Source organism: Gorilla gorilla, chromosome 8, assembly GCF_029281585.2.
Source record: "Gorilla gorilla gorilla isolate KB3781 chromosome 8, NHGRI_mGorGor1-v2.1_pri, whole genome shotgun sequence".
Classification (NCBI taxonomy): Eukaryota; Metazoa; Chordata; class Mammalia; order Primates; family Hominidae; genus Gorilla; species Gorilla gorilla.
In genome coordinates this window covers 97,366,889-97,438,977 of record NC_073232.2, presented here as the reverse complement: position 1 = coordinate 97,438,977, position 72,089 = coordinate 97,366,889, and the positions used below count along the sequence as shown (strand labels likewise).

The 72,089-nt window shown below is 38.2% G+C and overlaps 1 pseudogene; it reads right to left on the bottom strand.

Moving 5' to 3' along the window:
- Positions 1-34,554: 34,554 nt before the first annotated feature.
- On the bottom strand, positions 34,555-69,111 carry LOC134759151 (uncharacterized; annotated as a pseudogene).
- Positions 69,112-72,089: the final 2,978 nt, after the last annotated feature.

Genomic DNA, 72,089 nt, shown 5'->3' with positions numbered 1-72,089 from the left:
TTACAAAACACCTCTGAAAGTAAGAAATTATTTCCACAGCAGCTAAGGCAGTGGAAAGTATCTTACCAAGGTACCTTTCCAAGGTACTTCAAAATAGAGTGGAATGGAATAAGATAGAATAGAGTAGCAGTGGCATCAGAAGATGTAGGGGCTTTGAGAGAAAGTATTTGCTCAAAAAGTTTTAAAACTCAGCTGTGTAGGTGAGTTATTTAAAGCTGGTTTCATTTCACTGAAGAGGAAGCAGACAAGGATAATTTCATTTAAGAATAGCAAGTCAAGACCTTTTAAAGAACAGAGAAAGAGGAAAGAAGATTAAATGCTCTTAGAAAAAATTCTAAAGTGGCAAGTGAAATGCAAATTTTAAATATTCCCCAGCTAGTCAATAAATCCTTACAAATGGGTGGATTGTTCATCATAATTGAAATAAGCCCTTGAACTTTGATTTTCATTAGTCTGGTTACATGCTGTTTAAAGAAACTTTAAATTTAGGTCAGCCCCTGTGTTGCAAAACATCTGACAGAAGAAACAAATTACTTCCTCACAGACTCATCTTCTTTCCCTTCATTTTCCTCCGTTATTCAAAATGAAGATAACAATGACCCCCGCACTGGGTCTTCCTCAAGTGTTTTTGGCTGGGATAAGAGTCTCTAGTCAAAAGAAGGGTTTAATTTCTGGGAAGCCAATTTTGGTTGTTTTGATTAGGCAATTCTGTGACAAAAGAACTAGGTATTGCATCTGAGTGGAGCCAGCTGTGTTTCCTTTGTTCGCTACTGAGCTGGTTAGGAAAGCATGGCAGGGAACTGATGACCTGGCAGATGGGAGATGGATGGGCAAGGAGGGCAGAGCACTCTCCTTTCAGCCAAAACTGCCATTGCTCCTATGACTAACAAGGGGATTCATGTTGATATTTTACTAGTATTGCAAGATTTATCAGCTAGGACCACTTTGGGTAAGAAAGAGAAAAGCCAAATCAGGCTTCTGAAGAGGGTGTATTGACCTTCAGTTCCCAAGAGCTTGGAGGTGGGACTCGTATCAGACACAGATTGATTGGAAAGTTTGAGAAATCCACCAGGACTTGGTTTCTCTCACCCTCTGTCCCCATTTGGTTCTGTTCCTCATGGCCTTCATGCTTAGACTAGCTGGAGAACCTCCTGCTCACAGAGAGCCTGAAGCAGCTTTGGCATGCACATTCTCTCTTGGTCTCAGCCAGTGGAGTAGAAAACAGCAAGAGTCCCTTTCCAAGGACTTCTTGCAAAATCTTTTGAACCGGTTACTGTAACCTGGTGACTAGCTTTGACAGAGGTCACATCCTTCCCCGAGGTCCATGCAAAGAATGTGTGTTGTGAATGGAGGAGGGAGAGTCTTTCAGAGGGAAATGAAGCTATTAACAAAGAGGGAGCATGGAATGGGAGGTCATTAAACACAGACATGGCAAAAATGAATATCTACTTTATATACTCTATGTACTTGGCCATGGTGTAACGTTTTCCTAGTATTAAACAGGTTTTTGCTTGTTTTTGCAGTTCTTTCTTGCTACATCTTTGAATGGATTGTATAGCTTTGAGGAAAGTATGGAGAATGTTTCTGTAAGCAATATTTTGCCCCAAAAGGAAGGGAACAAGAGCTTTACCATACATCGCCAGCTACTATGACTTCCATTTTAAAATGTTTATTTGCTTTGCAGCCAAATGTCCTACCATAGACCTATACAGAGGTAATGCTCATGTTAATTAGCTTGATTTAGCCATTCCATAGCATATATATATTTCAAAACATTTACACAATAAATATAGATGATGTTGTCAATCAATCAATAAATAAGTTAATTTGCTATATTTAAGATATACAAATATTAAAACAATGCATTAAACATCTGTGCATTCACAACCTGTTAAGGAATAAAACATTGTCAACAAACTAAATGCCCCTTTGGAACTCTCCCAAATAATTTTCCTTTTCCAGAAAAACACTATCTTGAATTTAGTGTTTTTCATTCTTATGTCTTTATTCATATTTTAACTAGAACTTTTATGAACCTCTAAGAAACATGCAGTATTGTTTTGTATGTTTTTCATATGTATATATATATAGTCATATATATTTTGCAACTCTTTTTCTCAACTACGTTTGATATTTGTAGGTCTAGTTTTTTTTCATCCTGCTATTGTGTTGTGTTCCATTTTTTTTGATGTTTGAATATATCATAATCTATTCATTCTTCAGGTAATGAACATTTGCATTGGATTGGTTCCAGATCTTACTGTTAAGAATAATGTTATTGTAAGTGTTTTCCTACATGTTTCTGGCATAAATGTTCAAGAATATCCTAAGGGTATATACCAGCTCAGAAGATTTGTGCAACATCAATTTTACTGGTTATTGTCACACTAAAAGAGATGGTATCAATTTACACATTCACCAGCAAAGTATAAATGTCCTCATATCTCCATATCTTTCCCAACATATATCATCAGACTTTTAAAATTTTTTCCAGCCTGATTAATGTGAGATTTGTGGTTTTAATGTGAATTTCCATGATTACTAATGACAAAGCATTTTGTCATATCTGTACTGGCAATTCAAATTTCTTCTGTGAGTTTTCTGTTTACATCTTTGCTGATCTCCTCATGCCCTGGGTTATTTGATTTCTTAGTGTTTGGTGGAATTTTGTATTATTCTCCTTATTTATCATGTCTTTTTTGTTGGAGGGCAGTGTTAAATGTGTTGCAAATATCCTTTTGCTTAGTTTTTAAATTGTCATTGTGTATATTCCTTAATAAACAGAAAATGTAATTATCATTTTATGAAAATTAACTTACATTTATGATTTATGCTCTTTGTAACCTAGTTAAGAAATCCTCGCTTACCTTTTGTTCAACAAGATGTTTCTCTGCATGCCTGCTGGGCTTTCCTCATTGCTGGGAAGTCTCACGGTGATACTTCCATAGAAGAAGGAAGCTCACCTCAGAGAGAGATGGCTGGAAATCTCTTAGAATTTGCTCAGTCTTTAAATCTCTTCCAAGCAAGTAACCTACACCAAGAAAGAAATGATCTTTTTGGCAGGGGTAAAGATCTTTTATCTTCATGCCTGTGAGATTTTCAACAACAGGAGTGCCCCATCTCAACTGCGTATAATGCAACCGAAGGGCATATGGTGAAGGCCTTGAACGCGGATTCAAAAACCTGCAAACTTATGCCTGAACATTTTGTGCATCTTTTTCACAGCACCACACACACCCACCCCATGTCCAGCACAGCCTGGTGTGTGATACTGAGGGACCCACTCTTGAGCAGCTGATAGCTACACCTCTGTGTGATCTACTGGCCCTGCTTAAGATTAGGAAACTCTCTCTCTCTGTCTCCCCCAGCCTTCTCCCCTACTCAACAACAGCTTCATTTTAGTATTAGGTTTGGGTTTTATTTTATCCTCTCCTTCTCTTTCTCTGCTGTGAGATTTGCATTATCAGGAAAATAGGCAAGAAAATAGGAGAGAAAGTAATGGAAGGTAACTTTTTCAAGTCTGAGAAATATTTTCATCTGCCAACCAGAAAAGCAGTCTGACTATGAAACTTGTCAGATAGTCACATTTATCCCTGACAGAATTTTGGAATCACTTTACCTTCAGAATTTTTCTCCAGGATTGGTATTTACTCTAGTTCTCATGGTCATCTGAGGCAAGGGGGTAATGAAGTAAAGAAAGAAGTTACTTTGGCTATCAGAAACTAGGATTTATTGTCACCTAATTTAAGCCTGCTAACATAGAGGAGCAAGCCAGGTGGTGTGCCAGTCTTAGAAGAGACTAGGAAATAGGCTCTTTGTTAAACTGCAATAAAATCTCCATTCTCCTCCCAACTTTCCCTCTCCCATCACCGTTACAGCTCATATCTCATAATAAGTAATCAGCTCCCCTGCTGTCTCAATCCACTTACTGCACCACCAATCAATCTGAATGGCCCAGGTGCCTCTGCAGGTTTCCTAACACTTCCACATGTGCTCTATGTCTCCAAGGACAAGCATGCTTGCATTTGCAAAGGCTCTCTGAGTGGACAAAGAGCAAAGCTGAAATGTTTGGAGTGGGGTCAGGGGAAGGACACAATCTGATGTGATAGTAGAAGGTCCGTCCGTGCAATAGCACTTGGTATTTCAGTTTTTTCAATTCAGTTTCTGTTTCTCTCATGACTTAAAAAAAATTTACACTAAATTGAGTGGTATCACCATGCCTTGTTTCATAATTCAAACAGCTGAGTTTATAAGCAATCATGTATCCCTCTTGGACATCAGGATAAACAATATTACAGTGAGATATCATGCCCTTCATTTTCCTTTTCCTGTTTTCCCTGCTAGTTTTCCCCTTAAGTTAATAATTTCTATTGAAATAAGTAATGTGGTCAAGATGGGTGTTGTGATGGTTAATTTTATGTGTCAACTTGACTGAGCCACAGATGCCCAGATTTTTGGTTAAATATTATTCTGGGTGTTTCTGTGAGGGTTTTCTTGGATGAAATTAACATTTAAGTAGACAGACTGAATAAAGCAGACGATCCTCTCTAATATGGGTGAGCCTCATCAAATCAGCTGATGGTCTGAATAGAACAAAAATGTTAACTCCAGGGGAAGGGAGGACTTTTCCTGCCCAACAGTCTCTGATCCAGGACATCGTTCTTATACATGAAGTGAAATACCAGCTCTTCTTGGGTCTTAAGCCTGCTGGCTTTCATACTGAAACTTACACTATCAGCTCCTCTGATGCTCCAGGTTGTCAACTACATATTTTGAGACTTGTCAGCCTCTGCAATTATTTGAGCCAATTTCTTATAAGACACACACACACACACACACACACACACACACCTCTTGGTTCTGTTTCTTGGTAGAACCCTGAGTAATACAAGGGTGTTTCCATTCAGAGCTCAAAACTCAAATCTTAAAGTGAATATGGGGGTCTCTTAGACCTTGAAGAAAATCATACTTACTTTAAAGGCTATTACCCTTTTAAAAAATGAAAGACCCAAAAACTCTTTCAAAAATTATCTACCTTTCATGCTGGCTATCCAAGGCAATTCATTTTATTCTTATCATGCACTTCCTTTGCTCTATCTCAGCTTTAGGAAGACAGATACTAACCTCCCTGGGAGAGTCTTTGTTTAGCTCTTTGGATCTTTGGCACCATTAGCCTGACCTTTCCCTTTGTAAAAAGCAGCATGCATTGGCTATTGGGGAGGAGCTGGTCACAGGTAGAAAGGGCACACCAGCTACTCTTCCATCCAGGGAGAGAGTTGATGTGAGTATTGTTCTCTAAAACAGTGTTATCTCCATGACAATTACCACGATCACAAAACCTTCTGCCAGGGATGGGCACATGGTTCACAGTCACCTTCATCTCAGCCACTGGATAAGACAATGGTTTTCCCCCAAGATATATGTCTGAAATCAATCAGCACAAGGAGAGCATACAGCATGATGCTGGGTAGTGGATGTGTGAGGGATTAGAGAAAAATGAGATTGGAGAGAGGGACTGAGGAAAACTCCTAACAAACTGATTCTTACTTAGTCCACTCAGTCCTTCAGCAAACTACATCCTCCAGATGATCTTCTGTGTCAAGATGGAAGAAGAGCATTTGAGCTCTAAAAGTGAACGTTTGGGATTCCACCTATACAGGGTCCAAGACTGGACCTTGTGCCTGATGTGGGATCTTCTGAGACATGTTTTCATGAGCTAAGTCAACACCCAGGATCACAGACTAAGAGAAAACTTTTTGTGGATTATCAGCGGAACCATCCCCAATATTTCAGCGTAGGTTCTTTTCTACTTTCCCTAAGTGTCGGCCAGTCTGAGAAATAAAGGGAAGGAGTACAAAAGAGATAAATTTTAAAGCTGGGTGTCTGGGGGAGACGTCACATGTCGGCAGGTTCTGTGATGGCCCCTGAGCCGCAAAGCCAGCAAGTTTTTATTAGTGATTTTTAAAGGGGAGGGAGTGTACGAATAGGGTATGGGTCACAGAGATCACATGCTTCACAAGGCAGTAAAATATCACAAGGCAAATGGGGGCAGAGTGAGATCACAGGACTGGAGCGAAATTAAAATTGCTAATGAAGTTTCATGTCCCACTGGGCACGCATTGTCATTGATATCTTATCAGGGGACAGGGTTTGGGAGCAGACAACCAGTCTGACTAAAATTTACTAGGCAGGAATTTCCTCGTCCTAACAGACCTGGGAGCGCTATGGGAGACCGGGGCTTATTTCATCCCTTATTACAACCGTATAAGACAGACATTCCTAGAGCAGCCATTTTAGAGACCTCCTCATAGGAACGCACTCTCTTTCTCAGGGCTGTTCTTTGCTGAGAAAAAGAATTCAGCAATATTTCTCCTATTTGCTTTTGTAAGAAGAGAAATATGGCTCTGTTCCACCCAGCTCTCAGGCAGTCAGACCTAATGGTTATCTCCCTTGTTCCCTGAACATTGCTGTTATCCTGTTCTTTTTTCAAGGTGCCCAGATTTCATATTGTTTAAACACACATGCTTTATGAACAATTTGTGCAGTTAATGCAATCATCACCGGGTCCTGAGGCGACATACGTCCTCAGGTTACAAAGATGACGGGATTAAGAGATTAAAGTAAGGACAGGCATAGGAAATCACAAGAGTATTGATTAGGGAAGTGATAAATGTCCATGAAATCTTCACAATTTATGTTCAGAGATTGCAGTAAAGACAGGCGTAAGAAATTATAAAAGTATTAATTTGGGGAACTAATAAGTGTCCATGAAATCCACAATTTAGGTTCTTCTGCCATGTCTTCAGCCGGTCCTTCCATTCGGGGTCTCTGACTTCTCACAACAGTGGATGAATTAGTCCACTTATATTTCAGGAAATTCTCACCATTCTTCTTTGTAGTATATTTTCCAATGTTGTTCATCAGGTCCTAGAGGGGCAATTGTTTTTACACTGTGGTCTTAAAACAAAAAAAAAAAACAGAATATTTACTGGATCCAGGCTACTCTAGTGTAGGATCAGCAAGTTGAAAAGGGGTCCCAAGTGTCCAAGTGTGTTCTTCCCGAAGTAGTTTCCTTCTGTTCACTTGAAACTTTCCAACATTACACCCTTTTATTGGTCTCAGATTCCAGGAAGCTTGGCTTCAACAATTTGCACTCTGGCTCTGATTTTTTACTTAAGGAAACAAAACTTTGCAGCATTTTCTATTTTGAAGGGAATCAACATCCTATTTAAAACAAAGATAAAAATTTCAACCATGGAATCTAGATCTTTGTATTTGATCTCATGGGTGTCTTCTTTTCTATGGGGCCTTTTTCTTCCATTCATACTTCTCTTCTGTCTTGCTGGCTCTGAGGAAATGTCACTTCCCATATGCTGCTTTTAACCTCTGGCCCAACTACTGAGCAAATGAGCATATTTGTGTAAACCTAACCCCTATGCATATGAGACAACACTGAATTTACAAAAAACTTGGTAAAAATTAAGGGTGATAAAATGAAAATAAACACAGAAAATATACAAAGCAAAGAAGTCTTTCAACTTTCATTCTTCATTCAATCCTTTATTTATCAACAAGCATATTTTGAGTGCCCACTAAGTGCCAGGACCTGGAGAAACAATAATGAACAGTACACAAGCTCCTGACTTCATAGAGCTTACAGCCTAGCGGAAGTTTGGGTTTATATGGCAGAAGTATGTGTCTCCCATAGTGCATTGCTTCTAGAGATCTGAATTCCTCTTCACTTCCATATCCTTTTCAAGCAGAAACAAACAAAAAGTTCAGGCAGAAAATGCTATCCTATGACTTAAAACCTAATTCTAAACCCAAGAGCTTGTGACTCCAATTCCCCTCTGTGGTCTTCTGTTAGTCCTCACCACTTATCACTGTGAACTTCAGAGCTTCCTAAAACTGGGGCTTTACATGTCTAGGAAGCAGCAGGACTGTTTCACATGTCAGCTGCAGATTTGGAGCTTTATCATTAACTCAATAGATACTTAGAATCAGGATCACTAGCAGTTAGTAAAAGAGATGCTTTGGTTCTGTGAAAGGAAGCTTTGAGGTTGGAAATAACAGGAGATAATTAGGTCTTGGGGGAAATAGGCAGTTAGAGTCAGAACAAATTCTTACTGTGGTTTTTTCTCATTGGGCATGTGCACATGCATGTGTTGTGATATATAAGACATTAATGGCAAACATGTGCATTTTCTTATTATATATTATGGACTGAAATTATAGATTTAAAATGGTATAAACTTTCCTTTAAAATGTAATCTGAAAACTGACTTATTCGTTTGGAGGTGCACACCTTCCTTGATCATACTATCTACACAAGCTTTTCTTTATAAATATCTAAGACGTTCCATGTATTCAAAACCATGAGAGGACTGGGAATTGAGAGCTACAAGATAATTTAACTTCAACACTGAGACAAGTAGAAAAGGGCTTATTTCAGTTCACATTTTAACAAGACAGTTCTCAGAGTACCAATAAGAAGTTCTAGAGAGATCATCATGGGAAATGACAACAGGAAGAACTAATTACCTGACCTTACAGAACAGGTCATAATTCTTATAGCTCAAGATATGGGGAATGGATGTTGTTCTTGGCCAAATTATGCATGCCCTGTTATATGGTAGGGATGTTTGTTCCTTCCAAATCGGGCCCCAGGTACAGCTCATGCCACCACTTCAGATGGTGCAAGCCATGAGACAGTGGCTTTCATGTGGTGTTAGGCCTGCAGGGACATACATAGAATGAAAACATGAAGGAGGCTTAGCAGCTTCCTTCTAGATTTCAGAGAATGTATGGGAAACCCTGGGTGCCCAGGCAAAAACCTGCCGCAGACATGGAGTCCCCAAAGCAAACTTCTACTAGGGTAGTGCCAAGGGGAGAGGTGGGGTTGGAGCCCCCATGCAGAGTCCCTACCAGGGCACTGCTGAGTGGAGCTGTGGGAAGGGGCCATTGCCCTCCAGACCCCAGAATGGTAGATCCACTGTCAACTTGTAACCTTTTCTTAGAAAAGCCCACAGACACTCAACTCCTACCATGACAGCAGCCACAAAGGATGTACCCTGCAAAGCCACAAGGGCAGGGCTGCCCAAGACTTTGGGAGCCCACCTCTCACACCGTGATGCAAGACATGCAGTCAAAGATTATGTTGTAACTTTAAGATTTAATAACTGCCTTACTGGGTTTAGGACTTGTGTGGGACATGTTACCCCTTTATTTTGGCCAATTTCTCCCCTTTAGAATGGGAATGTTTACCCAATGCCTGTACCACCATTGTATCTTGAAAGTAAATCACTTGGTTTTGATTTTACAGGTTCACAGGTGGAAGAAATGTACCTTCAGTCTCGGGTGAGACTTTGAACTTTTGACTTTGAGTTAATACTGGAACAAGTTAAGACTTTGGGGAACTATCTGAAAAGGATGATTGAATTTGCAATGTGAGATGAACATGAGATTTAGGGGTCCAGGGGCAGAATAACACGGTTTGGATGTTTGGCCCCTCCAAATCTCATGTTGAAATGTGACTCCCAGGGTTGAGATGGGGCCTTGTGGGAGTGATTGGATCATTAGCTAGGTTCCCTCATGAATGGTTTAACACCATCTCCTTGGTGATCAGTGATTCTCACTCGGAATTCACACAAAGTCTGCTTGTTTAAAAGAGCATGGTACCTCTTCCTTGCTCTTGCTACCTCTACCTCTCTCCCCGTGTGAGATGTTTGTTCCTTCTTCATCTTCCACCATGAGTGGAAGCTTCCTGAGGCCCTCACCACCAGCAGATTCTGGCACCATGCTACTTATATGGCACACAGAATGATGAGCCAATTAAACTTATCTTTATAAATTACCCAGCCTTGGGTATTTTCCTTAGAGCAATGCAAGAATGGGCTAACATACCCTGTCTAATTTCTTGGATTCTGCAGGCAGGCCAATCTCCCTTTGTAAAAACATGATGAAAGTGCAGTGAATTTGTAATCTGAGGTAATAGTATTATAGTACCAAATGAGGCAGATGAATGAGGTATCTGCTTCTGCAAGGGGCTCAGCACCAATTTTTCCATCCATTTCTCAGTGATCTCTAATGGGTAATTTAAGGAGATGTCTATTTTGCCACCTAGTACCAGGCCAGAAGAGCTCTTCTATTGATATGGTACTGGAGGCATGTGCCACAGTAGATTGCAGATGACTCAGAAGAGCAAAGGAGTGAAGATTCCCTGAGTGGACTGTGAAAGAGAAAACATTGCATAAGAAATTATTATTTCCTTTATTTTATTATGTTGGTATATTTTTAACTTTTTTAACTTTTATTTTAGGTTTAGAGGTACACGGGAAGGTTTGTTACATGGGTAAACATGTGTCATGGGGGTTTGTTAACCTATTATTTCATCACCCAAGTATTAAGCCCAGTACCCAATAGTTATCTTTTCTGCTCCTCTCCCTCCTTTCACCCTCCCCCATCAAGTAGACCCCAGTGTCTGTTGTTTCCTTCCTTGTGTTCATAAGTTTTTATTATTTAGCTTCAACTTATAAGTGAGAACATGCAGTGTTTGGTTTTCTTTTCCTGCATTAGTTTCCTAAGGATAGTAGCCTCCAGTTCCATCCCTGTTCCCACAAAAGACATTATCTCAATTTTTATGGCTGCATAATATTCCGTGGTGTATATGTACTGCATTTTCTTTACCCAATCTGTCATTGATGAGCATTTAGGTTGATTCCATGTCTTTGCTGTTGTGAATAGTGCTGCAATGAACATTCACATGCATGTATCTCTAAGGTAGAATTATTTCTATTTCTCTGGGTATATACTCAGAAATGGGATTGCTGTGTTGAGTGATAGTTCTGCTTTTAGCTCTTTGAGGAGAAACCATACTGCTTCCCACAATGGTTGAACTAATTTATACTCCCACCAACAGTGTATAAGTGTTCCTTCTTCTCTGCAGCCTTGCCAGTATGCTATTTTTTGGCTTTTTAATCATAGCTATTCTGACTGGTGTGAGATGGTATCTTATTGTGGTTTTGATTTGCATTTCTTTAATGATCAGTGATATTGAGCTTTTTTTCATATGCTTGTTGGCCTCTTGTATGTCTTCTTTTGAGAAGCATCTGTTGATGTCCTTTGCCCACTTTTTTAATGAGTTTTTTTCTTATAGATTTGCTTAAGTTTTTATAGATGCTGGATATTAGTCCTTTGTCAGATGCATAGTTTGCAAATATTTTCTTCCATTATGTAGGTCGTCTGTTTACCCTGTTGATAGTTTCTTTTGCTGTGCAGAAGCCCTTAAGTTTAATTAGATCCCACTGGTCAATTTTTGGTTTTGTTGCAATTGCTTTTGGTGTCTCTGTCATGGAAATCTTTGCCTGTTCCTATGTCCAGGATGATATTGCCTAGGTTGTCTTCCAGTGTTCCTATTTGTTTGGGTTTTACATTTAAGTCTTTAACTATCTTGACCTGATTTTCGTATATGGTGTAAAGAAGGGGTCCAGCTTCACTCTTCTGGATATGGCTAGCTAGTTACTCCAGCACCATGTATTGAATAGAGAGTGTTTTTTCCATTGCTTTTTTTGTCAGCTTTGTTGAAGATTAGATAGTTGTAGATAGGCAGCCTTATTTCTGGGCTTTGTATTCTGTTCCATTGGACTATGTGCCTGTTTTTTTACCAGTACCATGCTGTTTTGGTTCCTGTACCCCTGTAGTATAGCTTGAAGTCAGGTAATGTAATGCATGGAGCTTTGTTCTTTCTCCTTAGAAGTGCTTTGGCTATTTGGGCTCTTTTTTGATTCCATATGAATTTTAAAATAGTTTTTTCTAGTTCTATGAAAAATGTCACTGATAGTTTGATAGGAATAGCATTGAATCTATAAATTACTTCAGGCAGTGTAGCCATTTTAATGATATTCATTCTTTCTAAATCAGCATGGGATGTTTTTTCATTTGTTTGTGTCTTCTCTAATTTCTTTGAGCAGTGTTTTGTAATTCTCATCATAGAGATCTTTCACCTCCCTGGTTAGCTGTAGTCCTAAGTATTTTATTCATTTCGTGGCAATTGTGAATGGGATTGCCTTTCCGATTTGGCTCTCAGTTTGGCTATTTTGGATGTATAGGAATATTGGTAATTTTTGTACATTGATTTTGTATCCTGAAACTTTGTTGAAGTTGTTTATCAGCTAAAGGAGCATTTGGGCCAAGACTATGGGCCAAATGAAAACAGGGATAGTTTGACTTCCTCTCTTTCTGTTTAGATGTCTTTATTTCTTTCTCTTGCCTGATTCCTCTGGTAAGGACTTCTAATACTATGTTGAATAGAAGTGGTGAGAGAGGGCATGCTTGTTTTGTGCTGGTTTTCAAGTGGAATGCTTCCAGTTTTTTGCTCTTTCAGTATAATGTTGGCTGTGGGTTTGTCATAGATAGCTCTTAGTATTTTGAGGTATGTTCCTTCAGTACCTAGTTTATTGAGAGTTTTTAACATGAAGGAGTGTTGAATTTTATCAAAAGCCTTTTCTGCATCTATGGAGATAATCATGTGGTTTTTGTCTTTAGTTCTGTTTATATGATGAATCATACTTATTGATTTGTGTATGTTAAACCAACCTTGCATCCTGGGGATGAAGCCTTTTGATATGCTGCTGGAATTGGTCTGCAAGTATTTTTTTGAGGATTTTTGCATCAATGCTCATCAAGGATACTGACTGGAAGTTTTCTTTTCTTGTTGTGTCTCTGCCAGGTTTTGGTATCAAGATGATGCTGGCCTCATACAATGAGTTGGGGAGCAGTCCCTTCTCAATTTTTTGGAATGGTTTTTGGAGGAGTGGTATCAGCTCTTGTTTGTACATCTGGTAGAATTTGGCTGTGAATTCATCAGGTCCCAGGCTTTTTTTGGTTGGTAGGCTACTTATTACTGATTCAGTTTTGAAGCTCATTATTGATCTGTTCAGGGAATCAATTTCTTCCTGGCTCAGTCTTTGGATACTCTATGTGTATAGGAATTTATTCATCTCTTCCAGATTTTCTAGTTTGTGTGCATAGAGGTGTTTGCAGTAGTTTTTATGGTTGTTTTATTTCTGTGGGGTCAGTCTTAAGTAACATTTCCTTCATAGTTTTTAATTCCGTTTATTTGGATCTTCTCTCTTTTCTTCTTTCTTATTCTAGCTAGTGGTCTATGTGTGTCATTTTTTTCAGAAAACCAACATCTGCATTCATTGATCTTTTGAATGCCTTTTCATGTCTTGATTTCCTTCAGTTAAGCTCTGATTTTTGTTATTTCTTATCTTCTTCTAGCTTTCGGGTTGATTTGTTCTTGCTTCTCTAATTCTTTTAGTTGTGAAGATGGGTTGTTAATTTGAGATCTTTCTAACTTTTTGATGTGGGCATTTAGTGCTATAAATTTCCCTCTTAACACTGCCTAAGCTGTGTCCCAGAGATTCTGGTATGTTGTGTCTTTGTTCTCATTCATTTCAAAGAACTTCTTGATTTCTGCCTTAATTTTATTATTTGCCCTAAATTCATTCAGGAGCATCTTTAATTTCCATGTAATTGCATGCTTTTAAGCAATTTTTATAATCTTGACTTCTATTTTTATTGTGCTGTGGTCCGAGAGTGTGTTTGGTATACTTCTTGTTCTTTTACGTTTGTTTAGGATATCTTTATGTCCAATTATATGGTTGATTTTAGAGTATGTGCCATGTGGCAATGCAAAAAACGTATATTATGTTGTTTTGGGGTACAGAGTTCTGTAAAGGTCTATTGGATCCTTTCAGTCCAATTTTGAGTTTAAGTGCTGAATATCTGCTAATTTTCTGTCTTGGTGGTGTCTAATACTGTCAGTGGAGTGTTGAAGTCTCCTATTATTATTGTGTGGGAGTCTGTGTCTTTTTCTGTAGGTCTCTAAGAACTTGCTTTCTGAATCTGGGTGTGCCAATATTCGGTGCATATGTATTTAGGATAGTTAGGTCTTCTTTAATTGAACCCTTTACCATTATGTAATGCAATTCTTTGTCTCTTTGATCTTTGTTGGTTTGAAATCTGTTTTGTCTGAAACTAGGATTGCAACCACTGCTTTTTTCTATTTTCCATCAGCTTGGTAGATTTTCCTCCATTCCTTTATTTTGAGCCTATGAGTGTCATTATGTGTGAGATGGGTCTCTTGAAGATGGCATACCATTTTGTCTTGCTTTTTTATCCAGCTTGCCACTCTATGACTTATAAGTGGGGTCATTTAGCCTGTTTACATTCAAAGTCAGTATTGATGTGTGGATTTGATCCTGTCCTTGTGCTGCTAGCTGGTTATTATGCTGGCTTGTTTGTGTGGTTGCTTTACAGTGACACTGCTCTGTGTGTTTAAGTGTGTTTTTGTATTAGCTGGTAGCAGTCTTTCCTTTCTGTATTTAGTGCTTCATTCAAGATCTCTTGTAAGGCAGGTCTGGTGGTAACAAATTCCTTCAATATTTGCTTATCTGAAAAAAAAAAGGTTTACTTCTCCTTCACTTAGGAAGCTTAGTTTGGCTGGATATGAAATTCTTGGTTAAAGATTTTTCTTTTAGAATGTTGAATATAAGCCCCCAATTTCTTCTGGCTTGTAAGGTTTCTGCTAAGAGGTCTGCTGTTAGCCTTATGGGGTTCCCTTTATAAGTGACCTGCCCTTTCTCTCTTTCATTTCTACCTTGGAAAATCTGACAATTATGTGTCTTGGGAATGATCTTCTTGTGTAGAATTTTGCAGGAGTTCTCTATATTTCCTGAAATTGGATGTTGGCTTCTCTAGTAACAATGGGACAGTTTTCATGGATGGTACACTGAAAAATATTTTCCAAGTTGTTTGTTTTCCTTCTCTCCCTTTCAGGGATGACAGTGATTCATAGATTTGACCTCTTTACATAGTCCTATACTTCTTGGAAATTTTGTTTATTTCTTTTTACTCTTTTCTCTTTATTTTTGTCTGACTGTCTTATTTCAGAGAACCAACCTTCAAGTTCTTAGATTCTTTCCTCAGCTTGGTTTATTCTGTTGTTAATACCTGTGATTGCATTGTGAAATTCTTGTGTTGTGTTATTCATCTCTGTCAGACCTGTTAGGCTCTTTTTATATTGACTATTTCATCCTTCAGCTCCTCTATTGCTTTATTGTGATTCTTATTTTTTTTAGATTGCATTTTGCTGTCCTGAATCTTGATGATCTTTTGTTCCTATCCATATTCTGAATTATATTTCTGTAATTCTAGCCAGTTCAGCCTGGTTAAGAACTTTTGTTGGAGAACTGGTGTGATCATTAGGAGGATATATGACACTCTGGTCATTTGAGTTATCAGTGTGCTTGCATTGGTTCTTTCTCATCTCTGCATGTGGGTGTTCCTTTAACTGCAGTGTAGATTGAGTATAGTCAATACACTTCTTTTCTGAATGTTTTCACTGAGCTGACACTTTGTGCAGGGGCTTTATCTGAAGCTGAGTTCTTGCCTCTGGCTTCAGAGGGGAGTATGTTAGTGAGGCACTTTTGATGTTGAAGCTTTGGGGTGTGATCCAACTTGTGACAGCAGCATCCCAGACAATGCAAGTGATTTTCCTGCAAATTGACTCCAGAAAAATGAAAATAGAAAGCTGGCTTAGTGATGCATTTTGTATCAGTCAGTGTCCCTATATGAAATAAATAGCACATTCTGGATTATTTTAAAGGTTTCCTAACAAATGGACCATTCACAAATATGTGAACTGGAATTACAAGAGATAATGCAGTGACCTGGGATTCGTAGTAGAGAAACTGGTACAGCTCCTAGGCCTAAAAGAAGAAGAGAGACACTGGTTACCAGGCCCAAGATGGAGAGAACTATGGAAAGAAAGCCTCTTGAGAAGAACAGAGCCCTCAGTTGAAGAATCCAAGTGGCCTCAGTAACATTTGCCGTAACTTTTAAAGATTAATTTCCTGACATTATTTTTCCTCTACCCTCTGATTTCCAGCTAGGGTTCCCAAACCCATAGGAAGGCAAGAGAATTGCACACAACAGCTTTCCAGGCAGAGAATAGGATGGAGAAGAAAGTAACCAGAAAGCAACCAGAAAACCACATGTATACAAACAATTGTCAATATAATTATACATCACAACTGCATAGTTTATTAAGATCTGTAAGAAATGCTATGAGAGATTGGAACAAAACTTTATGAATTAGAGCAGAAGCATACTTGTGCTTTCAGCCAAATATTTCTTAGAATGTCTTCTCCAAAGAAAATAGTTTCTCCTGCATTGCCAGAGGGTTAGTAAGACCAATTTTCAGCATGGCCAACAAAAGACAGTGATACACAGCTTTTGAGAACCATTGATACACAGCTGCTGAGACTTGTCACAAGACTGCCATGAGCCCTTGTCTGTCCCTTCCAGCTCAGCCCAGCCAGACTCTAAAGCCCTCCCTGATCGAAGTGATATTCTAACTCAAACAAGTCCTCCCTGAGACTAGTGAGTGGTTTCACTCCCAATCCTTCCTTTCCTACCTTCACCAGAAGACTTAAAATGTGACGCCTCCCGCCCAGTCCTTGAGCACAATATTTGAACCAACTAACCACTCAGTTGAGCGTTAGGAAATGGCATTTACTGTTAAATATCCAAGACATTATAATGTATGGTTTGCTAGGGGGGGTCTGGGGCATGGTGGGAGATGGGGCAGAAATTGAAAGATAGAGGCAGGCCCGAGTGCCAGGAATGTGAACCTTATCTTGAGAGTGAAAGGAATCAGTGAAGTGATGTGGCCAGACATGGATTAGAAAGATCATTCTGTCTGCCATGCAGAAGGAATCAGAGGGACATGGAAGAGGTAGGAAGGGCAGGTCTGAGTGAGTGCAGAATTGAGGGGGATTTAGGGAGTTGAATAATCAAAGGCATTTCTTGAGCATTTCTCACGAGTCTCTTACTAGTAGATGGGCAAACTATTCATATCATCATTTTTACAGAGGAGGAAAGTGAGGCACAGGGTAGTATAAGAGATGCATAATATATACAATGTATAATGCCTCTGGGTGTCTTCTTGTTTATCACAATATGGCCTTTTGACTTCTGCCCTCTGAAATGATTACTTAGCTTCATGAACATACCCTGTAGACTATAATGTTATTATGGTCATAGCTATGGACTTCATAATGTAATCTCATGATCCATCCCTCCCCACACCACCATGACATTATAAGCTGGAGATTGGCCTTCTGACTTCTGCTTTAGGCATAATAATAGGGTCTCATGGTCATCTTCCTTGGACTTTGTAACGCAGGTTCTAGCTTAGGTCTTAGATAGTATGTTATGGTTTTCTAGTCATCAATTTGGACATTTCAGTTCAGTCTATGACCACTATCCCTGAGATGTAGTCCCAATAAACAGATGAATACCTGGGGTTTAATTCTGCCAATTTCTGGCTTGCTCTCTCTATTTGCTCCCCATCTTATCATTCTAGCAGGCCTTGCAGCAGAGCCTGTGTAGAATTATGACAAGCTACAAAGTTTAAGACTTGAGCATTCTGGCAAGTTTGATTATTTTTTCTACAACTCCAAAAAATGAAGGGCACAATGGAGTTATCTATCTGCAGGATACAGTTAGGAAATGCATTTCCTTAAAAAATCAAAATGTCAGTGTAAGATAAAGCATCTAGCCTTTGTTCAATTCATCAAAATTCTCTTTTATTCTTTAACTTAGTGGACAGACATGTCAGTTTTGACCAGTGCCTCCTGGATCAATATTACACTTAGTGCTCTGTGAAAAGAGACTTATAGAGGCAAAATGTGACAATCAATGACATTTTCTTATTTCTGCCCAGGGGTCTCTAGTGCTAATGATCTGCAATGGCTAATGAGGAGAATGCTATGGTGTTGCCACAAAAAGAGTTCTCCACCTGGCTACAGGGGCTCTCCCGCCATCAGGACTACCAGGGAATGAAGAAAGAATACAGTTGATCATCACTGCTCTATACTTTGAGTTATAACTTGAAGCTTAAATAAATGTCTTCAGCTTGTTTTCTTTTGACTTCCTTCTTCACAGCATTAATTCAGATCTTTTTGTTGACATGCAGTAGAAGTCACAGAAAGGACAACACATCTGTATGCCCACTGCTGAAATCTAGTTATACCTGCACAAAGTACAACATGTTCTGCTTGGCTGCTGGGACTGGTTCATATCAGGGTTTTTAACATTCCTCTGAGGAAAAGGTAAAAGAGCAATTGAAAATGAGGACCTGCCTTGAGTCTGGGACTCTTTGACAAAGAGAATGAGAATAAAAACCTTTCTCTTAACTCCAGACACCAAAGTAAACAAGAAGAAATTTATCCTCCTGGGGAATAAGTCTTGGGAAACAAGTTTTGTCCAGAATAAGTAAAGGCATGACACAGGCATTTTCTTAGAGTATCTTCAGTACTGAAGAAAGGAATCCCAAGTTACCTGGGAGATACTGAATCAAATGCAAGAGGATAGTTCCTGGTTTTCACTCTAAAAATATGAGCACACAGCTTACCTTGTGGCCAAGTCACAGAGGTATATTCCTGGTGGAAGAGAGCTACTCACCATCTCAAAAGGACATCAGAATAACTTTGGTACTGGAGATCAAAATGATGCTGAGGAGGAAAGCAAATGAGTGGGCGAAAGTAGATCATTGCAACAGAGGAGCAATAAAAATCTCTCTGTGCTGTGATATGACATCTCAGCCCAGAGTATGTGGAAGCCTTACCTACAGCAAGAGAAGGGGCCTTTGCTTCTTGAAATTTAGCTCAGTTAAAAGCTTGATATTAGCTCACATTAGTTAATAGTGTTATGGTATGTATCAGAAGCTCATAGTAATTCTGTATATTAAAGTGACCTTGTGCTGAAACACCTTCAGGAATACCAGTGGAGCAGAAAGATGTTAGTTACTACAATGAGAAGGCATGACTGTGCTAGATCATCTGATCTGTGGGAAACAGCCCCATTTGCCTTCTTCTATGCTCTCTCCTATACAAGCCCAAGAGCTGCATTTCAGCCATCAGGGTTATGGTTTTGCTTCTGCCAAAGAGGGACTCACATGAGAGATAGAAGGTGGAAGAGAAGCAGAAGTCATATTATCATTTTTGTGGCAGATGTAGAGAGATGTGTCAGTTTCAGCAGATGGTAGAGATTTGCCAGGGGTTTGGGGCATACTCTGGTGAATCACTCGTTTTGATGCTGCATGCAGCTGAGGTAACTGATGAAGGCTTTTGATTATTATGTAGCATGATTTCCTAGAAGCTATTAGAAGCTTTCCTATCACTTTTATGGGTAATCCAATGCTACTGTACTTTTCAGTATGCAACACTTTCCTGCTTTGAATCTTATAATGCTTTCCATTTTCCTGACCAAATCACATCTGGAAATAGGATACTGCTGGGATGGGGGTGGGAGGAGGAAATGACTTAGGAAGAAGCAGCCACTGGGAGGAGAAAAAGATATTTGTGGGAGATTTCATCAAGTCTTCTGGGAATGTGGAGTTGAAGTCTTGCTTTTGATATCCTACCCTTTCAACAATTTTAATTTGGGTTATTTGTTCAGGGAAACAATCATTGTACTCATGGAAACATAATTGGATCACCTGGTTTCCATTTCTTTTTGATTACTCTTCTTTGTTTTCTTATAAGCCTGCTCCTGTCCCTCTGCCATCTTCACCTTATAACTGTATTCTATTATAGAAAGTATAGCTATAATTATAATTTATAACTATATTCTATCTTCATTATAACTATATTCCATCTTCATTTGGTGGTTTTTCAATGATTATGCTAGTTGCTATTTTCCTGGAGTTTTCCAACTCTGAATCTATTTTATTTTATTTTATTCTAGCTTTATTGAGGTATAATTGACAAATGTCTGAATCTATTTTAAATTGCAGTAAGCAGAACTTACTTACAATACACAGACCTATAGCAGGTATTCAATCAAAAATTCACTAAATCTAGATTTAATGGCAGAAGCTGTTGCTTTCAATCCTCCTCTTGACAGTATCTCACATTTTACTGCCCTTTATGGCTGAAACAGCACATTGAACTAATGTTGCTACAAAACACTTATAATTCTGAATCCCATGTCTCTCTCCTGATTAAAACTAATAGCTGCGAACTCACTCTTTAATGAGGTTTCATTTGGATTGCTGCTAGCCACAATACCTTCTATGCAGCCACAGTGAAATTCATTATCCCCTCTTCTCCCAACTGTAACAGTCTCCAGAGAAGTTAACATGTCCTGAAAACTTCAGGACTTCTCTGAGACCTCTCTCCTCCAAAGCCTGTATGGAAAAGTGCAAGGGCCTATCTAAGTGGAGGCTCCTGTGCTCTGTGAGACACACACAGTGCTTCTCTTAGCCCGGAAGGGGAGCAGATCTGCCATCAGCAACGGCTGAATTAAGTCCTGTGTGCTAAACGTAACTCGATGTACCAAAACATTATAACAAGCCCATATTTTCCATTCAGACAATTTACTTAATTATGAAACTGCACTTTTTGTGACATTTTATGAGAGTAGTGATTAAAATGATCTCCCTCATCATTCCATGGTAAAATGCCAACTACGAGTAGGTGACTTGAGGGGTGGACTAACAAGAATTAAGGATTTTTGATGTTAGCATGTTTTTCATCTAATCATCATAAATTCCTAGAGCAATGATCCTCAAATGTGTCAATAATACTCCCATCAGTAATTTTTATGTTACGACTGTTATGTTATGACTATGAAAAAAGTAAATTTTAAAAGGCTAAGTTAAGATAAACCATTTTAAAAATATTTTCTTACTTTGGCACTGTGCTATCATTAGTTAATACCAAAATATAGACTTAGGGCAAAGCTTCTAAGAATCATATTGTTTTTAAAGATATTTCAAGTAGCTTGGAATTTTGATTTTCTCTGTGGCAAATTCATGTCAGATATCATGATATTACCACTGCTTTTACTTCTTAAGATGGATAAAAGTTGCTCATCTATGTGTGGAAGTGTCTACACTGTTGTTTTATGGACTTTTCTCTTTTCCTTGCATCTACACGGTACCTTCAATCTGTGGTTTCTTTGCAGGAATTTTAAAAGCCATTTGTCTATCATAAGAAGGCTAGTTTAGTTTAAACTAGATAAGTGATAAATCCATTAACCAGACACATAGAAATTGCAACACAACATGATGTGTGACAAGTGAATGAAGGGTAAGGCATTACTGCCAACTCCTTTGTGTTTTGACACCTTGATATTTCATCAGCTAAACTTGAGGCAGGGCCATCTAGTATGTGGACCAAGTAAAGAAGTACAGCTTCATTCTTGTTCCTTTTTTTTTTAAGAACATATAGGAAGAAAGGTCTTAATGCTTTCTATCCATGTTACAGTGGGTGATCTTAAGCATCCCCTGAGTGTGTGCAGCCCATTTTGGGAACCACTGGTGGAGAACACTGCTTCCCAATGGTTGTTCATAGACCAACAAGATGACATTGTTTTGTCTTCCAACAATTCTTGACTAGGACCACCACCCACTTCTGGCTTTTAAACAATGGTTGTGTTTTCTCTGTTCCCTTATAATAGCTGTTGTGAAATGTGTTTTCAGCCGAAGTTTGAAATGTACACATGGCCCAGCATATTGCTGGGAAAACTGGACTTTTAGGTGGTATCTTTGGAAAACCAGAGTCCAAAGGAATTTTGACTTCTCTGCTCACAATTTATTATCTTTCAGTGCAGGAAGGTTTGAGAAACAGGAGGCAAAAATGTGGCTTTGGGGTCAGTAGACCAACAGGTAAGAAACAGAGACCTGCTCACAATCTGGCTGGCCAGTATTGTTCTCAGGGCATAGCTTGAGTGAGGGAAAGCAGGAGGCTGTATTCCAGGTCTCTGGCATGCTAAGAATGCACAGCCACCACTGCAGAGTATCTGAAACACCTCATGAGCCAACTGCAAGGATAGCACCTATGATGGCAGATGGATAGCCCACCTCTGCAGAAATTTTTCGCTTAGAGTCACTAGTCATTCCATTCCTAGCTTCAGCTTTGTACAGAGAACTTGGAGAGCCAGAGAAAGCATGGGGAAGCCAAAATTGATGTTTCACTGATATGTCTTAGGTGCTCAGAAGTAATTCTAAATACTTGAGTTTTATTTATCCATTAAAATAGACTTAAAACTTTATATTGAAGGCAATGAACAGTTAGTTAAGGTTTGCACAGATAGGCATGATAATCACACCTATATTTAGAAACAACAGTGCTGGCAGTGGCTTTCTTGGGAGAATGCCAAGAGGTTAGAGTTTATTCATTTGAAACACCCATTTTTTCCTAAGGTTCTTGCATCCCTGTGTTTAATTAAGTCCCACTTTGAAAGTGCAAGCTCTTTGGTCAGCAATTTCAGTTCTCTCTGCAGCATTCAGTTTTATTGTTTGCCCATTTCTCGGTCTGAGAGAATCACTCAGTCCTACACCATGGGGTTACACAGAGCCCCCCACCCCGCCCCCTGTAAAGTATAAGAGCTCAAGTCAAGACTCTATGAATACATACTAAGTCCCCAGGTCTTTGGAAGCTTCACCACCACACACCTGCTTTTATTTCCAAAGAAAATAGCCTATGGTTGTTTTTCTACATTAGCATCAGCCCTCTCAGTAATAGACTTAGGAATAAGTTCTCATAGCAAACAAGGACCTCCATGTGTGACAAGGAGGGGAAGTGTGGTCAGGAAACCCATTTCAGTTTCAGGAGTTTACTGTCAACAATCACAAGGGTGAAAATGAGCTGAACAATTTGAAAGAACCTGTCACTATTATTTCAATGGATGGATTTTGGTAGACATAAATTCAACAGCTCACTTGTAAAAAGTCCTAGCTAGTTTATATCTCCCTTGGCCATCAAAATAATCAAAGAAAGAAGAAGCGAAAAGAAAGAAATGCAGAAAAGAAGGGGCAAAAAGGGAGACATATTTTCTGATTCTGTATTATGTGTCAAAACCTGTGATGGGCACTTTCTTGTATGTAATTTATGTATTCCTTGCAATAGCCCAGTGAACACGATATTCACATCTTGCCAATTTTAGATAAATACAGTCATATTAATCAAAAATGAAGAAGTCATACAGGATTTGTTGAAGCCATGTGTTAGTACAGGTGTCAATTTAAAATGATCCAGAAAGATAAAATTCCATTTTTCCTTTTTACCCTTCAGAGAAAAACTCTTTCCTTGCATTATAGCAGTCCAGATGATTTACTCCTTCTTTTTAGAAGTTACTTGTGTTGTCTACCACAAAATATACCTTGGTCCATTGAATGTTATTGTTCAAAAGCTGCAACTCTGGGCCACCTTCTCTCAAAAAAGCAAGGCTCCTCACTCGAGTTGCCACAGACTCTCTGGAAAATAGCCTCCTTTCTCCTTCTCCCATATCTGTCTCCCTTTCATTTGTGCTCAGATGTGTATTTTGATCCAAGCAACAAGGGCAAAGTAACCAGAGCTGAAGAATAAGATACCAGAGACTTTCTGATATATTGGCTACAGCTCTCTCTAGAGTCACACCCTGATCTCCAACTGCGCTAAGCTCCTGGTAGCCCTTATGCCTCCAGCCTCTTCTCATATGTTCCTGCCAGCTAGGATTCTGTATCCAACTTTTTATACAAGGAAAACTTCCTTGCTGTCCTGACAGCTCAGACATGACCTCCTTAGAAGCCTTCCCTAATGCCTCAATGTGGTTAACATGGCTAACTTCAAGTAGCACTTGGATCTTGTCCCCTAATCACACTTTTGTCACATTGTATGAGCTGTTCATGTCCATGCCCATGAGCTGTAAGCTGCTAGAGGGTAGAGTGCATGTCATATTGTCTCCAAGTCTTGGACTTATGGTTCTCATCAATAGTCTCTCAATGTCCAAGTAAATGGATGAGTAAAAGGGACCACTGGCATCTCAGAGGAAAGTACAGTGCAGGAGAAATGGCAGCCCGGAGTCCAGTGCCTTTGGACAACCTCAGAGGAAGACTTACATGTAGTGAACTAGATGTTGCTAGGGCAACTTGTAGCTCTGTTATTAATCTCAGGGTAGCTGCAGAAAATGGACATAAAATCCATTCTGTGGAACAACGAACACAATAGCTACCTTGAGGCTCTGCTACCTCAAACCCTTGACGTAAATCTGACATTCTGTACAACTATGTCAATGTCACAAACACCCAAACTGCCTACTTATCTTTGAAACTCATTTTCTATTCTAAATGATTCTCCACAATTAAGCTGACACGTAAATTTGAATTCCAATAAGTGTTCCTAAACAGAGAGAGGATGATGAGGTTTATAACATTTAATTTAAGAAGAAATGATGGAGAATTACCCTTTAGACAAATGAGCTAAAAACTGTGGGAAGGTAAGGTTAGACTGTGCAAACTTTACACAGCAGCTGGTCATTAAGTGTTCATTTGTCTTCTCTTGTCTCCAAGAGGCTTTGAATAATAGAACCCAAACAGTTGTTCTAACTGGTGTTGATGCAGTCACTTCTGGTGGGAGCAGATAGCAGTTGGAATCGTAAGAACTCTGGGAATATGCAGCGCCCTCTTTAGAAACGAGTGTTTTTATTTCAGTCGTAAGTTTAGTCCAAAGTGATCCAATTGCTAAAGGAAGTGAGAAGTCAATGTCATTCACCTTATGATGTCTAGCTTGTTCCACTATGAGTACTTCCATAGATGGAAGAAAACCCTTGTTGGAAAGAGAAGAATCCTAAAATAAATGCCTTCTGGTGGGTTTTGATTGACATTGTACTGCAGGCTAGAATTGGGGCCTTTCCCTTGCTCAGAAGCACTTGGCACAGGGCCCATGTGTGTCTTGACTGTCTCTGACATAGACATTAGGGGAAGGAAAAGGAGCTAGTGCACCGACTGTTCAGCTGCAGGTGTATTAGTGCTAAGTGCTCCATATGCTTTTTCTTATCCAGTAACCCATCTTCACAGCTAGTAAAATAAAAACCCCAGCACCACGTGTACTTTTACTATGGCCATTTCACTTGCTTCAGTGCAAAGGGGTTTTCCTTCCTTGTGGGCTTTAAAGATGCATTTCTGGTTCTAGTTTTAATTAATTGAAGTTGTGCTCTAGTTTGAAAATCTCTGTGTGGCAACAGGCTGATCTCCACTCTGCCTAGGGCTGGGGCCAAGTGTTACAGAGATCTCTATGGTTACTTCTAGTTCTTTGTACCCTGGCTGCCTGTGTGTAATTGAGAGAAAGTGATCCTAGAGGAACCATCTGTTCAGGCCACCATTGAGAACTGCCCCAGAGGCCATAATTTACATTAAAACCTAACTGAATGGTGTCTATTGTAGCCCTGTATTTGGGGACCCAGACTGGTATTATCTTTTTGTAACAGAGGTGACATGGACTGAATGTGACCCCCCTAATTTATATGTTTAAATCTTCACCCTCAATTTGATGGTATTAGGAGGTGGAGCTTTTGGAAGCTGAATAGGTCATGAGGATGGAGCCCTCATAGTTGGGATTAGTGCCCTTATAAAAGAGACCCCAGAGAGTTCCCTTGCCTTTGCCACCATGGAACAACACAGCAAGAAGAGAGCTGTCTATTAACCAGGAAGCGGGCCCTCTCCAGATGGCAAATCTGCTGGTGTCTTGAACTTAAAGTTCCCGGCCTCCAGAACTGTGGGAAATAAATTTTTGTTGTTTAAGACACCAGTCTATGGTATTTTTGTTATAATACTCTGAATAGACTAAAACAAGAGGCATCAATTACAGATTTCATGCTACATGGATGCCTGATATTTGGTTATCATGGAGCCATAGATGCCCCTGTGTTCTCTGAAGTGTATAGTCCCCTAATTGAGAACAAGAATTAGAAACCAAGATGCAGTAAACACAACTACCCTTTCCCCTAAAAGGCCTCACCTTCCTGTACCCACACACTTTAGAGCTACATATTCAACAAAATTGATGTTTCTAGAAGCCTCCTCTTATATCATATATCATATTATGTCATGCCATGTGATATCATACAGATGAGGAAGAAGGTCAGCAATAGTATCCTGGGAAAATACATGGACGGATCTCAGAAATCTTCAAGACCTCTGAATTTTTATGCAAATTGTTCTGTCTGTATGAATATCTTCATTTTTATTCATAAGGAAAAATTTCCATAGCTTTTATCAATTTCTCAAAGGGTTTTGAAACACAAAGTGATTAGCAACCAGGAGTCCAAAGGTAATTCAAACCCTCATGAACACATTTGGACATGTCTCAGGTCTTCATTGTTTGGTAGTTTACAACATGGTTTACCAGTTGTCTCTGTCCTCAGGGGTTAGGATGCCCAGGCCTTTTTTTTTTTTTTTTCTCTTTCTTTTGCTCCACTTGAATTTCTCTTTCCTCATTTCGTATGTCCCTCTCTAAGCTTCTGTTTATCTGTGTGCAAACACACCTGCTGGCTCAAATTATCACTGAAAAGAAATGTTGGATTTCTCATTCCAGGAGTATTAATGGCAACAGAGCCTATGTGCTTATCTCGTCTGTGTCCCAGTAATAGGAAACACCTCCAACAAGGCAGGTTTCCTTTTTAAATAAAGCAATCTCACACTTGTCATATTCATCCCTGACAGAGCGGTTGTCTTCCCCAGCTCCAGGGCCCCTCATCCTCAGGAAGACATTTGATGCCAGGGAGAAGAGGCTCACAGCAGGGGGCAGCCGCTGGAGTCCATGCTTCACACTGGTCCCTTTGTCACCCCGGGTAACTTACAGTAGTTCGCAGAGTACAGTAAGTGGAGGATAAAGCCTTTACCAAGTCTCCTCATAAATGTAGACAGAATGCTCTCCTGTAATAAACTTCCAAATTCAGGGCACAAAATTGTAGTGTATATCGGAGGTTTTCTTTTTTCTATTTTTTCTGTAGTCTGATTTTTTGTGCAGTGTCTGTTGGAGGCTAGAGTAGTTGTGGACTTTCAGTATAGACCTTTCCCCATTAGTGCAGCAGCACCCACAAGTTGCAAGGCACAGACACCCCTCCTACCTGGTTAATTGTCAAAGAAGCAATTAGCCCTGCATTGAGATACTGCTGTCTAGTTTTCAGGTTCACATCAAATTTTCAGTTGTTGATCATCACAACAACACTATCAGGTTGGCAGAGAAGGTATGATTAGTGTCATGTTACAAAGACATCTTCACAGAGGTTAAAGTCACTCCATAAGCTAATATCTAAGAAAGACCAAACCCTGGAATAGGAATTTCTTTTTTCTTTAATCAAATTTCAGGGCTCATTCCAGTTGCCACACTGTGTCTCAAACATGAAAGTATGAAAATTCAACATTAATGAACCTACAATCACAACTTCACCAGAAGTCTCTCTAGTTCAAGGACAAGAAGGTAGAATCCTCAAGGAGCCCTGGGTGATATAACTTCAGGATAGTTACATCACCATAACAAACGTTAGACTCCTGTAAGATCTGCCCATTTCTGAAGTCACAAATAGTCAAAATAATTACAAAAGCAATTATATATTCTCCTTTGTATCTCTCAAATAACACAAAAGGGGACCCAAGCAATACTTCTGATGAACCCATGGGCCTCTGCCCCGAAAATCCCAGCACATACAACTTTTCCAAAGTGGCATCCATGTGGTGCTAACAACACCCACTGAGCTCCTCCACAGCTACCATTTAACTCCTCTTACCCTCCTCCTTTAGCTCCCACCTCCCAACTTCTTCATGTGTTTATTGACTTAGATTTTCTTACTAACTACTCTGGCTTCTCTCTTAAATATCAACCCAAAGGTAACACAGAGGTCAAAGGGAACAGGAAAAAATAGAGAAGAGAATTGTATATTCTTTCCGGTAGCCTATGTGTTTATCCTAAGTACCAGTTACATCCCACGACACACTGAAACAAGGAAAAAAATATCTTTATTGAATGATTAAAACATTCCAGTTATCCCTTGTCTCAGTCCAGAATATTTCTCAATTTTGTATTCCATATTTTATTAAATCATCTGAATCAGACAACTCTATTTAGATTGTGGTGAGGAAGAATTATTTATTGAAATACAAGGGCATTTCTGATTAATCATTTCATGTTTCATGCATACTTGCCTCTTTCTACTCTAATAAAGACAGAAGCACTGTTCAGTCCTCCGTACACCAGGGACCTTGGTTCTCAGCCCTTCACACTCTTCCAGTTCCCCTGCAAATGATTATACGAGAATCCTCAGCTCCTGGGACAATGGTCCTACTGCCCTGATGGAGCAAATTTCTAACTATTAATAAGTTTATTTTGTAACCAAAGTTCATACATTATTCAGATTTCCTCAGTTTTCACCTAATGTACTTTTTCTGTTCTATTGTCTCACCCACGATTCCACAGTACACAGAGCCATCATGTCTCCTGACTTAGGTTCTCTTTGGCTGTGACCGTTTCTCAGTCTTTTTTTGTGACAGCCTTGACAGTGCCTCTATTGAGTCTTTTTTTCTCAATATTTTTTATTATGTTAAAATGCATATAACATAAAGTTTACTATCTTAACCATTTTAAGTATACAGTTCAGTGGTAATAAATGCAATCATAATATTGTGCAACCATCCCCACCATCCCTCTCCATAACTCTTGTCATCTTGTAATATTGAAACTCTGTACACATTAAACAATAACTCTAAACAATGATTCCCTTCTACCTCCAGCTGCTGGAAACCACCAATCTACTTTCTATGTCTATGATTTTGATTATTCTAAGTAAGTATTTTATATAAGTGAAACTGATAGGTTCATTCTTGAGCTTGAACAGGAAAAGGAAAAGAGAAAATGAACTGATGTTAAGACACATAGAGAAAGGCATCCAGGTGTTTAAGTCTTAATAGGAAAAACAAGAAACACCCTTCAAGCCTTGCCCCTGAGGGAAGAGCTGGAGGTTAAGCTCCTATGCAAGTGGAGAGACAGAGACTTCAGGGCAAAGAGGAAGAGAGGGACCAAGAACTACTGTTCTTGGGAATTCACAAAAAAGGGAAAAAATTGAAATGATCAAGAAACATAAAAAAGATGTTCAATTTCTCTGATAATTAGAGAAATTTAAATTAGAATCACATATAATATTATTCAACATCAGAAAATTGACCAAAAAATTTTGAAGTTTGACAACTTTGAGTACTGATGGTGTAGAGACATGGAGGCATGCATACATTGCTCATAGGAATATAAATTGGTACAACCACTTTAGAAACTATTTGGAGATATTTAGTAAAGTTGAAGACCTAGATACTCTACCACCAGTAACTCCATACCAGCATATATATTCTATAGGAAATATTGAAATTATGTTATAAACAACAATATGTAAAAATATTCATAGTAACACCCATTGTAACAGGAACAAAAAAAAATGTAAGCCCTTGGAAACTACTTAAATGTCAAACAGAAGGATAGATAAATAAATTGTGATATAGTCACATAATGAAATACCATATATTATGGAAGATAAATGAACAGAGCTAGAAAAATCAACATGAATAAATATCTCTTACAAATCCAGTATTGAGGGAAAAAACAAAGAATATTTTCAATATAGTACAATTTACATAAAGTTAAAAAACATGAAAATAAATAGCATATATTCTTTTTTTTTTTTTTTTCTTTTTTGAGACGGAGTCTCGCTTTGTCACCCAGGCTGGAATGCAGTGGCACCATCTCAGCTCACTGCAAGCTCCGCCTCCTGGGTTCACACCATTCCCCAGCCTCGGCCTCCGGAGTAGCTGGGACTACAGGTGGCCGCCACCATGCCCAGCTAATTTATTTTTTTTGTATTTTTAGTAGAGACGGGGTTTCACCGTGTTAGCCAGGACAGTCTCAATCTCCTGACCTCAAGATCCACCCACCTCAGCCTCCCAAAGTGCTGGGATTACAGGCATGAGCCACTGTGCCCGACCAAATAGCACATATTCTTTAGGGTACTTACATGGTAGTAACAAAAACAAGTGTGTGTGTGTGAGATATGGTTTTGATGTTTGACCTCTTTAAACCTCATGTGATTCCCAGTGTTGGGGTGGGGCCTGGCAGAAAGTGTTTGGGTCACAGGAGCAGATCCCTCATGACTAGCTTGGTGCCCTCCCCTTGGTAATGAGTGAATTCTTGCTCTGTGAGTTCACACTAGATCTGGTCATTTAAAAAATCCTGGCACCTTTACCCAACTTCAAACTATACTACAAGGCTACAGTAACCAAACAGCATGGTACTGGTACAAAAAACAGAACACACAGAACAATGGAACAGAATAGAGAGCCCAGAATAATGCCACACGCAAGGAACCATCTGATTTTCAACAAAATAGACAAAGACAAGCAATAGGAGAGATTTCCCAAAGAACTTAAAACAGAATTACCATTTGACCCAGAAATCCCATTATTGGGTATACAGCAAAGGGAATATACATTTTCTACCATAAAGACACATGCACTGGTATGTTCATTGCAGCACTGTTTATAACAGCAAAGACATAGAATCAATCAAAATGCCCATTAGTGTAGACCGGCTAAAAAAAATGTGGTACATGTACACAGTGGAATACTATGCAGCCATAAAAAAGAATGAGGTCATGTCCTTTGCAGCAACACGGATGGAGCTGGAGGCCATTATCCTAAGCAAACTTACACAGGAACAGAAAAACACATGCCACATATTCTCACAAGTGGGAGCTAAACTTTGAGTACGCGTGGACACACAAAAAGGAAGAGACACCAGGGCTTACTTGAAGATGGAGGGTGGGAGGAGAGTGAGGATCAAAAAACTGCCCGTTGGGTACTATGCTTATTACCTTGGTGACAAAATAATCTGTACACTGAACCCCCATGACCCACAATTTACCTACATAACAAACCTGCACATGCACCCCTGAACCTAAAATAAAAGTTAATAAAACAAAAAACAATATTGTTAAAAAATAAAACTGACAAAAAGAAAACAAAATAGATCCTGGCACCTTCCCACACTCTCTCTTGCTCCAACTCCTGCCATGTGACACACCAGCTCCCCCTTCACCTTCTGCCATGATCATAAGCTTCCTGAGGTCTTACCAGAAGCAAATGCCAGCAACTTGCTTCCTGTACAGACTGCAGAAGCATGAGCCAATTAAGATAAACAATTTATTTTAAATAACTTTAAAATAAATTTCTCAGTCTCAGTTATTTCTTTACAGTGACACAAAGGGCCTAACGGTGATAACAGTGAATCCACATAATGGGCACATTTTGGAGAGATGACCTTGAAATAATGCAATTGGTGAAGGTTATGCAAGGACCTCAAATAATTTGCTACTTCTTATGCTTAATGTGCTTTGCATAGATGTTTATATTTTTTCATACAGTTCTATATCTCTAAAATCTTTCATGATTTTTTATTTTAAAAATCCCATGGCCTTGGCTATATAGATTGACCACAGCTTTACTCCCAGGACTCAGCTCGGTTCTGGAACTTGGGAGGGTGGCCCCGCCACTGGTGGGGGAAAATCAAAGCAACCACTGCCAGTGGAAGCCAGGTGAGAAACTCTAATAGTTAAAGGGATGTGTTCTATTGGTCTACCAAATATAAATGTAATGGAACCCAGGTTCAGCTGGGTTCCCTACTCAAAAGCCAAATTTGAGAGACAAGATTGGTTAGGAGGAAAAGCAGGTTTATTCAGGAGCTGAAAACCCAACAAGATGGCAGGCTGGTGTCACAAAGACCATCTCAAGTTTTTCAGACTGGCTGAAGGGTTTCATGGGAGGGGGAATATAGAGAAACTCTGTGCATGACTTGACCATGTATAGGTCAGTATGTCTGGTCTTAATGACTATATTGAGCAATGGACCATCTGGTGGTCTAACTGGTGTGAGCTTGACTGCAACTGGAGTACAGATTAACTGCTCAGCATTCTTCCCAGGGTGGAATGTTTCACAACCTTGATTCTATGCTTAGTGTCTCAAGGCCAGTTCCTGGAGTTCTTTAAGCAAAGTATGTAAATTAAGCATTATTAAAAGCCCAGCAGAGGAAGAAGAGAGTAATACAAGAAAAACAAAGGATAATAATTGTTTTTCAAGATAAGGTTGTAGTTTCTGTTACAAATTTCCCATTGTCAGTTTTTCATTCCATTTTTAGGGAAAGTGGGGCATCATACCAGTTTGGCTACTTCCTGCTGGATGGGGGTGTGAATTGGAAATGAAACCATTTGATCTGGCAGTGAGCTGATGTTCGGGTCCTATTTTTGGTGTGTGTGTGTGTGTGTGTTTCCAGGTCTTCAGGAGGATCTGCTCTCCCAGTTGAAAAGGATGCAGGGCCACATACATGGATGAGTGGTCCTGCTGGAAGCAAACTCATGAGCGGAAGTCAGTACAGTGCCTAGAGTCTTAACATATCTGGCAATTGCTAAATTTCTAATCATATCAGTTGGCTGTCCCACCTTGGCAGAAACTTGGAATGGCTTACTGCATGATACTTTAAAGGACTCAATTTGTGTCTATTTTGGGGGAGCCATTTTAATTTACAACAGGACAACCGGCAACACTTTATCTCAATCAGTTTCTTGTTTTTTGACATATTTTGGTAATGCTTTTATTTATTTTTCCTAGAGTAGGGTTTACCTTTTTCATTTTTTCTGTTGATTGTTGTCTCCAAGATGACAATTTAAAAGTTGCAGGAAGAGGCATGCCACAGGTTTTATTTGGCATTCCTGCAACCATCATAGTCTTTTTAAAATCAGGTGATAGATGGGTGTTAACTATAAAATATGTGGCTCCATATAAATAATAGTGATTTGTTCCCCACTATCAGTTGTACCCATGCCTCTTGTGGGGATATGATGACAGATTGGCTAAACATACGTATTCAACAGGTTATAGGAGGAGCTGTGAATATTCATGAAGATGGTACTGACACATGTGTATTGAACAAACACATGTAACATACAACCAATGTTCACTTTGGGGTGTAGACTTAACATTTAAATGTATTACAATTAGATCCTATAGCTCAAAAGATTTTTTTTAGGACACAAATGCATGTAAGTGCTAAATCTCTGTAAACTGTCCAGAACTAGTCTGTAGTTGGTCTTTTTATTAGGAGAAAGTTACTGAAATCAGTCTCCTGTATAATTAAGGCTGTAGTTCTGGCTAGTAGAACAGAGGCTGAAGGTCAGTTAGTCAGCATCCGGCGGAGCTGCAAGTTGTTTTCATGTTGCTTACCTCAAAGCCAGTGCTTGTTTAGTTGCTAGAGAAAAAGAAAACACCTATGGCAGTTAGAATATAGTTTACTTTTTAAGGGTAGGGGTGTGTGACTTAACCTTTAGCTGGCATGGCCTTAGGGCCTGTTTATAATCTTTTATCTTATTTCCACAGAGTCTGTTCTGTCAGTTTTATGAGCTCTGTTTTAACATTCATGCCAATCGGTTGTTGTGTCCAAACCATAAAATGAAGGGGATACAATGAGGTACGTCTGACCTCCCATCCTGTCATGATTGGGAACTACATTTTAAGGCTTTTATTTCTGGGGTTCTGTTGGCCAAGGAGGGGTTCATTCAGTCAGTGGAGAACTGAAGATTTTATTTTACTTTTCAACTGTTATTTTAGATTTAACAGGTACATGTGCACATTTGTTACATGGGTATATTGTATGATGCTGAGGTTTGGAGTATGGATCTCATCACCCAGGTAGCGAGCATAGTGCCCAACAGGTAGTTTTTCAACCCTTGCCTCCTCCCCTCTTTCTCTGCTCTAGTACTCCCTTGTGTCTATTGTTCCCGTCTTTATGTCCATGCTTACTCAGTGTATTAGTCAGGGTTCTCTAGAGGAACAGAACTAACAGAATATATATATATGTATATATCTTTATATCTACAAATATATAAAATTGTATAATATATATTTGGCATATAATATGTAAAATTATATATATATATAAAATATATATGGGAGTTTTTTAAGTATTAACTCACATGATCACAAGGTCCCTTGCTCAGGATCAAGGAGAGACAGTCCAACTTCCAAAACTGAAGAACTTGGAGTCCAATGTTTGAGGGCAGGAAGCGTCCAGCATGGGAGAAAAATGTAGGATGGGAGGCTAGACGAGTCTCTCCTTTCACGTTTTTCTGCCTGTTTATATTCTAGCCAGGCTGGCAGCTGATTAGATGGTGCCCACCCAGATTAAGAGTGGGTCTGCCTTTCCCAGACCACTGACTCAAATGTTAATCTCCTTTGGCAACACCCTCACAGAAACACCCAGAATCAATAGTTTGTATCCTTCAATCCAATCAAGTTGACACTCAGTATTAACCATCACAAGTCCACCCCTTGTCAAGTTGAACCCATATACAACTCCTGAGATCATACACAATCTTCAAATAAAGACAATAATAAGGTCATAATTATACCTAACATAATACAACTATCCTTCGTACAACCAGAAATGCACCAATCCCCAACCCAAGTACTATTACATAAAGTTAACGGTACTTAAATGCTGATTTGAAGTCAATAAATCATCTTATGTCACATGATAAAGGAGAAAGAAAATAAAATGAAAATATTTTCTTAGTACAAGTGTATATATGCACAAACATGTTTTTAACACAAGAAGGAGGAAATACTCAAGATAATTACAGTCCTCATTTCTGCAGCTGGTCACGTGGTCATAGCTGGTATTGATGATTACCTTCTTCTACCCATTCTGTATTCCCTTTGCCTTCAGCAAGCACCTCAGCAGGTTGTGTTTATTTTCCTGGTGGAGTGACCCAAACCTTCATTCTTGAAGGGTCTGGGCCATTTGTAGTCCTCTCTGGATTGGGCTGTTGTAGTCTCCCATTGACCTCAATCACAGAACATGGTAATACTAACAGATGCCCTAATGAATCTCCTGTATTCTATGCATACTCTTCCTTACCTCTATTGTGGAGCAGTAGACTGATTTCATCTTCATAGACTGGGTCAATTACCCCTTCCAACACTGTAACTCCCTTCTTAGCCTGTGGACATAGAGGTAGAAAGAGCCCAAAGTGGCCAGGTGACAATCTTAACTTCCAATTTAATGGAATCCTTGTCGTGTCTCCTGGTGGTAGCGTTCCTCCTGCTGGAACTAAGATCTCTAGGCCAGCAGAAACAAATGTCATAGGAACAGGAAGAAAAAATTTTGCTAGCAGATGACTAAGGGTGATGGTGAATGGTGCCACTTCCACTTCCACCCCTTGATTCCTGGACCTCTGAATCCTGGCTATGGGAGAAAAAATACCATATATTGGACTCATTCAAGGCATACATAGCCTTCTGGAGAACTTTGTCCCAATCCTGCAAAGTATTGTCACCTGGTTGGTGTTGTAAATGAGACTTCAAAAGGCCATTCCACCGTTCTATCAATCCAACTGCTTCAGGATGACAGGGAACGTGGTAAGACCAGTGAATTCCATGAGCATGATCCCACTGCCACACTTCTTTAGCCACAAAGTAAGTGCTTTGATCAGAGGCAATGCTGTGTGGAATACAATGATGGCGGGTAAGGCATTCTGTGAGTCCATGGATGCTAATCTTGGCAGAAGCATTGTGTGCAGGATAGGCAAACCCATATCTGGAGTAAGTGTCTCTTCCAGTGAGGACAAACCACTGCTCTTTCCATGATGGAAGAGGTCCAATATAATCAAGCTGCCACAAGGTAGCTGGCTGATCACCCTGAGGAACAGTGCTATATCCAGGGTTCAATGTTGGTCTCTGCTGCTGGAAAATTGGGCACTCAGCAGTGGCTGTAGCCAGTTCAGCCTTGGTGAGTGGAAGCCCATGTTGCTGAGCCCATGCATAACCTTCATCCCTGCCACCATGGCCGCTCTGTTCATGATCCCATTGGGGGATGACAGGGGTGGCTGGGGAAAGAGGCTGAGTGATGTCCACAGAATGGATCATCCCATTCCCTTGATTATTAAACGCCTCCTCTGCTAAGGTCACCCGTTGGTGAGCACTCAGATGGGATACAAATATCTTCACAGTTTTTGACCACTCAGGATGGTTCATCCACATACCTCTTCTCCAAATTTCTTCATCACCAATTTTCTAATCATGCTTCTTCCAAGTCCCTGACCATCCAACCAAACCATTGGCTTCAGTCCATGAATCAGTATATAATAGCACATCTGGCCATTTTTCCTTCCATGCAAACTGCACAAGGTACACTGCTCAAAGTTCTGCCCACTGGGAAAACTTCCCTTCACTGCTGTCCTTCAGGGATGTTCTAGAAAGGGGCTGTAGAGCTGCAGCTGTCCACTTTCAGGTGGTGCCTATATATTGTGCAGAACCATCAGTGAACCAGGCCCTAGTCTTCTCTACTTTTGTTAAACAATCATACAGAGCTCCCCATGAGGCCATCAAAGCAGGCTGGTGGAAAGAAGGCAGGGTGGCAAAAGTGAAGACCATGGGCATTTTAGCCACTTCCTTATGTAACTTACATGTGCCTTCAGGATCTTCTAGAGCCTGATCATATATATACCACTTCCATTTGATGATGGAATGCTGCTGTGCATGACCCACTTAATGGACCAATGGGTTAGAAAGCACCCAGTTCATGATAGAGAATTCAGGTCACATGGTAACTCGATGACCCCTAGTCAAACGTTCGGTTTCCAACAAAGTCCAGTAACAGGCCAAGAGCTAGCTCTCAAAAGGAGAGTAGTTATCTACAAAGATGGCGGGGCCTTGCTCCGAAATCCTAGAGGCCTCTACTGTGTTTCACCTGTCAGGGCCTGCCAAAGGCTCCAAACAGCATCCTTATCTGCCACTGACACCTCAAGCACCATTGGATCTGCTGAGTCATATGGCCTAAGTGGCAGAGCAGCTTGCACAGCAGCCTGGACCTGTTGCAGAGCTTTATCCTGTTCTGGACCCCATCCAAAACTGGCAGCCTTCCAGGTCACTCAATAAATGGGCCAGGTATCTCATCAAAATGAGGAATGTGTTCCCTCCCAAATCCAGATAGGTTCACTAGGCGTTGTACCTCCTTCGTGGTTGTAAAAGGGGCCAAATGCAACAACTTATTCTTCAACTTAGAAGGAATATCTTGACAGGCCCCACATCACTGGATGCCTAGAAATTTTACTGAAGTAGAAGGTCCCTGAATTTTAGTTGGATTTATTTCCCATCCTCTGGCATGCAAATGTCTCTCCAATAAGTCCAGTGTATTTGCTCTTGCTCACTGGATCCAATCAGCATAATGTCATCAATGTAATGGACCAGTGTAATATCCTGTGGAAGTAAAATGCAATCAAGTTCTCTCCAAATAAGATTATGACACAAAGCCAGAGACTGGATATATCTTTGAGGTAGGAAAGTAAAGGTATATTGCTGGCCTTGCCAGCTGAAGGCAAATTCCTTCTAGTGGGCCTTATGGACAGGAATGGAAAAAAAGGCATTTGAAAGTCAATGGCTGCATACCAGGTACCAGGAAATGTGTTTAAAAAGCAACGAAACCATATCTGGTACATCTATCTTCTGCACAGACCAAATGGGAGAGTTGAACAGTATTGTGGTGGGAATCACCACCCCTGCATCTTTCAAGTCCTTGATAGTGGCACTAATCTCTGCAATCCCTCCAGGGATGTGACATTGTTTTAGATTTACTATTTTTCTAGGTAGAGGAAGATCTAATGGCCTCCATTTGGCCTTTCCCACCATTGTAACCCTCACCCTACCAGTCAAGGAGCCAACGTGGGGTTTCTGCCAGCCGCTAAGTATGTTTATGACAATTATGCATTCCGGCACTGGGGCAATGACCATAGGATGAGTTAGGGGACCCACTGGACCCACTGTAAGCTGGACCTGGGCTAAAACTCCATTAATTATCTGACCTCCATAAGACCCCACTTTAACTGCAGGACCACAGTGATGTTTTGGGTCCCCTGGGATCAACGTCAGCTCAGAGCCAATTTCCAGTAGTTTTTGAAATGTCTGATCATTTCCCTTTCCCCATTGCTCAATTACTCCAGTAAATCTCCTTGGGAGATCTCCTTGGGAAAGGATGGGAGAAAGATTCATTGCATAAATTTTCTGTAGTGTAGTGAGGTCCTTTCTCAAGGAGACCTGGCCTCCCCTTCATTCAACAGGTTCTGGCTCTGTAAACTAGCTCAAGTCTGGAAATTGATTGAGGGGCCATGATTCTCTGTTTTTACAATTCAAATTAGTCTTTTGTCCATTCAACCTAGAAGTTTTCTGCTTGTATAAATTAAGTAAGAATGGAGTAAGCTTCCTATCAATTTCACTTCTAGGAACACCATGATTAATTAGCCAGTGCCAGAGCTCTACATGAGTCAGGCTATTCTGAATGCTGCTTTGCCTCTGCTGTCCATTATGGTAGCTATGCTTACCCTGCCTTTCATGGTTGAGTACTTCCACTTGGCCCCTGCCACCTCAGGATCCAATTATTCCCATTGTATTCAAATTTTGTAGTTGAGTGACTGCAGTTCCCACTGTTAGATCTGACACACAAAAAAGAGCAATTACAGGGCTATTCAAAGATGCAGATGCTGCCCTCACAAATCTATTTTGCAAGGCATTGGTCAAAGGTATATCTTCTGGACCCTCCCAGCTGGGATGAGTAGCTCTAAAGAGAGTAATCCACTCCACCATCCCAGTCTCCCTAAGCCTTTGAATCCCTTCCCTACATTAAACCAACGGAGATCAGCCATTTCCATTTCACTCACAATGGGCCATCTTTTAATCCACATTTTAGCTAACCAAGAAAATAAACTATAGAATGTTTTTTAACTCCCCAAGCTGAAACATTAAATGTAAAGTCCCTACTTAGTGGGCCCAAATCAATAAATTCAGCCTGATCCAACTTTATGTTTCTTCCACCATTATCCCACACCCTTAATATCCATTCTCATCTGGAGAAATCTGTTCTCCAGATTTCTGTTTATATAAATTAGGAAACTCAAGCGGTTCTTTTTGAGTGTAGTGCACCTCCTCATGGGTCACACTGTCAACCTCACCTCTAGGGGTCTGCCAGGACTTTAGTCTAGTTATAGGTCTAAAAGCAAATAGGGGTGTTGGGGGTGACTCCTGAGGAAAATTAACATTATCTTGCCTTGCAACTACCTCAGTGGAGGCCATCACCATTGCCTCAGGAAGCACAGAGTTTATCTCCTCAGACAAAGGTGGAAAGGCTGATGGCAGTATGGGTTGGGGAGGGGATGTTGCCACTACTGGGGATGGGGAAGCTGTTTCTTCTGGCAATGAAGATTCATCAGAGTTTGCAAAGTTAGTGTCCCAAGCTTCTTCAGGGTCCTCCTACACATTCCCATTCCAAGTTGCAAGGTCCCATTCTTTTCTAATCAATGCCCTCACTTTAACAGTAGACACCAGGAGAGGCTGTGCATGCACCTTTTGTTGCAGATCAACCACTTGCATGATAAGAGCTTGTGTCTTTCAACCACTCACATGATAAGAGCCCGTGTCTGTTCAATTTCATCTCTTTCTCTACAGATGAGACTCTCGCTCAGGGCAATCTAATCAGATTTGAGGCTCAGTATTTGTTTCTGAAGCTGGGTAATAGAATCGCCGAGTTCATCATTTTCTTTCATCACTTTGTCCACTGAACTTAGGAGCAACCAACCAGCTTCATTATGTTCCCTGGTTCTCCACATATGGTCAAAGTTATTATGTTACTAAACTCCTTGCCTCTTATGAGCAATAAATCAGTAGTGTCAAAGGCTTTTATTTTGCATAACTCTCTAAACAGTTCACACCAAGGACTATCAGTGTTCTCCATACTATTAGAAGTAGAGTCCTTAGCATTTTTGGGTGTAATCACATTAAGCAGCCAACTCCAGAACCCCAAAACCAATGAAAGAACTCCATTTTTAATATTCGATTCCTCTAGAACCACTCCTGGTACCAAAATCTGTATTAATCAAGGTTCTCTAGAGGGACAGAAGAAATGAAATATATATATAAATATATATATACAAGGGAGTTTATTAATTGCTCACAAGATCACAAGGTCCCACAATAGGCTGTCTACAGGCTGAGGAGCAAGGAGAGCTAGTCAAAGCTCCAAAACTGAAGAACCTGAAGTCTGATTTTCAAGGGCAAGGAAGCATCCAGCATAGGAGAAAGATGTAGGCTGATAGGCTAGGCCAGTTTCTCCTTTCACATTTCTGCCTGCTTATATTCTAGCCATGCTGGCAGCTGATTAGATTAGGCCCACCCAGATTAAGGGTGGATCTGCCTTTCCCAGCACACTGATTCCAATGTTAATCTCCTTTGGCATACACACCTAAGATCAATACTTTGTATCCCTCAATGCAATCAAGTTGACACTGAGTACTAACCATCACACTCAGTGTTTAACTGCCACTTATAAGTAAAACATGCAATATTTGGTTTTCTGTTCCTGCATTAAGTCACTTAGAATAATGTTTTATAGCTGCATCCATGCTGTGAAGGACATGATTTTATTCTTTTTTATAGCTGTTTAGTATTCCAAAGTGTATATGTACCACATTTCTTTATCCAATCCACCATTGATGGGCACTTAGATTGATTTCATGTCTTTTTTATTGGGAATAGTGCCACCATGATCATACCAGTGCATATGTCTTTTTGGCAGAACAATTTAATTTCCTTGGGGTATCCAGCCAGCAATGAGATTGCTGGTTTGAATGGTAATTCTGTTTTAAGTTCTTTGAGAAACCTCCAAACTACTTTCCACAGTGACTGAACTAATTTATATTCCCACCAACAATATATAAGTGTTCACTTTTCTCTGCAGCTTTGCCAGCATCTGTTATTTCTTGACTTTTTAATAATAGCCATTTTGATTGGTGTGAGATGGTATTTCATTGTGGTTTTAATCTGAATTTCTCTGATAATTAGTGATGATGAGCATTGTTTCATATGTTTGTTGGCCACATATATGTCTTCTTTTGAGAAGTGTCTTTTCATGACCTTTGCCCATTTTTAATGGGGTTGTTTTTGCTTGTAAATTTAAGTTTCTTATACATTCTGGATATTATAATCTTTGATGGATGCATAGTTTGCAAATACTTTCTTTTGTTCTGTAGTTTTTGTTTACAATTTCCTTTTTTTTGTCAACAAATGATGCCCAAGCTCTTATTTTGTCCTATATTGATGTGAGAGTGGGGTGACTACCTTCCCCTGATCTATCACATTCTTCTGTGGGACTCCTATGGCCAAGGGATTTAGAGTTTAAAGACTTACAGCTAATTAATTATTCCAGGCTAGATGGGAACAAAAGTGGACTTTAATCCTCAAAACCCTTTTAAGTAACATAAGAGCCAAAAACCAACAGCCAAAAAAGGACAGTTAAAATATTGACTTGTCTATAAGTTCTATGTGTTGAGCCATCAGCTGTTTAGGCATCTGTGTACCATTTATGATTTGGAGGGTCTAAATTAATTTTATCTTTCAAAACTGTCTCTGGGTCTGGAGGGATTGAATAGTTTCAAATTTTGGAGATAAAACAAAATATGAAGAATTAGCAACATTTCAAACAAAAAATAAAAGGTTATAAGCCCTGCCTAGTTCTAAGAATGACAGGAAGAGGAAGCTCATAGGTAGCTAAACATTCAAATTATCTGGTATCAAGGATTCAGAAGGAGACAAAATTATTAAATGAGTTTTAATGTCTTTTATTATAGGCCTGTCCCCAAGTTTCGTGAAAGCAATTTACTTTGAATGTTGCCTTTTTCCAGATCTGGAGACAAGGCTTTGGTTACTTTGAGTTTGGTGTCAAATAATGACATCACATTCAAGATTTGGCAGCAGATGGTGCCTTTTTAGATGAGATGTGTATATTGAGGTGTCAAAAGCCTGTAACTTAATAGCACAGGATTAGTTAATAGCACCTGGTAAGGACCTTTTCAAGGGACTGAAGGTGGTGATACTGGGGTCAATGTTCTGTTTGGAAGTTGTAAAACAATTCTATAACTTTGCAGTGATTAATTTTTATGGTTTTGATAAGTCCCCAGTATAAGTCTAGGTCAGAAATTTAGGTTAGAATTTTGATTTTGATGGTGTTTATCAAAGATGTTAAAAGGCTCAAAATATTTGATCAAATCACAGGTTATTATAAATTTTTATATATATATATATAAATATTATAAATAGTAGTCATTCATTTAATCAATAGTGATAATTTTAAAACCTCAAAGGCAAAACAGAAAGTTATATGGATGTAAGAATCTTAATTTTTTAAATTCCAGTCATCCTAAGTAATAAAAAAATTGAATAAAGACAACATGGAAATTTTCTCGATAAAATGTAAAATCTTTTTTCTTAAGCCAGTTACCAAAAAAGGCAACAAAAAACCTTCTGCACTCTGATTGCTTCTCCTTTTGGGAAACCCATTTAGATAACCTGGAAGGCAAACCTGATGAAAAAAAGTACTTGAATTTAATCAGGCACAAGAAGAGTGTGTTCAAAGTTATAATTATAGCAGGGGAATACATAACTCTTAGTAACAGCGTGAGAAGTTTCCTGATTACATTTAAAAATTACATATATCAAGAAAAGTCAAAAATACAGAATCAAGTTATACTAGAGGAAAACATTGCTCTTCTAGACTTTTAAGATAAAACCTTTCAGCATCAGGCCACGACAATAGTTAGAACTAGAGGAAAAAATTACAGGAATTGGTAAAAAAGTTGAAGGAGAGAGTTACCATCTTGGGCACCTCTACGGAGAAAAAGTTGAAAGCAGTGAGACACAGCAAAAATTGATCTTCTGAGATATGAATCTGAGAAGTTTAAAAAAAAACAGGTTACAGAATTATAAATTAAAACTTCTTATAGTTTCATTAACAATAAATCAATGCCTTAAGAAAACCTTGTTTTAACATAGTGACCAATCTTAGAAAGACTATTATAAATAATTCTCTTTTTGTTATAGCCAAGTTTATCACATACAAATTTTTTTAAAAAAACTACCTTTCCACAAATCTTATCCTGACTTACTCAGACTATCTACAACATGCTTGAACTTTCTTATTTGCCATACACTTACCTCTTTTCTAAATAACCAGTTATTTTATTTTAGGACAAAAATTTAACATGTAAGATTCTTTCTCATACAAAATTATTCTATTTAAAAATAACCTTCTTTACCAAAACTGCATCTTCATATAAATAATTTTCTTCACATCTCTCTTTTGTACTTACTATTTATCTTTTACCTTCTTTCACACATTATTTCAGAATAACATCCAAGTTACATAAAGTGACTCTTTCTCAATAAGAACAGAAGTTACAGAATTATACACTAACTGGAATTCTTATTCTTAGTAATTTTAAATTTTTGTGAAAACCTAGGAAGCAAGAAATCCTAAACTATCTATCAGATGTTTCAGATGTTTGCATTTTATAGATGAAACAACTCCATAATTTTTATAAATATATTTTTCCATATCATAACTGTCTTAATTGGACATGACCCAGACATCCAATGAGCACCTGTTATTCAGTTTAAAATATTTAAAAAATTTTAAATTACATAAAAAGTTCACCTACAAGCATTTATCTCATTTTCATGTACCCCAATTCTTTCATTTTTAACAGTTTATAAAAATTACTTCTGAAAACTGAGATATTAGGCAAAACTAGTCATCATTTAAAGTAATTTCCCTAGTATCCATTTTTAAAGTCTGTGAACATCAAGGGTTCATCTAAGAAACTTAAAGTTAAATATGTGGACATTTTAACAATAGTTCAGAATATTCAGCTGTTGTCACTGAACCAACAATCTTAAATTACTATTTTTTTCAAGAAAAATCACACAAACAAAGATTATTATGTTTTTAGTTGGGTTTATAGCCTTAAACTTTTGTATCAAACCCTGATACCTTAAAATATCTAGGAGAGGCAAACATAAAACTTATCTAACCAGTAAACTCAGACAAAAAATGTATGCCAACAATTCTAAAGACATTTCTATTTTTATTTTACCAATAATTTTAAATCGAGTTTATTTATTAAAGATTACTAAATTCATGTGAACTTGAAAAGCATTTGGACTTAATTTATGAGTACTCATTTACTTATAAGCCAGTTTACACATAACACATAACATAATACATGTACATACACAAAAACACATCTAAACATGTATACACACACCCCCAAACAAAAATCCAATAGCTTTTACCTTGGAACTCTATCCATAGGACAGCATCACGAACTCACCAGCCTACAAAAGATAGCTAAATTCAATTATGTCTCCGACAAAATTGGAACCTGTTTCCTTGGTTAATTTTGTTTGCCCCAATAGGTAATCCAATAAAAGTTGTGGACCAAAATTTGGGGTAAAGCAGTTTTCATGGCAGTATAAATAAAAACAAAAACAAAAAAATCATCTCTTTTATTCTTTTCTTCCCTTCAGTTTCAAATGAGTTTCCAATGTTTACATTTTAGATAGAACTGTTGGAACTGTATAAGAAAAACAAAATCTCCAAATAACCTTGATTACTAGTACCATAAAGAGTTTATCTCAATACCAGTAGCTTAATAACAGCAGATTCAGATCAGGCAGAAAAAGAAAGTGAGAAATAAATAGACAGCTTTAGATGACTCTACTTAGCTCTGTAGTTGCAAGTTAACCATTTGAGCTCTGAATTTTCCTTACTGTAATTTGGCCATTATTATTAAAATGTGCATGAAAATGGGCCATAATAAGTAACCGAGTTCCAGAAAATCTGGCGTGCCTTTGAACTTTTCCAGGGCCCACAAAGACAATTGACAGACAAATGCAAATGAACCAACTCTTAAATGACATAAAAGTCCAACAACTATTTTGCTTTCTAACAGGGAACCCCAACCAAACACAAAAACACAGTGGTTTATTCCGATGAAAAGCCTAAATAGAGGGAAAAAGAGTTCCCAGTTGCACATGGCAAAATTACTTACTCCATCTTGAAGCCCATCAACTCCCCAGATACTGCTTTTTCTTGTATCAACTAAGTGTTGGAGGCAGCTGATGCTACAAAGTGGAGAAGAGGGAAAATCCCTGAGACAGTTCTTGGCAGCTGGTGGAACATCCTTGGAATCCCAACCATGAGGTCAGTTAGTCATGAGCAGCTGGCACTCACAAGCAATTATTGCTCTGTCTATAGTGTGAATGGGTAAGCCGTGGTGCAATGCTGCAGTCAATTGCTCTGACCGTTGGAAAGCAGGCAGGCTAGACCACACAGGGCTCACAGCCCCATGTTGGGTACCATAAATTATAACCAAACCCAGGCTCAGCTGTTTGCTGCTTGCAAGCCAAACTCAAGAAACAAGAGTTAGTAAGAGGAAAAGCAAGTTTATTCAAGAGTCACCAACTTAAGGAGATGGATGACAGTGTCACAGAGACCATCTGAAGTTTTTCAGGCTAGCCAGAGGGTTTTTATGGGAATGGGGATGTGGAGAAACTATGTGCAGGGGTCGACTACATGCAGGTCAATATATCTGGTCTTAATGACCATGTTGAGCAAATGGCTATCTGTTGGTCTGGTGATGTCAGCTTGGTTGCAACAGAAATACAGATTAACTTCTCAGCACTCTTCCTGGGGTGGGATAGCCTTAACTCTATGCTTAGCTTTTCAAGACCAATTTCTGAAGTTCATTAAGGAAAGCACATGAATCAAGTTAACCATTATTAAAGCATTAGTAAAAGCTCAGCATAGAAAGGAGAAGGAAAAAAAGAAAAACAAAGAAGAATAATTGTTTTTCAAGATTGGGTGGTAGTTTCTGTTACAGAAGGTCAGGAATTCCTCCTAACAGAATGAGAAAGTCATAATAGTAAAAGGAAAAGAAGACAAGGCCCTCTGTGATTTATTTAATGCCATTTCTGAAAGCTCTGCAACTCTCTTATAAAAGAGGGAGTCATTCTAACATAAAAACAAGTTTTCTGTGCAGGTGTTTGGGTTCAGTTTGCCACTTAGGCCCTGATGATGGGGCTCAAACCTAGGAAACAGTGTTTGATTCTCCTGGCTGAAAGGTCCAGTTCTCCTTGTCAAGGGAATGGGGAGTAGGAGGGGTAGGGGCACCAGTCTCCAGACGAACAACTTAGAAGTATTCATTTCTCCACTGCTGCCCCTGCTGAAGAGAATTGTTAATTGCTTTCTGAGGCATTATTTATTCTGAAACACAGGTCACATCCTGAGAGCCCAGGACAGGATTCTTTCATATTGAACAAGCTGTTCTGCCAGGTGTGAGGTTCTCACCTGGGAATGAGCTACCACATCTACAACAAAAATAAAAACTGGATGAAGAACATGCATAGGGAATTATGTTAGGGAAGAGGGTGAAGTAAGAGAAGTGGGGTATGGTGGGGAAATCCAGAGTTGAAGACACTGGTAGATCGTCAAGAGGCACACATGGAAATGAAGGCAGCAAATCATGGAAGACCATGCATGGCCACGAAAGGCCAAGATAAGGAATCTGAACTTTGTCGTATGGGCAGTGCTAGGTGTAGGGGCATGCAAGCTGTGATTAACAGGCACTGTGATGAGCCAGAACTTAGAAAGATCTCTCTCTGCTGCATCTTTTGTGTCTTTTCCTATGCAATTCATTTCCTCTTAATTTGCTTTTACACACCTCGTTAGACATAACCATAGAGCAAGTGAGCAAACCCTAGGAGTCTTCAGAGACAGCAGTCACTTAACACCCAGCCAGCAGGTTGAGGAAGCAGCTATCAGGAAAGAAAGCAAATTCACTTTCCTACAAAGGGGCATATCCATCTCTGCAGCCAAAGAGTTGGATACAGTTGGGAAAAATGACTTCTAACTATAGAGGGTGTTGATCTGCAATGAAATGAACCACCATGTCATTGGAGGTTTTCCAATCCTGGCTAATTTGCTAAATTCTCTAAAGGATGTGGAAGATGCCAAGTGAAGAAGCAACCTGACCTTCTGTTTTCTTAGGCTTTCAAAGAAGAGAGCACCTTCTAGTAGCTGAGACTTTATATCTGCCATGCTGATTTATGCCATTGTATCCTGGAGACAGCATTCCCTCCCAGCGATGATGGAGGAACCTAGGAGGGAAAGAAAACACAGAAACTGAAACTTTAAGTATTTAAATCAACATCTTGATATAAATTTCTTAAGGAGACATTGAATATCTTCTTGCCTCATCTTTGGTTAGAAACAGGAATAGAATTCCTGTTAGGTTTGGGGTTTTAGGGGTGATAATAGTAAAATGATCTTCAAATTCTTAACTGTAAGCTTTGACTGGTTTTGCCTCATTGCTGGCTTTGAATGAACCTCACAATCAAGGACCGCTATGACACAGAAGAGTATAAATTTGGCACAAACTACATGGGTTTGCCATGTGGTTCTTTCATTCTCTAATTCTGTAATCCTGTACAAACCATTTAACCTACTTAAAACTCAGTTTACTCATTCTATGAATGGGGAAAGTAATAATGTCTCCCTCTTTAGGGCTGAAGTGAGACAATACACATAAAGCACTGAGTATTTAGTATCTCCAAACACACCCATTATCCAAACCATTAGTGATCTCTCTGTGTGTGTGTGTGTGTGTGTGTGTGTGTGTGTGTGTGTGTTCAGAGTGAGAAAGACAAATGACTCCGTTTCATACCACAGAGAAGACTATTTAATAACACCTGCTGGCAGACATATCTGTTCTGTATCAAATTCTCCTGTGGATACCTGTGTTTGCTATTCTAGCTACTGAAACTTCCATTCTTGCAAACTAATTTTTATGCAGCTTTGAGCCTTCATGCTGTTGACTTCACTGTTCTTCCTCACCCCTTTCTTATTTCAATAAACTGAGCTCTGTCCCAGCTCCCTCAATCCATAGAGCCCATACTCATGGCTTCCATCAACTTCCGTAGAAAGAAAAAACTAAAATAACACATCCTTGTCTTGTTTTTATTTTTTTTATCATACTAGTAAGCTGTTAAAATTTGCACGTTGGCCAGCTGCCTCATTTAACGTTTTGCTTTCAACCACCTGTCACCTATTTAATTTTAAGCACCTACTGTTTACCACTATTTGATTTTTAGTAATTTAGCTTTAAAAAAAATGTTATTGTCATTATCTTGCCATTATCTCATTTTCTTTGTGGTTTAATATTTTGACATTTCACAACACTTCATTATACTATTGACTTTAAAACATGTTTTATTTTTCTTCTGCATGTTTTCTTTCATTTCCTCTACTGAAAGTATTGATTATTACCTGAATCAGGGCTTCCAGAACTAGCATAGAAGCAAACAGTAATTTTTGTTGTTTTTCCAGTTTTGTTTTTAATTTTTTCTCTCTTAAATGCATTTTTGGCATTTTGGGTTTGTTTGTTTGTTTGTTTGAGCAACCGTGACACAGAAATAAAGTGTAAAAGTTGAATTTGTCCTTATTCATTATCAGTATGAAAAGCAAATATCTAGCATTTTTATTATCCAAACCTGTGAACTCTGGGCATTTTGGAATGCTGTTCACTTTCAGTTAACTTTATCAATCAACATAAATGTAATTCTCAACATCTTTTCATATATATTTTTTAAGTTTAACTAATCATTCTCCTTTATGTGATTTCATAATTTTAGTACTTTTCAGCATGTTTTTCATTCACATATTTTTAGTCTTTTCTTTACATTTGTCAGTAACTTTTAAAAACTTTTTACAAGAACTTAATTTTCGCTTTGTGAAAATATTTAACGTTCTCTTTGTGTAAATATTTCTCCCTTTATTTCTGTTTTGGTTTAACTCTTTATTCTTTTAAATCTTTAAATCTTTTGATTTAGTCTGGTTTTGTCTTACTTGTTCTTTTTCTATTTAAAATTTTAATACGTATTTACTTATATCTGCCTTTGCATGTTATTTCTACATTATATGTTTGTGCACTTATGTCATTTTATTCATTTGTATATCAGTAACTTGAAAGAGATTATTTAAAATTCCTACATACCTAAAATATTATATTTTTATATACAGTATGTGTTTTATATATTTGTATATATAGGCATAGTATAAAATATATATTTTATGTATGAAATATAATATGCTAAAATATATTAGCTCTTCACTCATTCCCTCTGACCATACAAAATCTATGCTAATGTGTTTACTTTTAATTTTATACCTTAGAGTATTTATTGTGTTATTTTATTTTATTTTATTTTTTATTTTTTTGAGACAGAGTCTCGCTCTGTTGCCCAGGCTGGAATGCAGTGGCACGCTTGGCTCACTGCAACCTCCACTTCCTAGGTTCAAGTGATTCTCCTGCCTCAGCCCCCTGAGTAGCTGGGATTACAAGTGCACCACGCCTGGCTAGTTTTTGTATTTTTAGTAGAGACGGGGTTTCACCATGTTAGCCAGTCTGGTCTCAAATTCCTCATCTCAAGTCCTCAGCCTCCTAAAGTGCTGAGATTACAGACATGAGCCACTGAACCCGGCCTATTGCAGTATTTTAAATTTATACTTAATTTTATTTTTATTATATTCTACATCTGCATATAGTTTTCATTAAAAGGATCTAATGATTACATATATTGGTATACTTATAATACAAGTTGTATAAAGATAAGAATAATATACGGGCTATGGGCTATCTGTTCAGATAATCTCTGTTGACATATACTCATGCATTGCATATAATATCACAAAAATCAGTATGGAAAATTAGAGAAATAAAACCAAAGCTGTCCTTTGTCTGTCTCCTCCCCTCTTGCAAAAGCCTACCACTCTTATATCCCCTAAAACCATATTAATATTGGTTTTATATCATTCTAGATTGCACAAATGCAAATATAAAGACAAAGAGAGAATTTACTTGAATGCAATAGGAAAAATTATGCTTATGTGAAACCAAAGGGCTCTCCAAGCTTCAAAAAAATATTTCTTCCCTAGAGAGACATTATTTTATAAAAGCTTCCTTTTTGGTTTAAGAAGTGATATGGACAAAAATGAAGAAGCTGAAATCATTGCTTGTTTGTTAAGATCATGTTTAAATTTGGGATAATAGCATTTGTTTTCCTTCTATGAAAGTCAGAGAAATTAGTCTTTGTATACTTTTCCCAAAGTTTCTTCCAAGTTCTATGCCTTATATTATTAGTTTGATTTTGTAATGGCTTATAACACTTCTCTTCAATGGCTTTTATTCTCATAGATAGCTAGCTCTGGACTCTCACTGGGTTTGAGTCAATGCTTCTCGTGCTTTTTTAGGCTACAATTCTTTAGTTCCTTCACTTTTATTTCTCTACAAATTGACTGGGATCCAAGCTTTTGTCTTAATTTATTTTACTTAAAAAATCATCTCTAACATTTTATTTATTACTAAAAGATTTTATTTGTTGTAAAACAATTTATTTGTTACTAATAGCTTCTTTTTTTTCTCTAACTTCTTCATTGATTAAATGACACAATGAAAGAGTTGATAGAAGATGGGAATCGGTATAAGAATTTACCATGCCTTTAGAAAAACTGAACACAACTGTTTCCTTCTAGTGATAGCTGTTACACCATGGCTATATTCCTGCAATTTGTGACAATAAATGCTTTGATCATACTGTGAGGCAAAACTTAACTCCAAAATTAAAAATTTTTTTCTAGAAAAGCGCATGTCATGGATTGAATCAAGTACTGGAGCATTAGTATATTTCCCAAAAATTTCATATGTCTACGTCTGTATCTATCTTCCATTATTCCTCCCTTTAGTTGTGAGAGCCATGGAGAACTGGCTAAGCCTGAGATCATCCTGCAAAGGACATACAGAGTGAAGATAGCCAGATTTTAAGATCACTCTCATAGAAAAAAGCAAAACCCTGTTAGATATAAACTGTCTGCTTAGAATATCATATAGCTCTACAAATTGGACACCAAGCTCATCCCTAACTCTTTGTCTTAGTGTCACACAGCATCAGCTGTTTGCAGGAATAACAAATTTTTGATTAAAGAATCATGAATCCCATTTGCCCACATTACAAAAGAAAAATTTGATTCTATTTTGTCTCACAGTGGAGTTTATTTAAAATAAGTTTTACAGCAAATTAAAAAAAACTCCATTTGATTAATATTTGTTTAACTGGCTTCTATTATGGGAAAAGTATTATACTACATACTTGAAAGTTAATCATAACTACTAAATTATACAGTTATTTTATTACTATATATGTTACACTGATTTGAAATATGAAGAATAATTGAGCATTGTTAACCACAGGTAAAGGATGTGGTGGAGACATATGCAGAGAAATTTATAAGCAGGGTCCAAGTTACAAAGAATTATAGTCCTCTCAAGAATTTGATTGTCGCGGTGGCTTACGCCTGTAATCCCAGCACTTTGGGAGGCCGAGGCAGGCGGATCACAAGGTCAGGAGATCGAGACCATCCTGGCTAACACGGTGAAACTCCGTCTCTACAAAAAATACAAAAAAATTAGCCGGGCGTAGTGGCAGGCGCCTGTAGTCCCAGCTACTCTGGAGGCTGAGGCAGGAGAATGGCGTGAACCCGGGAGGCGGAGCTTGCAGTGAGCCGAGGTCGTGCCACTGCGCTCCAGCCTGGGCGACAGAGCGAGACTCTGTCTCAAAAAAAAAAAAAAAAAAAAAAGAATTTGATTGTCAAGCCATGTTTGGCTGGGTCACACTGAAAATCTAAAGAAAGTAACGTAGAATGATTCTGGTGAGATGAATTAATCAGATACTTTGGGCTTAGTAACTTAGGTTAAAAATTTTGTATTTTCAAAAATCAACTTCAAATCAAATCCAAAAAAGGATAAAAGGCTTAAACATAAGACCTGAAACTGTAAAACTACAGGAAGAAAACGTAAAGAAAAACCTATACGACTTTGGTCTGGCCAATTATTTTTTTACATTTGACCCCAAATACACAGGCAACAAAAGCAAAAATGTACAAGTGGGATTATATTAAAATAAAAGCTTCTACACAACAAAGAAAACAATTAATGAAGAGGCAACCCCCTATGGATTTGGAAAATATATTTGCAAGCCATACATCTGATAAGAAATTAATATTCAAAATATATAAGGAAATTAAATATAGAAAGTAAAAAATTCAATTAAGAAATGGGCAAGGGGCTTAAATAGACATTTTTCAAAAGACATACAAATGGCAACAGAAACATGAAAAAATGTTCAACATCACAAATCGTGAGGGAGATACAAGTTAAAACCACAATGACATATTACCTCACAACTGTTAGAACCGCTTTTATCAAAAAGATAAAAGATAATAAGTGTTGGAAATGGTGTGAAGAAAATGGAACTTTTGTATGTGGTTGGTGGGAATGTAAATTATTACAACCATTATAGAAAAGAGTATGAAGGCTCCTCAGAAAACAAACAAAATAGAAGTGCCGTGTGATCCAGTAATTCCACTTTTTGGTATTTACCTGAAAGACTTGAAATCAGTAGGTTGACGAGATATCTGCAATCTCATGTTCATTTCAGCACTATTTACAATAGCAAAGACATAGAATCAATGTAAGTGGCCATCAAGGAATGAACAAAGAAAAAAAATGTGGCATATATCCACAATAGTATACTATTCAGTCTTAAGTTACTTGCAATAACGTGGATGGAACTGTAGAATATTATACAAAGTGAAAAGGCCCAACACAGAAACACTAAGATCCCGTGTTCTCACTTATACAGGAAATATAAAACAATTGAACTCATAGAACCAGAGAGTAGAATGGTAGTTACCAGAGGCTGAGTGCTGGGGAATGAAGAGAAGATGGTCCCACAGTTCAGAGCTTCAGTTAGACGGAGGAATGTTTGATATTTTTTAGATATATTGCACAGTGTGGTAGATATTGCTAATCATTGAGTACTGTACATTTTGATGCAAAGAGGGTAATTTCAAATGTTCTCCTCACAGAAAAGTTAAATATTCAAGGCAATGGATATGGTAATTAGTTTGACTTAATCATTCCACATAGTATCTAAAAATCATGACATCACTCTGTACCATGAAAATATCTCTATTATTTGTCAATATATAATAAAATAAAGAGTGACTAAAATAGGAATTTTGTATTTTATTCTGTGAGTACAAGAAAGACATTGAAAGGCCTTAAACATGACAGTGATCTGTGCCGTAAAACTGTACTGTCCTGTCTCAGATTTAGAGAGTGGAGTAGAGGTGCAAGATCAGACAGCAGTACTATAGTAAGGAGACTGATGCAGGGTGAAAGACAATGGTACCTCGAAGTTAGTTGGTAAAAGGTGATTTGAGCAGCAGAATGATTTTTGAGATATTCAAAGTATAAAAATCAAAAGGATTTGGGGACTGATCTATGTGGGGATTAGATTTTAAGAATGACAAGTTTCTTGTTTGAACAAATAGGTAAACTAGATAAACAGAATAGAAACTCAGAAGAAGTAAAATTAACACCAGGGAGAAGATCATCTGTCCAGTTTTGGACCCTCATGCTAGTTAACCTTGGATTAATGTTGATATTGTTATTTAAATTCCCTACTCATCTCATCCAGTATGACCTTGGGATTATTGACCATCATCTATATCTGCTCAGTTGACATCTTCCTTAATTTGCTTATTTTCATATTCCAGGGGGTATGCTGGATATAATTAAAACTAAAAATGGAAGTAGATTCAGAGATAATATGGCTTAAAGATTCTTAGTACCTGATAGGTATATTTTCCCCAGAGTTATAGTCCCAGAACAATTGGACCTTCAGCTTATAAATCCAGAACCTCTTAAATCAGAAATTAGCAAACACTTTAATTAAATTAAATCTTTGGATTATATTCTTCCTCCACTACTGTATTAAAGTTTTTCATATCTAAATTACCAAAGGATTTAAATTTACTTATTTTTTCTATAAGCTAAGTTCTAAAAAAATTCAACATGAAATATTTTTCCAAAGAAATGCTTCTGCTTTCTCAGACCATGTTTTTCAGGTAGTAGTATATGCTTTCAGAACCTGATTTCAATTATTTTTTTTTCAGAAATTGAGATGTCTCCATCCAATATCTCTATCCAATGGGGATCTGCCAGGTATAAACCAAAACTACTTTACTATTGCTTACTCTTAATAATGATATATTTCCCATTTATCAATTACCTAAAATTGGTATACAGTATATAAGACTGAACTTTTTATTGACCTATCAGTGATTATTCATGAAAAGGGACTAGTTAGGAACAAAATGTCATAAGTTCAAGACACCTGAGTTGTTGTCAGATCAATAAAGGATGAATAAAAGTTAGCCAGGACTACTGTAGGGTTAAAGGGAGGGTGCTGCTTTAAGAGGGCCAATTTACAACAGGATTTTGGAATCGCAATTGCTCACATACTCAAAATCTAGGTATGAGCTTGTTTCTTAAGAAGGTGCATGTGTTTCTTCAGATAAGGTGTATTCATCAGTTCTGGCTGCCATATCAAAATATTATAACTTCTACAGAAATTTATTTTCTCACAATTCTGGAAGCTAGAAATCTGAGATCAGGGTGCCAGCATGGTTGAGTATTGCTGACAGCCCTCTTCCTGGACTGCAGATGGTCACTTTCATGTTGTAGCTTGTCTTCAGTGTATGCAAGGGGAGAGATGAACTACTACTTCTTTTTTCTTTTGGTTCTTTTTGTTAAAACTTTTATTTTAAGTTCAGAGGTACAAGTGCAGGTTTGTTACATAGGTAAACTTGAATCATGGGTATACAGATTATTTAATCACACAGGTATTAATCCCAGTACCTATTAGTGGTTTTTCCTGATCCTCTCCCTTCTCCCAACCACCACCCTCTGAAAGGCCTAATTATGTGTTGTTCCCCTCTATATGTCCATGTGTTCTCATCATTTGGAGTGACCTCTTCTTAAGGGCCACTGACCCTATCAGATTAGAACCCACCCTCATGACCTTATTTAATATAAGTAAATGCATTTTTTCTGGATTCTTGCTAAATCTGAAATTCTTTCTTAAAGATAGTAAAAATACAAATGCAATATTCAGATATTCAGAGAATTGTCAGCTTCTTGGCTATCTTACCTGTTTCTAACTGTACAGTGCTTAATGTTGAAGTTGACATAAGAAAATAGTGAGTTTCTATCCGCATTTTAAAGCTAGTTTTCCTTCCTGGTTTATTTTCAAAAACAAGATAAAGTGTTGGAATTTTTCGAACATTTTGGTTAAGAAATTCCATATAATTTCATCATTGTGATTTACTCATCTGTCCTAAAGCATAAGTCCTAGGGTGACTAGAGCTCCTCAAAAATAGTATAATAGCTGTACATTTATATAGTAGAAATCATTATATTTTCTTATAGCCTACATTGTATTCAATAAAATTTATAAATTGTAGGAATGAATTAAGTACTTGAAAATTCTTTTTTTTTTTTTTTGTTCTTGAAACAGTCTGGCTCTGTCACCCAGGCTACAGTGCAGTGGTGTGATCTTGGCTCACTGCAACTTCCACCTCCCAGGATCAAGTGATTCTCCTGTGTCAGCCTCCTAAGTAGCTGGGACTTCAGGCGTGTGCCACCATGCCTGGCTAATTTTTATATTTTTATTTTTATTTTTTTTAGTAGAGACAGGGTTTCACCGTGTTAGCCAGGATGGTCTCTATCTCCTGACCTCGTGATCCATCTGCCTTGGCCTCCCAAAGTGCTGGGATTACAGGTGTGAGCCACCGCGCCGCACCAGTCCTGAAAAATTCTAGCATAGAGTTCAAAATGGGCAACTACCCTTGATTTTTGAAGTGGGTTATTTTAGGCAGAAATAAGAGAAAACAACTACTATAATTGAAGAAATTCATTTATCATAATCTAAATAAATATGGGATTGGAGTGTTATAAAAGCCCATGTTTGGGCCTCTCCCAAGAAAAACATACTACATTGTTGCTGAGCAACCCACTCTCAGAGAGTTAGAGATAGAATTCGTGTCAAAAGTCGATATCCCCATGAAAACATTTTTTTCATGTGGGAAAGTTAATACCTTGACAGGGAGAAATTCATCCATGTCCTAATTCAAATTCAAGTCTAACTCAGAAGTGATGTAAACCCTATATTTGTAGAGAATGTTTAAGGCTATATTTCATTGTTTCTATACCTTAGCAGAAAAATATTTCCTCTGAGGTCCAAAAAATGTTATGCATGCCCCTACCAAAGTGATTATATTTATTTGTTTAACTATCTGATGCCTTATGTCAGATAATACCACTGATGACAAGGATTACATCTCATTGCTCTTTGATATGGTGATAGGAATAAGGATACAAAAATAGTTCCTGGATTACTTCCAACATTTGTAATTTTCTGAAGTTATGTAGTGGAGTCCAAAATTGGTATGCATTTGCTGCCAGGAGCACAAGGTCAAAAGAAATACGGAAAGGTAGAAATTCAGGCCCTGAGTTAAGGTACCCTGACTTCTCAATTGAGACATGTCTTCAACATTAGCTAAATCAGCATCCCGGATAGCACTATGGGAGGCTGTGGGAGAAATGGTTGTAATGATATTTGAGATAGACTTTACTGTGTAAAAAGCTCAGAATGGGCTGGGTGCAGTGGCTCACACTTGTAATCCCAGCACTTTGGGAGGCCGAGGCAGGCGGATCAGGAGGTGAGGAGCTCGAGACCACCTTGGCCAACATGGTGAAACTCCGTCTCTACCAAAAAAAAAAAAAAATACAAAACTTATCTGGGCGTGGTGGCACGTGCCTGTAATCCCAGTTATTTGGGGGGCTGAGGCAGGAGAATCACTTGAACCAGGGAGTCGGAGGTTGCAGTGAGCCGAGATCGCACCACAGCACTCCAGCCTGGCAACAGAGCAAGACCCCGTCTCGGAAAAAAAAAAAAGGCTCAGAATGATCTGAAGGTCCATGGTTCGTAAACAAAATAATAATAATAATAACAAAATAATAATAATAAAAACACTTCATATTATAATGAACTTTGTCTGGTGGCTCTTTGGTGATCTATCCCTTATGGGAACCCCGTAATACCAACTTTTAGTAACATCATCGGAAGCAAAGGCCAGATCTTATTGGCCACTCCATTAAGATACCTACACTCTTGAGTGGACATAACTAATTCACAGGATGGTTTTTTATATGTCAGTCATGAATTTTTTTTCTTTATGTGCTTTATATCTTGCTAAGTTAGGAATAGGAATCCCGGTCCCTAACAGATGTAAAATTGATTCTTTTAAAAGACTATTTAAACTGTATCTCCATAATTCAGCTGATCCATACGTGATTCCTTCTATATCTTTCATGGCCAAAGATATCCTTTTCATGGCACATCAAAGGATGTGCTGTCACATCCTTTGAGGTTTCCGAGTTTATTAAAATAATTAAAAACAGCATGTTTTTGTTGCTTTAAAACTTCTGCTGTCTTTGTTGGTGCTCCTCCCAGTTCCTTTCTGCTTAGTAATACGGCTTTATCTCTGGTAAATCATGACTGAGACATAGTAAATACATCATTAGGTAAGCAACCTGAGCTGAAAATTGGCTATGTTTTTTAAATGCTGACATACGGGATTTGGAGGTCTTACCTTACCTGACAGATGGTGAAAGAAAATTACAGAAAATGGTCACAGCAGATCCCTTCCTCCACACTTCAGTGCTTTGTTAAATAAGAATAAGCCTATTTACTTAATATTGATTTAACACTGACTGTCCTTGAGACATATTACCCTTTGACATATTTTTACCTTCAAAACTGCCAAAATTGCAAAATGTATAATAACAAAATGTAAATCCATTCCTAAGCTCAGGGTTATTGTGGGTTGTTAACACCAATTCCCAGCCACTCCAGGAAGAAGCGACATGTTTTTGCAGGTGGCAATGTCTTTATTTATGACCTCCAGCGATTAGCTAGCTTTGCCAGAGATTTCTGAGAATGGCCCAGGTCACCCAAGTGTGGGACTTTAGGGAAGAATAAAAGATTCTGACTCTTTTCCTTATGATTCTGGCACTTGTGAGAGCATTAAAGCCTTACTTTGATAGAAATATTAGCTGGTTATTTCTTTCTAAGTCTAATAATAACCCAAAGGAGGCATCTGTTTATCAGCTGAAGAAAGATTACAAGTTTGTTATTCTTGACACTTTTTATCTGGTAATTTGAATCATACATAACCAGCAAACCTTTGTTTTGTTCTGTGTTTCAGAGGAGGCCTTGGGTCATAGCCTTTTGTAAGAAAACTTCATCTCTCTTTGTGGGATGATGTATACATTATTAGATTCAGTAAGCACATCTGAAATTCATACTACATTTTCAGTCTCAGAATAGTAGACTATTAGATGATAGCAGACTATAAGCAGAGTGACTTTATGTAGAATGAGAGTCACTCTGCCTATAACTTATTAGTACATAATTTCCACACATTATATACATATAAGACTGATATAGTTGTAATATCACAAAACATATAAATTATACCAAAGCACCTAAAATAACCAGTACCCTCTTCTGTGCCCTGGTGCAGATCATAGCATGTTTCCTAGCTCTGACCCACATTTGAGTGAAAGACAAACAAGGAGGCCAAATATCTGTTGAACTTTCCAAGTGGAAACTTACTGAAGAAGTAGTCATATAGCACTTACTTCAGCCCTCACCACCCTAGAAGTCATTTGCCCCTGGAAGTCCTTTGCCAAGATCTGGGTATAGCACTTGCAGTATGTTTCTGGGATAGCATGATCAGAGGTAAAAGCTGTCACATTATGGGGCAATATAGAACTAAAAGTTAGAGACCTAGAAGTAAAAAATCTCACTTACACTCCCTTTGAATTTTCTCCCAGTTTTATCTCTCATAATAATTAGCTAGATTTATAGGCAATAAGACAGAAAACAGAGAAAATCCTGGGGCCAGAGCAAGCCATGTGTTTGTCTAGTTTAAAGGAAGACATGTGGTCATTCCAACCTGGTATGATATCCTTGGCAGAGCTTAGGCTAAACAGTTGAGCATGAAAAGGGTTAAGACAGTCAGTTGACAGACAGAATGATTCTGAGTCAATGTGCAGAAAGTCAGGGCTGGTAAAAATGAAAAGGTCATCTCTGGGACAAACTTTGTCAGCAGCATGAGGGACAGTCCCCCTAATTATTATGGCTGTGAGAAAGAGATTTTGAAGAAATTGCTGGTTATTTTTTCTAATGGCATAGTTTCGCCCTCCTTCTCTGCTTTGTTTCTAGGGTAAGCTATGGCCCTTTTCTCTGGATCATGACCCTCTCCTCCCTCTAGTCTTAACATCCATCTATGCAACTCATTTTTACTCCCTTTGAAGTAAATTGTAACAAAGAGTGGGTGTTGTCCTGTGTTGAGGACAGAGAAGTAGTGTCAAATGTGCCTCTGAAAACCAGTAGATTAGCAGTTGGAAGAGTAACACAATAGTCCCCGGCAATTCCCACTTTCCATTCCAATCTCTGTGACAAACTGTTTAGTTGGCACCATACTCTAGAAACACTCAGGTAGTCACACTTCAGAAGATACTTCTACCAACTCAAAAAATCACAAGAAAGGTTTTAATGAAGTCTCTCATGCAGATCTCAATATCACTTTCAATTGTAAATGAGTGGTTGTGATAATTTTCTATATAGGCACCTTCCAGGATTCCCCTGGGCAAATGCCCCATTACAGGTCTAAAGCTTTCTAACTCTCATCATATATTTTTTCAAAAGAAGAAAAAATTAATAGAAACCAATAATTTCTAAATAATAATTTCTAGAATTAGAAAAAATTAAAAAATATTAAGATAAAAATAGTAAGCTGTGACTGTTAATTATTATCCTCAAGTAAATCCCATCAAGATATATGTGCTTCTCTTTCCCCAAAGAGAAAATTATACCATTTCAACAATATTTCTGGAAATATAAAATGTAATACTTGCAAAATTCATTTAAGACATGTTTATTTACAAGCTGTGCCAACTCCTTGTTTAACAGTTCTGTGAATGAACAGAAAGAAGGTGCTGCACCTTGAACCTGCCTTAAATGAGTCCTGGAGTTTTGATCACACATCACTGTTGCTAAGCATTTTAGCTCCAGAGGAAACCATTTAGAGAACTGGGAAACATCCCACCTTTGTAGAAAATTTATAGTTAGCGTCAAACTTTTTATGTTGATTCTTCCTAAAAGGTAAATATTCGAAACAAAAGAATCTATAAACAGAGGAGAACAGACTCCAAGGCTGTGATATCAGAACTGTTCGTAATATTGGTTGGACTGGAGAACACAGAGGCAATTGTGTTAGACTTAACTAGACATTAGTCTCTTTTTATCTTAAGACTTCTGCCTCATTATACATTGTAGAAAAATAAAAATTAGACCAAGGCTAAAAACTAGAGCCATCCAGCCCGGCGCAGTGGCTCACGCCTGTAATCCCAGCACTTTGGGAGGCCGAGGTGGGCAGATCATGAGGTCAGGAGTTTGAGACTAGCCTGGCCAATATGGTGAAACCCCGTCTGTACTAAAGATACAAAAATTAGCCAGGTGTGGTGGCACGCGCCTATAGTCCCAGCTACTCAGGAGGCTGAGGCAGAAGAATCGCTTGAACCTGAGAGGAAGAGGTTGCAGTGAGCTGAGATCGTGCCACTGCACTGCAGCCTGGGAAACAGAGCAAGACTCCATTTCAAAAAGAAAAAAAAGAAAAAAAAAAAACAAAAAAACAAAAGACACTAGAGCCATCCATAATTTGGCAAATATGTAAGATAAACCAGACCATGAAACAATCACGAGCTTGGGGCTCTGGAAACTAAAAGTGGACCTCATATTTCCTCACCTGTGTGCCTACCTACCTACAAATGTCTTAGCCTTTTGAGACTTTCTATATAAAAATGCTTATAATTTTCCCTTATGTAACAAAAAATAAGCATCCATTAATAGACACACACCCATGAACAATGCTCAGAAGAGTGCAAGCAAGTACTGAGCATTTCATTAAGCCATCCCCCGTTCAGATTGATTTATGGGCCTCCAGTCCATCCTCACCATTAGCTGTCATTAGACCATTATAACTCCCTGCAGTCCCTCAGCTTCCTGCTTCCAGGAGGGAGACACAATTGCGCCTAGCTGTGCTGAACTAGCTATCACTACCACTAATTTTCTGCCAGAACCTACGAGTAATGTCACATTTCATGCTGTTCCAATAAAAACATTTGCTCCTTGGCAGGGCTAGTAAAGAGCTTGATGAAGAAACTATAGAAAGTCCATGGGCGGGCAAAAGGTGACAGAGCAACCTCGTCAGGAGAAAAATTGAGTACCTGTCAGGCTGACACAGCAGATCAGAACCAGGAAGAGAGAATGAGGCAATCAGGTCAGAATGCAAAGACTTCTTGACATTTACTTATTTACTCAACAATATTTTTGAGCACCTACAAAGTGCCAGACACTGCGCAAATAGAATTGTCATGACTGTTGGATACAAGCCCTTGGAGCCAGAAGGACTTGGGATCTGCTCCATGTTTCCACTTAACTGAGCCGTGAAACCCAATAAAAACTGCTTAACTCTGTGAGGATCCCAGCTTCTGATCTATATAATGGCAGCTATTATATAATAGATCTATATTATAATAATCTATATAATAGATATCTGTGTAATGTACTCTAGATAATAATCATCCATGTCTCAACTTATTGATAGAAAATTGTGGAGTCTGTTGTTGTAATAGGAAGCATTTAGAAAAACCTGAAACTGCATATATACATATATATGAGATTATATATGGCATATATATGTTTTTATATTACATTTATATGACACATACATATGTGTGTGTATGTATATATATTAGAAGCATTTAGAAAAAGAGAAAAACCTATACATGATTATATATGTGGCTTATACGTATGTTTTTATATTATATTCATAGAGTACACATAGATGTGTTAGATGTGTGTGTGTGTGTGTGTCTGTGTGTGTGTATTTAGAGAGAGTGTGTGTATTAAGGGGCTCTTGGGTAGAACATTTCTCCTACATAATTTATCCACTGCAGCGAACAGGCAGAAAGGTAGGTTCTCATAGCATCCAGCTAACAGGTATAATCTCCACATTGCCACCTACCTGTGAATCAAACACAAAGCTTGACTGGACACTAGGAGTACCCAGTTCTGAAGACCATTAAGTTCTGCATCATGTTCAATCGATACTGAAACATCAAGAAAATGCCTGAAGCATAGACTCCAGGAGAAGTCACTGCCAATCAACAGAAGTTTCTGGGATCATTCCATTTGTTTCTCTTTATTTATAGTATCTGTGAAAATTTGGACATATTAACAGGGACACAAGTTCTCTGATGCTAGTGCTGTTGCTGAAGTGACATTCCCCTATCTGCATTGGCTTCCAATCTATTATCACAGCTGCTTTGAGGTGTCTAACTCAGTTTACATGAAAACTACAGGAACCAACTCAGAAACATTAGTTAAAATAAACATAGGATTTATTTAGCATACTCCATACATGTTTCTCAACACCTCTTTCCAGACTCCATTAGTTGTGTCATGAAGTGGAAATGGGATACTTAGAATCCTAATCCCACATAACTCAGATGAACACTGATATGGTTTGGCTGTGCCCTCACCCAAATCGCATCTTGAATTGTAACTTCCACAACTCCCACGTCACGGGAGTAACCCAGTGGGAGGTGATTGAATTATGGGGGTGGGTCTTTCCTGCCCTGTTTTCATGATAGTGAATGAGTCTCATGAGATCTGACAGTTTTAAAAAGGGGAGTTTCCCTACACAAGTTCTTTCTCTCTTTGCCTGCTGCCACCCACGTAAGATGTGACTTGCTCTCCTCCCTGCCTTCCACCATGATTGTGAGGCCTCCCCAGTCATGTAGAACTGTAAGTCCAATAAATGTCTTTCTTTTATAAATTACCAAATCTCAGGTATGTCTTTATCAGCAACATGAAAATAACTAATACAAACACCATGCTAGATTCATACAGTAATCTACCCTTTCCACCTAGAATGCAAACTGAACAATGCCCTCTAGCCATTGGCCAGGGCTCTGGTTCCAAGTGCATGGCTGTTTTCCCACCATGATTCTAGGACCCCATAGCCTTCATGGCCCTTTTAGTTCATTACATGACCAAGAAGCTGTCTAAGCAGCTTGCCCAATGCTCCCTTCCCCTGAACCCTACCTTGATAGCTTCTTGACATTAAGTTGTGGGTTTACATTGAGAAAGAGGCATCCAGAGGCTCATGATTTAGGGCAACAAAAGCTAATAAAAAGTAAATACAGAAACATTTGCTGAATGAGTAGATCCAAATATTAAGAGAGGAGTATTAAGGTCTCCCCTGCTATACCCCAGCCACCATTCTGCCAAAGCCCTTCTGTGGGCTCAGGAACTTTATTCTGTTTCTAAGACATGTCAGAACATTTTCTCTTAAGAATGAAGGCTGGAAGAGGTGGAATTCTGAGCTTCCCATCAGAATTTGCTACTAATATTGCCTATACACCACTACCTCATCTCACTGAAAGACATCTGGTTTGTTTCCAGTCTTTTGGCTATTACAAATAAAGATACTATAAACCCATGTATAAGTTTTTATGTAAACAGATGATTTCATTTCTCTGGAAAAAATATCTACAAATGTGATTGTGAGTCATATGGGGATTGCTCGCTTAGTTTAGATTTTTACAAAACTTTTGCATTTTATCCTAGCATGCCTGCATTACACTCTTGCAAGCAATGTTTAAATGACATAGTTTCTCTCTATCTCCACCAGAATTTGATGTTGTAACTACTTTTTTTATTTTACCTATTCTGATAGTTACATAGTAATATGTATCCATTAAAACAACTCATTATGGTTTTAATGTTCATTTTTCAGTGACTAATAAAGTTGAACATCTTTTCATGTGCTTATTTGCTATCTGTGTCTCCTCTTCAACAAAATGTCTGTTCATGCCTTTTGTCCATCTCCTAATTGGGTTTTATTTACTGTTGACATTTGATTCTTCTTTATGTATTCTAGACACTAGTCTTTTCAGAGATATGTGGTTTCCAAATAATTTCTCCCAGAGTTTAGCTTGTCTTTTCATCCTCCTCACAGGGTCTTTTGCAGAACAAAGATCAGTAATTTTAACAAATCCAACTTATTTTTCTTATTTTATTGATTATACTTTTGCTGTCAATACTAAGACTTCTTTGCTTAGCCCTAGAACCTAAAGACAATCTCTGTTCATTTGTTTAAATTTTATAGTTCTACATTTTATATTTAAATACATAATGAGATTTATATTGAGTTTCTCTTTTTTGTCCTATGGTATCCAATCACTCCAACATAATTTTGTTGAAAAGACCTTTCTAATCTATTGAATTGTTTTTGTAGTTTTGTCAAAATTTAATTGGGCCTATTTATATGGGTCTATTTTTTGTTTATCTGTGCCCTTCCATTGTCTGTCTCTCTACTAAAACTGCAGGTGGTAAATGGTATTGATTTTATTAATTTCAATGCCATGTATTCATTACTAGTTTACAAAAATATAGTTATTTTTATAAGTTTACCTTGCATTCTGTGACCTTACTGAACTATTCGTTCTAGCAACTGTTTTGTAGATTCTTTGGTATTTCTTATATAAACAATTATGTTATCTTTAAATAGAAAACATTTTATTTCTTCGTGTTCTATCTATACGACTTTGATTTATTTTTCTTTTCTTATTTCACAATCTTGAACTTCCAGCACTCTGATGAATAAGAATGGTGATGACAGTATCTTCATCTTATTCTCAATATTAGGGTGAAAGCATTCAGTATACGATTTGCTGGAGGGTTTTTTTTGTAGATGTTTGTTAATTTCACCCTATTCTTTACTTGATGATATTTTATTATAAATACATGTTGAACTTTAACAAATTTTGTTTTGTGCATCAATTGATGGTATCATATGGCTTTTTATATTTAGTTTGTTGATATGTTGAATTATATTGTTTCTTTCTTTAATGTTGATACAGCCTTGCACTCCCAAATAAACCTCATTTAGTTATAACAAACAATTTTCATATATATTACTAAATTCTATTTCTAACATGTTCTCAAGGATGTTTGCATCTATATTCATGAGAGATCTTAGTCTTTAGTTTTCTTCATTTGTACTGTCTTTACCTGGTTTTTGTATCAGAGTAATAATAGCTTCATTAAAGTGAGAACTGTTCCCTCTTCCTGGAAAACATTTGCATCTTAATTCAATGTACTTTTTACTTTTATTGAGACTTTCTCTTTGCCTCATTGATTATTTAGAAGTGTGTTATTTAGTTTCCAAGTATTTAAATATATTCTTGTTGACTTTCTGTTATTGATTTCTAGTTTGATTTTGTTGTGCTTAAAGAACATACTCTGTATGATTTCAACTTTTTCTAATTTGTTGAAGTTTATTTTATTGCCTATCCTATGATCTACCTTGGTATGTGCTCTGTTGACACTTAAAAATGTACAGTCTGTTGTTGGGTGGAGTATTCTATGAACACTCCTATTTCTAATGGTGTTTTTGAGTTCTATGATCTTCTTGATTTTCTATCTAGTTATTATACTAATTGTTGAGAGACAACTACTAAAATCCCAGCTCCCTATTTCATCGTCTGTAACGGTGTTGTGGTGCTTCACTATCATGAGAGTGAAAGTCTAGACTTCCCACTTGGCTTTGCTGGTGTATTTGAGGGTGGGTTTGGTTGGAATATAGTGATTACTGTCTAAACATGTTCTGTCTTGCTAGGCTATGCCTTTGTTGGTCCTTTGACTAGAGAGAGCGAGCTTTGTCTGCTCTCATTGGCACTTCTGAGTTGGTAACTTCTTCAGCTCAGAGCCTGGAGTACACAAAGTGAAAAGAAAACCAGGAAACTCACCACTGTGTCATCTCCTGGGTCCCAAAGTCTTTAGCCAACTTGCCTTCTTTGTCAGCCTTTCAGTCTTATGTTTGTTTTACACATAATGTCCAAATTTTTCAGTTGCACTTTGTGGTAGAAATAGAGAAAAGAAAGTCTACTCCATATTTCAGAATCAAAAGTTTAAAAAGATCCCTTTAAATAAAATATAAACAACTTTACTATTTATTGAGGTGTTTGTTCTAGTTTTGCTTGGGTTGGAGAAGTTGCATATTCTGTAGCCACAGATAAACCTCATAGTAAGTCCTCAGTATGCAGCCTGTCAGGGTAACTTGCCTTGAAGAGACTGTTCATCCTACTGAGAATGTTGGGTGGGTCCATTTCATCTTTTTTAAAAAGAGTTAAAGTTGATTGTTTTTTAATTTAAATTACAAAGTTTTGAACCCTGGTTGTATCCATCCAATCTCTTCACAAGTGCTTCTGGGTTGACTTCTGTTGTGTTGGTGCAGTAGATCTTGTCCCTGGAGTTGATACCTAGGCTGTGATCATCTTCCCCCCTCAACCCATTCCCTTATACACACCTTCAACTGACTCTTCCTCAGCTTGTGTTGCACCCATTTCCCCCTTCCGTGTTTCAATTATTTAAAAGAACATGGTGAAGCATTTTTATCTTAGTTCCTTTGTGAACCTGCTTCCATGAATCCTGACATTTTCACTGGAAACTTGTCTCAATCTCCAGTGAAATGAAAGTATCCTTGTTTTAAAGTTGTATTAACGTTGATGTCTCCTTATCAGTCCCCTCACTTCTTTGGTTCTGCATTTGCCTCTGATTTATCTGACTTCAAAGAACTACAAGTAAGCCACAGTTACATACATATTAACTTGGGTAACCCTGGAACAGAAATAGCACCAAAATGAGTGACTAATTCTAGTGAGTCAATAAATAGAAAAGACAGGTAGGAAGTAGAGTGGGTGAATGTGAAAGCAGGTGGTTTAAAGAGAAAAAAGAGGTTGCAGGTGACAGAGAATTCTAGAAAGGTGACTCAATGAACAGAGGCATTGCTTCAATGCATATCAGAGGCCATTTCATTTTTAAACCAATACATTTTCACAATTTGACTTCTTATCTTGACTTCAGTACAGACAATATTTGGAAAGGCAAATTTCAGGGGAATGTGATTTAATTGTTCATCAGATTAGACCAGTCTTCCAAATGTCATCTGATGCTCTATCCTGCCAACTGGACCTAGCTGCATACTCTGAGGACTTTAATATCAGGACTCAGGAAGATTGGCACCTCCCAAGATCTGAAGTGGGTATTCTCCTTGACACTTGAACTTCATCAGTTAACCTCTCTCTGTAGTTCTCAAATACAAGCATCACATAGGGTATTTGCTTTTCTGCTTCTTGTAGCCTCCGTCTCAGGGAAAAATCAAACAAATAAACAAATAAAGATTTGAGCTGAATTTTAACAGCATTTCCAGAGAAGTCTTTCAAAGTTTATTTGATACTGGCTGTGCTTATAATATAGCCTGCTTTTTTCTTTCTCCTGCTTAGTTTCCAGGTAATCTTAGATTTAAATATCAGGCTAGGGACTTAACACCCATCCCTGCTCTTCATGTATAAATCACAGCCACAAAATCCCTCATCCTCTGTTCCTCCTGCCTTGTAACAAGCTAAGAATGGGAAGTAGGTGTAATCTTCAGACCCATTCATGCTGTGACACATCAGCTGAAAATGCCATCCAGAAAAAGGTTGTGTTCTGTTCATAATAAACGTGTTACAGAAGGAAGATGAAGCTAGTCTCATGTATTATCTGTGAGGTGTACTACATGTTTTTTCTCTATAATCATTAGCCTTAATTTTAATGTTTCTTTTTCATGAGCTTTCCTGAGCAAAGGGAACTGGAACATTTAAAGCCAAGTTAATTCAAAATGTTGCTAGGAGCCAGTGTCTTGGAGATATTGATCAAGTCGTCACCACCAAGCATTCTCCAGGCACCGATGCAGCAGATTTTGACCTTAGATATCTGCAAAAAAAAAAATCAGATGTGGCCCTTTTCATGGGATACCTTTGAGTCCAAGAGTTACAGTACTAGCATTATAATACAGTAAAATTCAAGCACCTTATAGATAAATAAAAGAGGGTTCACTTAACATAAGTACAATACATTCAAGCAGCAAACATATCTTCAGTAGACTCAATAAAATCTTACAGAGCATGCAAAACAAGAGGCCATAATGACACAAAAGTAGAGGGGTATTGAGCTAAATTCTCAGGTACAAGAACTGGGTAAAGTTTTCATGCCTGCATTGACCAGTTCAGGAAAAATTTGTGGAAGAGTAATTATTTCTGGATTTGCTTTTAAGCATTGCAATAACATGAAAGCTATGTTTGGAATAAGTTGCCAACTTAGGGGAGCATTAAGTAAATTCACTTATAAGCTGTCAAAGAGCTGGGCTGGATTATGTTTTCAGGGACTTGGGGGAGTCAGTGAAGATCTGACTATGGATTGTAAATGTGTAGAACTCAGTGGAAATCTAGGAAATATAACTAAAATATTAGCGGAAAAAATCCAGGTTACTTTATCTCACAGAATTTTTTGAAAGAGCTCACCCAACCCATGCTATTCACAATCTCCAAGTTTGGCTCTTTCCAGAACCTATTATTCATGGAATAAAAGCACAAGAAGCTGCAACTCTGGTTTATTGAGTCATTCCTGATTTAAGAAGTCTAGCTGGACTTGTTTAGAAGACCAAGATCAGGGTCTAGAACTACCCAAATCCAGAGAGTAAGTGTTTGGATGTGATTCACACTACTCCTAATTGGTAGAGCATCCTCTGGCAACACCATGACAAAGGCAGAAGGTTTGAAGTGTGGGGACTAGATTCCAACTTCAGGTCTGTTAATTACTGGCTATGTGCCCTTAGGAAGATCATTCTACATCCATGAGTCTCAGTATCTTAATCTGGAAAACGTAAGAATTGTTCTACATTGGCATTTTCTGAACTGTGTTTCAAAAACTGCTCAGCAGTTAGTGGTAGATTATATTCCAAGATGGCCACAACAATTCCTTCCTGCATCCCAAGGGCCTCTTTGCAGTGTGACTTTACCTGTCCTCCCTTCCACAGAGAGACATCAACTTATATACACTTTGAATCTAGCCTAGCCTTATGACTGCTTTGTTTAATATTACATGACAGGGTGATGTTCGACTTCTGCGGCTAAGCATTTAGTAGCTTAATGGTGCTTGTTGTTTGCCCTATTGAGTACTACACTGTGTTGAGCTCACCTTTTAAGAAAAGCTTTTGGTGGATGAGAAATCACGTAGAAGAGGAGTGAGGCTTCCCAGACAACATCAACTGCCAGACAGTCCTCCACATTCCAGCATAGGATAGCCACAGTATTATAAAAATCATCCATCATTGTTGCTTAAAGCCACTAAATTTGGGGTTAATCCGTTACGCGGCAATTGATAAATGAAATGGTGCTCAGTAAGATATGTGATTGTATTGTCAGGTAACATTGGGTTAAGATTGCCTGAACAATGTAAAGAGATGTCTCAAACTGCAGAATTTCAGAGCTTTTAATATGCCAATAATTAATGTAAGACTCCAAAGTGTGAGAGACATTTGTATGCCTGATCTGCCAGATTTATTTGATCACAGAATGCTGTTGTCCCTAGAAAACTGTTTAACCATTTGTGGCTCACAACTTGGTTGTAGTAGTGACTATATATGCTGATGTAGTTGAATTCCAAAGGCCCTGTCAGTTCATGCATTATAGAAATCTGCAAATGGAACAAAGAGTGTTTTGGTCACTATTTCTTCTTGATTATCTTGATGACAAAAATCTCATCCCATAGTTGGTTGCTACCAAACTTCATTATTCACTTCCGCTGAGACTGTTTTTTAATCAATTAACAGAGGAAAGCAGTATTGGAATTATTAATGAGCAATTAAATAGAGATTAAGGAGCTATTAACCTGCAGCTTGGTGGTGGAGACTTGCCTGTCAGATGGCGTGGGAACTTGATGGATGTACACCCGTGAGAGGCTGTCACAATGATGAAACAAGCAAAGAGCAGGCTAATAGATTTATCTATTTCATCTTGGCAGATTGTAATAGGATATGGAATTGTCCTGCTGATCCAGGGATCTAGATAAATCTCCTCATTAAAAAAATGTGATTAAAACAAGCAGAATTGTCTATTTGTACTATATGTACTCCATAGTCCTGCAGGATAGTCACATGATCAAAGTGTGTGTGTGTGTGTTTGATGTTTCTGTGTGTCTGTGTGAGAGTGGGCACGGATGAGTATGTTTGCAAGTATTGTTTTTTATATCTATTAAATGTGGCCACAAGGTATTTGTGTTTATCAGAGTACTTCTCACCTAACCTTGCATATTTGTGTGAATGCCTGTAAATACATCTTTGTGTTTTCATGTTATTTTGTGTGTGGAGGCAAATGTACAGGCACATACATGCAACTGGGACAATATGCCATTGTTATGAGCTATGGTTCTCTTTGTGCCTAGAGGACAAAATACAGAGTGACAGAAATAAGTCATAGCCAGAGGGAATGGAAGGTGGCCATTAGGGCACAGTAGTTTTGTAGGCCAGTACACCTGCTTAAGTTGTTCCATTCAGGGGAAGCTATGCCTCATCTGGGGGCAAGTGAACTGTTTCTCTGTCATGGTGAATTCATCCTCCTTCATGGTGGGGGAAATCAGGAAGACAGTAAAGGGAGATGAAGCAATAAGAAAATGCAAGCCTGAGAAGCACCAGCAAATCCAATCAGCCACTGCCTTCCTGGCTATGACTGGCCCAATGTCTAATTGAGATAAAATGTTAAAGATTATAATAAATAAAGCTTTTACGTAACTTAAATAAGAGAAGATGCTTTGTTGTTCTCCCTACTTAATTAACATTTGTCCCAGGTAAACTATTATCCTTTTGTTTTTTGATAATCCAATTCAAACTGCTTTGGGTTCTTGTCATTCAGTAATTTCTAAACTCTTGAATGCATAATGTGACTTGAAGGTCCTCACTGTTAAGTTACTTTGCAGTGTTTATAGAGTAGTGTCAAATACTACGTACACATTTTACATTAATTGTCTTATTTAATCCTCCTAACAGCGTGAATTGAGTGGTGTTATGACTATCGCACAGAGGAGGCAAGTGGGGCATGGAGAAGCTCAGGACTTGGACCATGGTCACACATCTATGCAGATTTTAGACTCACAGTGGTAGCAATTAACTACAAACCCATGCTCTCAATAACTTCACTGCACTGGCTGTCTTAGGAGGAGGACTGCCCAAGTCTCCCTCCCATCATCGCTTGGGATCTGCTTGTAGTCAAAACATGGGCATTGAAAGGCTTCATTTTGACTCCCTGAGGCTCATGAAAAATCTTCTAGCTATACCTCCTCACCCGTTTCTCAAGAACTTTTTGAGAAAAACTATGGGTACGTAATACATCCAGAAGAGAGTGGAGTGGGGATCTTTCTGGTTTGAGTGGTTCATTCCATTCTGCTTCAAGACCAACTTCCAGAGAAGCAGCGGGTGACACCCTGCTCCAGGAGTAATGTCTGGGAGGGTCAGGGAAAGAGTGGCTGGGAGCAGGTGATGGGTCTTTGTGAACCCAAGCAACAGTGTGTTGAGTTCCTGGCAGCTAGGAGAGGTCATGATGATGACAATGACACCATCTTAACCAAAGATAAAATGATACTTATTTCTTATAGATCAGTAATGTCCATGATTTTCCATGGGACAAAAATCTACTACTGAGATCTGAGCAATTTGGAGCAGAAACCACCGGGTTTAATCTAAGAGCCTTAAGCAAGTTTGTTAAACATTCAAGTACTAAATAGACTAGGTTGGCTCCAAAGCACCAGGTGGGTATAAAAAATTCATTTCTGCAGAAAGGTTGGAATCAGCCCTAGATCGTGCTCTTTTCTTTGATGACAGAATGTGATGAGGTCATAAAATTAGCATAAGCTTCTAGTTCTGACTTCCCAGATGTCCCTCATAAGAAACTGACTACTTGTAATCAGATGAGAAAAGAATCTTGTTGGTTAACTTTAAAGAGAGAAAAAAAGGTGCCAACATGCATCAAACACCTATTTCATGCCAATTACTGTGATAAGATCGTCACACACTTTATCTTATTTGATGCTCAAACAGCCCTAGGTGGTAAACATAATCATCTCTATTTTACAACTAAAGGCTAGAGGCATTAATAAAACTTCCCAAGGTGTTACTGTTGGTATAAGGAAAAACTTGACACCAACAACAGTATATTATTTTTTTCCACTATGCATCTGCCTAATTCAGGTCATTATGTTATTATTCAAATAATTAGTTTAAAATTAAAAAAAAATCTGTCCCAAACACATGTATGCA